The 72089-nt window shown below is 39.6% G+C and overlaps 1 protein-coding gene across 2 annotated transcripts; it reads right to left on the reverse strand.

Annotated features, from left to right (window-relative positions):
* Positions 1-627: 627 nt before the first annotated feature.
* Positions 628-18452, reverse strand: LOC103696680 (transcription factor bHLH128-like). Of its 2 annotated transcripts, XR_602445.6 has the most exons (7): positions 17989-18452; positions 5627-5967; positions 5239-5370; positions 4910-4975; positions 4463-4531; positions 1454-1606; positions 628-850 (listed from the first exon to the last, which is right to left on the reverse strand). XR_602445.6 is itself a non-coding variant. In XM_008778369.6 (6 exons), exons 1-6 carry the CDS (start codon positions 18365-18367, stop codon positions 1550-1552), a joined length of 1044 nt encoding a protein of 347 aa, XP_008776591.2. In that variant the 5' UTR covers positions 18368-18452; the 3' UTR covers positions 1272-1549. The 2 variants fall into 2 exon arrangements, 1 of the variants encoding a protein (XP_008776591.2); XM_008778369.6 differs by lacking the exon at positions 628-850 and having other exon boundaries at positions 1272-1606.
* Between the last annotated feature and the right edge of the window lie 53637 nt (positions 18453-72089).

A 72089-nucleotide genomic window follows, 5' to 3' on the forward strand; every position in this document is an offset into this window, starting at 1 on the left:
AACTTTTGACTCTATCATGAGGTGAAGGAGTGATGTTTGCTACTCTAATAAGCTACCAAAAGCTATGAATAATGCAGTTGTAATAGGAAAGTAGTTGGTTTAGAACCAAGTGACATGAGGGCAAATAGAAGACCTTTTTCATATCACATCATTCTTTTGCTGCTCATAGCAACCATGCCTCAATTAGGTCTACGTGATCGATTGTAATATAAGCACCAGGTAGTATTAAAGAGTTAAGAGATAGCTTTAAGTTAAGACTCGAGAGGGATTAGAGATGCTCGAATCAATGGGAACAAATGGATCTAGGGCAAATAAGACACTTGTAGTAGGTAATTTGGCTTATCATTACTCAAGGTTAAATGCCCCCAATGGGCTAAGAGAGTTTTGGGCGGTTGAGGAACTACCCAAAACCACCCAATGTTGATAAACTCTGTCTCGTCACTTATGTCAGTTTCACAAAAATAGAAGAAACCCTTTCTAACATTAAAAGGCTTGATCCTAAGACCACCCCTCTCCTCCTCAATCTACCCTAACCGTTGGTGATTGTGCTGTGAAAAGAGAGTTTTTGTCATGCAGATCAACCCCACTATGAGAAAAGGAACATGAAATACCCAAAGTCAGACTTGGTTTCACTGGGAAAAAACTTGCAAAACGTAACTCTAAACTTGGTCCATCTTTAATCTTTGTTTACATTGGTCATCATGCACATGATATTCAAACTTATCTGCTCCCCCCTATGAATTCTACACCATTCCTGATGTCAATTTTTGTTGTCAATAAACGTGTTGGTTCGGCAGGCTGCTTTGCCATAGAACATGATCCTGATAGGTTTACTGCGGCTACTTCAAACCTGTGCACATGGGAAGGAAAAGATAATAAGACAAGAAACCTAGGCTGCAAATAGATCAAGCTATTGATGAACAATTTAGGCTCAGCCTGCTAATCGGCTCTTTTGAGCTTACTTCTTTCAAAAACATGTGAGCTTAAGCTGTATTTCTAGAAACAGTTTACAAAAATGAGCCAAACCTCGACACTAATTTTAAGAATCTTTAAGCCTCAACAAATAATTATAGGCTCAGGCACAGTTTGGTGGTTGGTTAATTGGCTCACAAGCCCAGCTGAATTAGTCATTGGCTCATTGCTAAGCTTGTCTATGTTTTAACCTAACCAAGCCAAGCTTTACTGCAGCCTACTATTCTATTTCTACTACGCAACATCACCCTGAGGACAAAAGTTTCATCTTGTAAGATATCTCACAACTCAAACCCCAATTTCTTCAGTGTGATGGAAAGCAAATGCGTAAGTCTAGATAGCTATGCTAGTCTCATAAACATCTAAACAATAAAACATCAATATAGTCAAAGTGAGTTATTGCTATTGCCTACAGCCAACAGACAACATAAAAGCTCGAAGGAAAATGAAAAAAACAATACAAGGGAAACCTCCTCCTTACATTCTTTCCATGGCAGAAAAGTTCGTGAAGACCTTCTTCCCCTCTAATACTAACAACAACAGCATGCCCTTATATATATATAAAAATGGGGTTTTCTCAAACCTTCTCTTGCTTTCTTCCACATACGCAATTTGCTTGTTCTTGGTTAAGTTTCTGCAAGAGCAAACCGATGTTAGGTGATGATAACATGTAGCAACAGTTCTTCTGTGACACTTATCAACCATGAATGAAAATCAGTAGTTTATTCATGGCTATGTAGATATATTGTAAAAAATTGTAATTCAAAAGGTATTTATATATTTCCAGAAATTTCTAATTCCTTTTCATGCAAAAGAAAATTTCGACAATGGAGTTACATAATAATTTATTTTCATTTTTCTTTCTGCTAGAAATTATTATTATTACTTTTCTGCTCAGAAGTATTATTAATACTTTAGTAGTGTGCATCTAACATATGCTTGTTGATGTATAACATACCCAGGATCTGTGAGCCTGAATTCTGAACCTACCTAGAATTTGTTGTCACAAGCTTGTGCTTTTATATAAGATGCTAAGAAATTCCAGTGCTGGCCCACATCTTCACAGGGCCTTTTGGCAGATTGAAAAGGACAGAAAATTCACTTTGAAATCGATATATACTTGGACTACTTTATGGGGAACCTTATCTGAAGTAGTGAAAGGTACTGGCACATCAGGGCTCCACTGAAGATCAGAATTTTCTGCCAGGCTCTAGAAAGGAACATACTACCTATGAAGGACAATTTGATTTGGAAAATGTCCAAATTGACTCAAAATGCATGTTCTGTGAGGTTCAAAATGAATCGGATGATCACATGTTCTTCGAGACAGATTTGTTTGATTAAGAAGGGTATTACTAGGACATTTTCAAGTCTGAAACAAAGCAATCTCTGTCAAGTCCTGCTGGTCGGTTTGGAAGGATGAACGCAGTCCAAAAAGGGATGAAATTATCCATGGCCTTTCTTTTGCTGCTCTTCTTTGGGGCATTTGATATGAATGAAACTCTAATTTCTAGAATTTTCAGAGAAACGAAGGGTGATGTAGAGAGGGTATGGCACCATGTCTGGGCTTTAATGTCAGATTGGATATCAGTTCTAAAGGCAGAAGAAAATATCAATGCCATACATAGTTTCAGAGATACTTTCTCCTCTCATTCATATCCATATCTTCTCCTATCTCTTCACCTCTCCCCTAACTCTCCATTTTTGTTGTTGTTTTTTTTTTATTTCCCTTGTTCTCTCCCTATGGATGTATTCAACATTTTCATTGTCTTAATGAAGTTTTTGATGGGTGGCAATCTTTCCTTTCAAAAGATAACAGTAATTTGATGATGGAAGAAATGCATGCTATATTCCCTTATCATGCAACAAAAGATGTTGATGGCCTGTGGCATTTAATCCTTCCAAGTTTCAAAAATATGATCACATTTCATGGATAAAAAACTTAGCAGTCTGCAGTTATACAACAATGAAATCATGATCAGGGTTTATAAATATCAAATATTATAAGCACCATGACTGTTACCTGTAAGGCTGTAACTTATTGTTTCCTATGGCACCCCTAAATAATACATACTTGTAGTTGCAAATGAACACCCATTAACATAAAAGCATTTTCTACTTCTTGAACTCTAAATGTAGAGCTTTCTTAGTCAAGGTATAATCAACACAAAAAATAAATTTCACCGCTAGATTTGTAACACCCTGTTTTTGGGCATAGGCCAACTGGGTGCAGCTGGCCGCGATCCTTGCCACAAGGGAGGGCAGGGCCATGCGACATCGCCAAAGCCTCGCCCCTCTTCTTTCCTTTCTGGTGAATCTCCTCGCTAGCGCTCCGATTTTGAAAGAATAGCGCGAGGAGATTGCAAAATCCACAGTCTCCTCTCTCTATTTCTTCTCCTCCCCATCTATGTGGCACGATTATGCATTTTAAACTTTTGTGATGTCATTTAGCATTTCCAACCTATTTATCAAGGCATAATTTATGAAAAATATGAAATATTTTATGAGCTCTCATATAGCTATGACCGCCATTAGAAATGGAGGCCAATCGACACCCTGGAGCTAGCATCCAATGAAAACGGCCCTCTGCCAACGGGTTAAAGTTAGTGACGAATATGAACTATGATATCTTGTGGATTACGAAGATGGCCCTATCATGGATTATAGTGACCGTAGCGCGAAAAACTTGTGAGCATTGTTTTAAATAAAAATATGGATAAATGGCAAACATTTGACGATCACGAATATTTTAAATTGCACCTTCAACTTTACGAACTTGCATGGTTTGTACATACATGATTGATTTGCTACGACACAGTTTGTTATTATATTTATGAAATGTTTTACTTTACTGTATAATTTTACTTTCCAAATGATGCATTGAATTATATAAAAATTTTATGCTTGATCCGGCAAGGCGGTGCATGGTTACTTACTGAGCTGGAAATCTCATTTATCTCTTTATTTTTTTCAGATAATTAAGGTTGCTAGGAGTGGGGAAGAATAAATGAATAAAGGATGAAAGAATAAAGCTTGAAACATAGTTGCAAGCTAGCAATAAGCGTAGTTATGACTAAAAAGTTTGGGTTATGTAGTCAAGAAAATTTAAATGTTAGATTTAGATGCTCTATACCCGCTTCTTTTTGATTAGCAAATGAAATTGGACAATTTTTTTTATCATGCTATATGAATTTTTTTATTGTGGGCTTCGTGTTATTGCCGGCAATACCCTACGATAGCACGGCCATGTTATGCTCGGAATTTGGGGCGTGACAAGATTGCCTTTAGTACAGAAAACATTTAGTTATATGCTGACTAGCAATTAAAAATTGCCCATTCACTATATGAATTAAGAAGTCTGTAACCAGTAATTCTTTGGAACTGAAGTAGCTTCTTTTTTTTCCACAGATATAAGAAAGTAATCTACTCGCAGTTAAAATTCATTAATAAAATGAGTCAGAGGCATCCTAAGCCATTATACAATACATACCTCAATCTGGCTCTGCAGCTCTTTAATATACTGAACTGCCAAATCCAACATGTCTGATGTACTTGTTTGCTGTGAAGTATCAGATAAGAAAATCAAATATTATTTTGGAGGAAAATGAATGTCAAATATTATTGCACAACTAATCAATCACTTTGAATGAAAATTTTTTCTAGAAAGGAGGAATATTATATTTTCTATATATATATGCAGAAATTATTCAACCATGCAGTTTGATTGGTAGTCAACACCCTCGTTAGATAACTTAGGTCAGACTGATATGTTAAGTAATACCAAGTAACTGGATAATCCATACTGATCTAAGGAATGTCAGGGCTAGAATTCATACAAACATTTACATGGATGACACAAAAACAAACTTTTGCTTCTAACAGATATTGTGAGTTTGCTTTCCTCCCGCTCTTTTTTGTTTTAGGAAAAATTATTTACCTTATCGATGTTAGGCACAAAATCTTGCAGCTTCCTCAACCTCCTGCTAATTCTTGTTCTTCTATCCTAACAAAAGAAATAAGAATAAACTTGAGTCGAATTATGTGGAATGTTACGCATGAAATCTATTTTGTCTAATGCAAAAAATTATTGCAGAAGAAGTTGTGCACCATAGAGATATCATACATAAAATATGCTCCTGCAATTAAAGGTTACAATGACACAAATTAACCATCATGCTCTGGCTTTTATCATGTGTGATACAATTACAAGAACACAAATGGACAAAAATTTCACAGAATTTTTTTTTCTTGTCATGGTGAACTAACCCTCTCAGCAATGCTCCGGGGATGTGTTGCGCAACCCCGCTTAGCTCGAACTTTGCAAGGGACTGAATCTTCTTGCATTTGGAGATACTTCTCAATGGTAGACATATCTAATGATGTACTCGGCAGGCTAAACTGAAACCAATTAAGAATTGTCATCAATAGGGCTTTTGCATTAGAGTCATAAAGGGACAGCATGAAGCATTCCAAACAAATTAATGACATATAAGCATTAGTCATTTGGGCCAAAACCTAAGACTAAAATAGATATAAATTATTCACAGTTTTCTTCTTTCTGAGATCAAAATTGTGTTTATTCTGTGTTCATCAGACGTAATGTGCTATGACCTGATTTCTAGTAGGAGACTAGTAGCAATAAGTATGAAATTACCTGAGAGTCAATGTTACTGAGACTAGTAATAATGTCCCCATTGTTATCCTTGGCTCGTTTGCTTGGAGGAGCCGAAAATACAATCGAATTGGTATCATCCCATGTTCCAACTGGAAAATTGTTAGAAATATAGGACTGGCTAACATGCCCAGCTGCCTCATCAGAGCTATTGCCAGCAGTGATGCTTTCTCCAATGTCCGGGATACTCATCTCAGAGATTTGTGATAGTGAATCCTGCCTCGAGAAGCTCCACTGGGATGTCAACCTTCTATTTTCCAGAACATGGACACCATCAGTCGTTGTATGGGAATAGTTTATATGCCCCGTTGTCGCAGAAATACCTGTTAGACACCAAAATATCCATCAGCATCATAATAACCCTGGTATGGTTCTCTTCTTTCAAAATGACCCCCAAGCCACAGGCTGATGCATGTTCTTTGCCTTGAGAGCCTTGAACAGAAAAGGCCCAAAAAAATCATCTGATTAGAATATATAGTCTCCGATGAAGGAACCAAATTTTGTTTTTTGGCTTTGCTTGAATGTTCATGAGAAGTTAAGCCACTAATAAAGTGCTTTTCAAGTTTCCAGTAAGAAGATAACTAAAAGTAGTCATATACTTAATTAAACCATTCCAGTTTTGAACTAGAAAATAGATATTGCAGTATAAGGATTTTCTTGCTATTCTTTTTATTGTAAATAAATTGTTACTAAATCAGTTATCGGCCTTATATACACTTTTAGTAAAATTTTGCTTTTCTAAAATTATTTGGATTCCTAATATAATTTACGAGAAAAACTGGTTGTTCATCAACCTGGAGTTGGATACTGATCCTAGACACCTAGTTGATTCATTATTAAGCATAGCAATTTTTCTTTGCCATCTGTTTTTTTTTTTTTTTAAACTATGCAACATGCATGTCCTAACATGGTGAAGATGTAGGGAAAGCAAGATGATCACCACCTCCTTGATTGGAAAATGAAACCTTTGAATCCATAAGTAGGCTCTCAAAACCAATATTAGGGGATGCTGGAATACTATTAGGAGTGAAAACAGGATTTAGGAGAGGGAAGAAAATTTTGATGTTACACATTGTTCTGAGTGGCATTGGAATTGTAGAAGTAGATCACAGAAACACATACACACACACTAGGAATAGATTTGGTTTCAAAATCTAAAAAAAAAAAGCATCTCAGAAAGAGGGAAAATCTTCTAAATTCAACCAAATTATGAACATACATTCATTGGATGATTTATATCAAGGCATTGCTTACATCTTTGAAAATGGAAAATGACTGAAAAATTTGCTCTGCTTAGAAGTGTTAGGATTGAGCTTTAACATTGTTTTTGAAGTGAACATGTATAATTCCAATTGACCTATTACATCACTATGGACTACTAAATGTGGTTCAGGTAGCTTAGCATTGCATCCATAGATCAGAAAAAAAGACAATGGAGTATCCTACCAAATTCAGGATCGCCTAAGATAGATAATCCCTAAGCTTGGTGTCTTTGTGAACATAGATTTTGTCCTAGCTCTTGTTTTATCTTCCATTTCTTTGCCATGCAATGAACCAGATCCACTTGATATTATATATTACCGAGGATTTCTTTATTGCCTGGCTGCTCGTTCGCCCCTGTGGAGCAGCCTAACAGATTTGATATTCTGGACTACTGGGAGCAAAATATTGAACCTGCCTGTGGGGTTTCCTTTACAATCTCATAGATAAAGCTAAAGAAGCTTATTGCAAATCTAAATGATGACCAGATTTTTCAATATTTAGCATGATGATCTAAGTAGAAAATCAACTTTTCTATTTTTTATAATCTACATAAACTTTTGAAGTGCTTAAAAAAACAAGCTTCTCAAGGTGTCTCTTATTAAAGGAAAACCATGGAAGGATACAAATCTTATGAAGAGGCTTCTAGTACAAGTAATATGTTAAATTTGAAGAACCACACATATTTAAGAAAAACAAAGTTGCGATAGTTGAGTTGAAAGTACTTAAAGTATTCATAGTTTTCAAATGAGGTGTTAAACCTGATTTTTATTGTTGCCCCATTTACTAACAGTCTAAGCTTCTGGATTAAATGATTAAATTAACATGGTATCAAAGCAAAGGTTATTGGAAATTATGGATTCAAATTCTCTCCAAGTCAATTGGTTTTTGAGATAACAAGAGGCATTATGTGCCTAAAGAATATTATTAAAATGAAAGAAGTTACAAAAAGAGAAGGGAAAAGAACAGGTAGAAAGCAAGAATGGAAGTCCTCATCCTTCATCAAGCGATTACACTCTTTCAAACCTATTACTCTCAGTCTTCTAGAAAGTCTCTTAACCTCTCTAACGTCCTTTTCGTTGACTAAAGCAAGCCATGACAGTCTCTTTAACCTCCTGCAAAGCCACAGTTCCAGAGACAAAGTTTCAGAAGATTCTTTGATTCCTCTCCAGCATTATATGGAGTAGCTAAAATGTCCCAACTCTTCATATCATTGAGATACGCTCCCTCCTGTAGTTCCAAAGAGTTGACAAGCAGGTTGTCTGTGAATATTTAGCAAGTGCCAAAATTGCAACCCTATACCTGTCACAAGTCTACACTGAAGAAAGAACTTGTTGGAATTGGGTCATGGTTGGGCGCTTACGCTAGGCTTGCCAGAATCAACCCGATCTAATTTTAAATGTGGGGGGAATAGTTTTGGCTGTTGAGGAATCACCCAAAACCATTCAATGTAATTAAAGCTCTTCCTCCTCTTTTCTGAACTCTAGGAGAGAGAGAGAGCGAGAGCGTGAAGAAAAGAAATCAGAGAAATAGAAGAACTCAAAAGACTCCTCCATTGCTCTAGGAAGACATGGCACTTGTGCTATTATTAGGGAGAACTTTCCATTCTTGTGATTGTTCTCTGATGTGAGCAAGCCTTTAGAGCAAGAATAGGACTGGTGATTCAACCCGAAGTTTTTCCTGATGCTTCCATGAGGTAGCACTTTCCTTGTTCCCTTTTCTTTCTTTCACCATTGGTATCAGAGCATATTTTGGTTGTTTCCTAGTTCTGTTGGTCTCAAAAACGAGAATAAACTCGAAAATGATGGCAAATTCATCGTCGAATAGGGAGGATGCAGCGGTGGTGCTTGTCATCACCGCGCTTCTTTCTTTCTTTCTCTTCTTCTTTTAGGGATGATTACGGTTTAGACAAGAATAAAATATTGGATCTAGAAGCGGTAAAGGAGTGGATCCACCCATGTGGAGACAGGGGAAAAATTCATTAATACCACAACCTTGCCTCCCTTCTTTCTCTTCCAATCCATCCCAATATGTTTTTGGCCTAAGCCTCGTATTTCATCGGCAGGCTGAACATAGAAAGAAGAGGAGGCACGTGGCTTGATCACATACTATATTGTGTTGAACATAACATACCAAAGCCTTTCGCATAGTTGGCTAGTGCATGCAGTGAGGCCAAGAGTTTGAGCCTTAGGAAGGTGCACTAGAATATTACTTTTGCATCTTTTAAATAGATTTTACTACAAGAAAGTTAAAGCAAAAGAAAAAAGAAATGAAAAATAATGGGGGAGGGTTCAGGGTTTGAGCCTCGTTTCTCGCTCTATTCTTGAGAGGTTGAGGGTTGAGGGTTTGAGCCTCTCTCACCCACTCCTTTTTCAATTGTATTTTTTGTGCATTTTCTTTGAAATTTTATAGAAAATTGTATAAAAACGGGAGCAATAATTTCCTTTAAAAAAAAAAAAAACTGATTTTATGCCCGATACTACTGTCATGATAGATTAGTGTGAACTATTAATAATAAATAATAAAAAATATATGTATACTATTATCTAATTTGTTTTTGAAAATGTAGTGATAATGGTTTACAGCATCAGACTTCTTGACTTATAAGATAAATGCAATACAATGAGTCAACACATACGAATAAATGGGGGATATGATTTATGACCTTAGAGATGAGGGTAACATTCTCACCGAAGAGGAGCAAATTTTTGGCTTGATTAACTCCCTACCAGAGTCTTGGGATACAGTAAAGTTCGCCCTAAGACAAATGAGGAAAGCAAACCTTTATAGACGTCATATGTGAGCTTGAGCTAGAGGAAGAGCACTGAGCGCTAACAAGGTTAAGGCGAACCACGGTGTTTTGAATGTTCCCTTACCTTCATAGCTAGGCATTTGGGTTTCAGTGCAGGAGACAAAGGCTTCTGGCTAAGTAGGGTAGGACTAAGACTTCTTCATAAAGAAACAGTAACACAAACATGCAATGCAGGAGAATACAAAAATAGGTGAAAGACACAACAATGCTAAAGCATATCATAAGAAATCTAGCATCTTGCAAAACTCGCTAATTGTTGCGTTTAGTTTCATAGTTATGTATTGAATTATTGTATCCTTTTTTATGAATGTTAATGGTATGTTATCTTGTATATGTATATATATATATTATATAATGGAATATATTTGGATGTATTTAATGTACTATCCAAGGTGAAACTACACAATTTTAATAACGTCTTGGAGTCTTATTTTGAGTAGGAGTTCTAAGGTTGGAATGTTGATAATGCTTTCTATAGTTAGACTGAGATATAATTAGAATTCTATAGAAGAATAACCATAGTGATTGAAGAGATAAATCAAAATACTTTCCATATATATATATATATATATATATATATATATATATATATATATATATATATATATATATATTAGATAGTGAAAATCAGAATTCCACGAAGTGCCCAAAATTGGTGAGAATACTGTTGGCATATATGCGAAGTATTTGAGATTGCCTTATTAGAGTAGAATATAATCCTTCACGAGCCTTTGAGCCTTGAGAGAGAATACCTAACCAAAGACAAGCTAGTGGCCAACGAGCCCCCTTGATCCTTGGTGGGCCAAGCGAGCCTTTTTGGTGGGCCAAGTGGGCCTTTATCGATGGGACAAGTAGGTGGTTTTTGGCGAACACATCGGGTGATTAGGCTAAGTGTGCCTCCTAGACCGAGTTAGGATATTTGGGCAGAATGAGCTTGCCTTCAAGGTCAGTAACTTTCATAAAATGGTACGACCTACAATACTTCAATCCCTCTGGGGAGAAGTTGGAACATATTTCTAGGGATGGTTAGTGGCAAGAAATACAAAGGTTCAGAACTATGAATCTTATTGATTTCACAACTTGACATTGTCAAGGAATGAGCTTGCTGAGCACACCTACATTTCTTCAAGGAATTGGTCCTTCAGCTCAAACAACCCACTCGCAAGTCAAAGGGTTGGATCTTTTGGTGACAAGCCCTCTAGAGACAGATGCAATCACCCCGACAAGAGGTCGGTCCTCATCTTGCCATTCAAGTGTTCGCTTGCCCTGGCCGGTTCTCCTCTGATCCATGTATAAACCAAGGTGCCCTTGTTGGATGAGAGTTCTGATCTCCGCTTTCAGTTGTATGCACTCCTTTGTGCGATGTCTATGATCTTTGTAGAACTAGCAATACTTGCGCATATCCCTCTTTTGAATGGGAGTCCTCATCTTTCGAGGCCAATGCAAGTAGCCTCAGTCTTTGATCTCCATCAAGATTTGGGCTCTCGAAGTGTTAAGAAGAGTATATTCCTCTAACCTCCAAGACAGACTCCAAGATTGCAAGGGCTCTGCTCTTCTCCGCCATGCTTTCTCCTTGGTTCATCCTTCTTTTCACGGTCTTTGTGCTTTTTGTCTCCCATTCTCACTGCTTCTTTGTGGACAACAATGGTCTCTTAACTATTGATGTACTTGTTTGCTTTGGTCAAGTGCTCCGCTAGATCCTTTGGGGCCTCTTTTCAAGCAAGAAATTGAAGTATGAGCTCCTTAGCCAACTCATTACCACAGCTATTGCAAAGGAGTGATCTAGTTCGCGCAACTCCAATGCTTCGGTGTTGCACTGGCTGATGTAGTTTTAGAAGAGCTCATCTTCCCCCTGTTTGATAGCGAACAGACTAGTAGAGGCTTTTCTCATCTTCTACTACTGATGAATTGGCTGACAAAGTGGCGGCTTAGCTAGTCGAAAGAGCAAATTGAGCTCGGTCGAAGGCTCGAATTCCAGAGTCGAGCTATTCGAAGCTTCTTGTAGCAGCATGAGAGCTTTAAAGCTCTCAAGATGATCCATCAGGTCCATGGTACCAACGTAAAACTTGAACTAAGGTATTTTGAACTTCTTAGGCAGAGGCTCCTCCATAATCTCCGTAGCAGAGGGAGGCTTGTTCCTCATCTCAAAATCCTTCCCTGCTTCGGTCCTCTGCCCCTTTAGGACATTAATCTGGTTGCTAATATCTTCGATCTTGCGATCGAGATCAATCTCTCACCTAGAGACTTCCCATGTGATGCAGAGAGAGATTATCGAAGTCGAAATTGGCTCCAAAAGGGGAATGGGAGCAACGTCGCTTCTGGCCCCCCAAGATCTTCGACATGATGATGATTGTTGCCTTGAGTTAGACTATCCCGATGGTCCATTTGGCTAGCTGAGGGAAGGATGACCTGTTGTTGCAGGTCTTACATCATCGTCGTAAGGGTCTGCACCTGTTGAACAAGCTGGCCAAGCTATCTGGCATTGGTAGCCTTAGTGGTCGATTGAGAAGGTTGGATAAGTAGGGAGCCGTTAGATTGCAATTGAACAACTTAGTGGCAGTTGCTTCTTTTGAGCTTCATATATTTCCTTCCTTATTTCCTATACATGGCGTCAATCTTTTATCATCGATCTTGGGGTGTAGATGTGGATTGCCATGGTGGACTTACGAGACAACATACAAGGGTCAGAGAGCTCGTTGGATTGGCTCCAGCCAGGCGCTCTGATACTTAAGTTAGAGAAAATTTTTGGTGAAAAGTAAAGATAAGGAAGAATGCCAGTAGTAGGATGATTACATGATTGAGAGATAAGGTGAAAAGTAAAGATAAGGAAGAATGCCAGTAGTAGGATGATTACATGATTGAGAGATAAGGGAAAGGAGTGTTTTACCTTTTTTAGTTGGTTTTTGAACCTATTTGTAGCTAAGATCCCGAATCTTCAGCGAATAGTATCCAAACAAACTCGAGATCATGCTGTTAACAACCCACTAACATGGCATGTGATGGAATTGCCAGAACCTCGTGCGCGTTTGGGCAAAGTGGTTGAGCTGCTTCTGTTACAAGGAGGCTCTGCTCAACTCGGATTGGTTGTCGAGGTTGTTAGGCTCGGTTGAGAGACTTCGGCTCAGGAGGTCAACTGCTTCTGGTGTGCTCATTCCAGTTTTCGGGTTGGATCAGGAGATTTGATCAGAATGCCTCGGAGAATTTCTAAGTGCACCCGATTGCTATGTAGGTTATGAGCTGGACAAATCTGACTGAGACACATCATCTCGGTCATTGATTTCCACCCATGGGTTGAAGAAATTTTTCTTATTCCCTAATCAGATCAATGTGATGTGCCACATGCTCTGTGAATGGCCCACTCCCTACCACCCAAGCATGGCCATGCAAGTTTGTAATGTCATTCATAAACTCTCTCTCCCCCCTTCTCTCTGTCGCATGCGTGCATGCACTACAAACTTCCAATGTATGCAGCACTCGTTACATTGAGGAAACTCAACCAAGTTCTGAGTACGTGTCATCCTTTTGACATATGCTCCCCCGAATTTTGGTAAAGAATGCTCACTCTTATTAGGTAAAAGAAACAAAATTTTTCAACACAAAAGAGTGGCGGATAAAGTACAGTTGGTGGTCCTCAGCGAGCCTCGGACGTTAACCCTTTGGGCCAAGGTCCGCCAAATCGGTCGGACCCATATCGATCAGCAGACGGGTCAATATGGTATGGTACCATCCCGAAACATGGTACTTTGGGCGTGCTTGTACGGATTTTTTTTTTTGAGTTTTAAAGTTCAATTAATTGAAAATCGATCTTTTCAAGTTTTTCAATAATTTTAAGTCTAACATGATGTTTTTTTGATTTTTTTTGACTTTTTTTAATGTTTTTTTGATGTTTTTATGATTCTGGTTTAACCTAAATGATGCATCTTATTGTTTTAAAAAGATACAAAATATAAAATGATTAGTAAGATGTTGTATGCTACAAGAAGTAATATGAAATATCCTCAAATCAAGTAGTAAGGTAAAAAATATAAAATAATATAATTAATAACATATATTTAAAGTACAATATGTTAGATGTATGCCCTAGAAGCCAATCTGGCTGACACATTATTAATTCTGGAACATAATTTTATACTTGACTTTATTATTATTGAATAATAAATGTGCATCTTTTTCATTCATATTATGTATGTGTCTATGAATCGTCCAAGAAATTAATAAGATGATGATGCATATTCTCAAGAGTTGAGAATTTGAACCATGTGTCATTGATGATTAATTTCTAAATTCTTCTGATCAATGGATTATCATGAGGACGGTGAACGATCCGATAAGATCAGTGCACAAATCGCTTTTCTTATGAGATCCGATAATTACACCTAGAGGTTCATCATTCCATTCTGCTGGGTTGCCACTACATGCTGCTAGGTGTCATTGGTGGATGGCGAGACCCACAGGAACTATCTTGATGATCGATGATCCCTGGTGAGTTGAGTTGGAATTGTTCCAACCTATTGAAAGGAGTTTTCAATAATATTTGATAGAGATCGCAATATATCTCACTACCAGACAGAATAGAACCTATAGGGTCACACACATTATGATTTGGAATCACAAATAGTTCATAGTTATCAATTTGATTGATAATTGGTGTAACCCTCTAAGAGTTAGTAAGTTGAAGAAGAAGTAATTGCAATTAGATTGCAATTTAATTGAATTAATTGGACTTAATTAATTGGGCTTGATCTTATTTAATTAGAGTTCTACTTGGAGTAGGACTCCTAGAGTCCTAATTAGATTAGGACTTCAAATTTAATTAGAGTCCAACTTGGAGTAGGATTCCTAAAGTCCTAATTGGATTAGGACTAAAATTATATGATTCCTAATTGGATTAGGATTCCTTAAGTCCTAATTAATTTTGATCTAATAAATAAGATGACTCCTAATTGGATTAGGATCGAAAGTTCAATTGAGTCATGAGTCAATTGGGTCCTAATTGGATTAGGACTCTTATGGATAAGTCTTGTAGGCCAACTAATCCTCTTTAAAAGAGGATAAATCACCCAAAATTAAGTGGAGCCCACACACCTCATGAGATAAGGGCTTGGGCGTAGGGCATGAGAGGAAAAGAGGGAGGGGCGTACTCCCCTTGGCAATACGTGAGAGAAAAATAAGGAGGGGCATATGCCCCTCCTAGGGATAAGTATGGAGTTCCTAAAAGTTAGGAGCACCACACGTTAAACCTAAGAAAATAAGGGGCGGCCCCCTTATGGATTTCTCTCCTCCTTGTATGCCGTGAACATCCCCTCCTCCTCTCTCTTGGGTGACAGCCGCAAGCAAAGAAAAAAAAAATAGGGAGGGCGTGTGGCTTCTTCTCCCCCCTCTTCCTTCTTCCACCAAAAAGAAAAGGCAACAAGAATGGTGAATCTTGTTCTCCCTTTCTACTCTTTCTTCCTCCTCTCTAAGGCAATCAAGAGTTGATTCAAAGGAGAGGATTTCAGCCATCAAAAGTAATTTCTGCAAAGAAGCTAGCATCCCGGTAAGATTCAAAGGCTTTGATTGGTCCTCTGCCTTATATGGATACACGTAGAGGCCGGACGCATGTGCGGCTTCAAGTGAATCTTCAATAAATACCACGATCATCAGTTTGCGGTGATCATCTACCCGCACAAGGTGAAGATCTGATCTTCCTAATCTTATGAAAAAGTTTTAATCCTAATCTATCTACGAACATCGGTTTTAAAATACGTTCATGCGATGAACGAGATCTCACGCATACCTCTTCCGCTGCATTCTAATTTTTCTGCGGCGTGCGGAGGATCCCAACACAATACGCATACCGATATTTAAAATCTCATCGAGTGCCGATGCCTCTCGTAGATATCTGGATTATAGTATAGTCAGGAGGTACATCAGTCCACTCCTCTAACCAAGCAGGATTGTAGTCTTGTATGTTCATCCCATAAGGAACGCACTTCGGATTATAAGTACTCTCAGATCTCTCATTGAAGCTCTCATTCTGAGAAGTGCCCTCTAGCTGATAAACTAACAAAATGGTTGTGAAGGAGCCCATTTATAAAACCGGCAGCAAAATCCTATGCGTAAGATGCTTTGAGCTACGCATGATAGTAGCCACTGAAAGATGTCTTAGACGCACCATATCCATGTCTGTATCCGTATGGGTCATAGGCTACCTGTAGTGCGGGTAATAGGATCCAGTATACGACTCGAAACTTGATATGTCTATGGATTTTACTCCATGTACGAGATCATCTACAGCTGCATCGTGTCCTCCTGAATGACTTCAAGGAACCCATCTCCTATATACAATCGGATCCTCGTGGGCTCCACCAGATTGTGCACTGTGGTCCCTATCCTGTGTAGCATACGTAAACTAGGACTCACAGGTAAACCGAAGACCATGCTACGGCTGTCTCATAAACAATGGTCTCATATCCTCCACTCCCTCCCTGGCTAGTAGATTCATTACCACCAGAACTCCTACTCCTGGTCTTTGAATCTGAGTGAACTGGCTCCTCCTCTACACTCTTCATTGAAGCTGCAGATGCCTTTCATGTTTCTTTTTTAGTGTGTTCTTACCCTTCGTGTCACTTCGTTCATGCTCCTCTCTATCTGCTTACCCTTCGTACCCTTCTCTGCTTGGCCATGTTGGGAGGATATATATCGCCCTCCTGACCGAGTCGACTGGGTAGCATAATGACCTCGTCTAAACATCTCTCGATCATATCTCTAAAAGTATGCCTTGAACAAGGAGTCTTGTGGTGACCGGCTCCTCTATAGCTGAGGCTGATCAGCTGGAAGGATGCGTGGAATATTTCTCTCTACCCATTACCCTGCGTCGACCCTAGTCTAGCTGGCTACAAAACTGGCCGGTCGTGGAGGCGATCCTCCCTCATTAAGCTCTGGCTCCTATCGCTGGCCTACAAGTCATTCGATCATAGGATCATCTACATCGTCAACAAAAGCACTTATACTTTAGCTCCACTTTTTTCTGAATGCATTTTAGTCTTAACTTCAGATTATAATGACTGCGTTCGACCTTTCCAATACCTCTTTTTAACAGAAAAAAGCAAAGGGAGAGGGGGCTCAATTCCGTAACTAGGTTGACTCAGTACGGACTAGACGATTCGTACCAATCCTAAGATAGTTTCGGTCAGTTTCAAGCCGATTTGAGATCGGAATCATTTTTAATGAGCGAACCGGTTTTTCACCGAGTCAACTTGACACAGACCAAATCGAACGGTTCAGTACAATCTCTTGCACCCACATATTCGATGATAAGACCAACTTCAATGCACCATCCAAGTCCACACATGTAGGCCAAAGCACTTAAGATGGACGTGGACCCCTGATGTGACATCTCTACATCATGAACCTGGACAAGGCAAAGGCTGGACCCACGAGCCGGATGATGCACTAATGCATGAGCGGATACGACGGCCTAATAGAATTAAGTCGGCATAAAATATTTATAAACGCGTACTACGAGGATTAGCGGCATCAAAGATAAGGGCAACTTCGTCATCCTAAATTATAATAGAATAGAAAACCATGAATGGTCACCGTCACCCCCGCCCCCCACCCCCCCCCCCCCCCCCCCCCTCTCTCTTCCCGGGCACCCGCTTCCAAGGCGGGCGCCATCCAAACCGGCAGACGTAACGGAGCCCGCATCCAAACCGGCAGACGTAACGGAAAGCAGCCTCCGTCCTCTGTTTTCTTTCCGCTGCAAGCCCAAAGGCGGTTTTCCGTAGACTATCGTTAATTTCGATATGCCCTGTACACATGAATTGTTTCACCAGAGTTTTATTTTTTTAATTGAATACCAGAGCGGCATCACAAGGGCAACGCGTTTCCGCACGTATACTGCTGTGGGACCCAACCGTGGGACCAAAGGAATCGATGCCACGTGGCATGAGATATTTGGTAACAAAGTGGAGTTGCGGCAGGGCATCCAATCTCGGAGGGATACGTGGCAATAACACCCAAAAGCGTTTTCGTTAATAAACTCAATAATACCGTGGGTTCCAAAACCTGAACTGCTTTCCCGTCTGATATAGTGACTAGCGAGCACTGGACCACGTAATGGGCGGCGCACTAATCGTTTCCAGTTTTAGCTAAAATCAGCTACGTTATATCGAACAATAAAACAGTGTTTTGTCAAACCAACGTGAGGTGGGAGGGGAGTCCAGCGGTGGGCCCTACAAATAGTAAAAGAAGAGCAAGAAGTAAACGCGAGAGCAAAAGAAACGCTAACCGGGATCCACCGTGAGGTGGGCGAGGAACCCAGCAGGCGAGCTACTGTGCCGGACAAGTTGGGACCCACCGGCGGCCGTCTTCAGATCGGCCGCCACGTTGAGCTCGCCGAATCCGTACGATCTCTGCAAACCGCTCTCCTTCCTGGGAGATGCGGTGGTCCGGCAGCTGGACTCCGCCGTGAGGCACGAGGAGTCCCCCGAGAAGAACCGGCTCATCATGCTCTCCGATCCGACGGCCGAGAATTCGCCGCCTCCGCCGCCGCCAATCACCGACTCCGCGATCCCCGCCATCAGCGACCCCGGTGCGGACCCGTAACGAGCGAGCACCGGCGGCTCCATCAAACCCGGTCTGTTGCTCGACGACGGTGATTGGTTCATCGCCTTTAAGAGAAAGCCAAACAAAGAAGAGCCCAGGCGGAGATTAAAGCTTAGGTTTGTGCCCTAAGGGGGACCAGGTGGGGGGGAGGATGCCTTATATATATGGCAATAAACTAAAGTTCGTTTATTCAGCCACAAGGGTGAGGGGTCCACCAATAGTTGGGGGGTGGGTGGGTCGGGTAATGGGTGGTTCTATATACACCCCCCCTATTGCTCAGGACACCCCCCAAAAATTAAAAAAAAAATTAAATACTCTCTACACCCCCCATTTGCTAAGGACACCCCTAAAAAATTAAAAATTCCTAAATTACCCCCCACCCTCCCCACCCCCTCACCTAAATTGCTCTCTACACCCCCCAAACCCCCCCCCACCCCGCTCTTCCCCTCCAAAACACCTTGCCAACGCCCAAAAACCCCCCGTTCCCCCTTCTCCCTCTCGTCGCCGGCATTCTCCCGATCTCCGACCACCTCGCCGGCTTCTCCCGGAACCACCTCGCCGGCTTCTCCCGAAATTTTTTTTTTTCACGGTTCGTGCTCCGTTCGGCACTGGACCGCCGAACAAAAGGCTTCTGTTCGGCTGAACAGTGCCGGACAGAAGCCTTCTGTTCGGCACTGTGCAGCCGAACAGATCTGTTCGGTTGAGGGTTGCCGAACAGAAGGCTTCTGTTCGGCACTGTTCAGCCGAACAGAAGCCTTTTGTTCGGCGGTCCAGTGCCGAACGGAGCACGAACCGTGAAAAAAAAAAATTTCGGGAGAAGCCGGCGAGGTGGTTCCGGGAGAAGCCGGCGAGGTGGTCGGAGATCGGGAGAATGCCGGCGACGAGAGGGAGAAGGGGGAACGGGGGAGGAGGGGTTTAAGGGGGGTTTGAGGGGTGTTTTTTTTTTTCTTTTCAAAACGAAACGGAGGAGGAGGAAGGGGGGTGTATGAGAAAATTTCAAGGGCAATATGGTAATTACACTAAAGGTTAGTTTGGGTATTTTCTTTTTGGTTTTTGGGGGGTGTCCTGAGCAATAGGGGGGGTGTATATAGAACTACCCTCGGGTAATATGCGTTGGCTTTATAAAGAAGTGGGAATGGGCATGGAGTTTATGGGAATTACGAGAGTGACATCCCATGTGATCTGGTGAGAATACTTAGAATACATTGCTTTGGAGGTAGTCGGCAGGTTGATTTTATAATGCTGGTAGCTGATTTCAGTGGCGGCTGCTCTTGAAGTACTCTGAATTCTTTCATCCATTTATTTGTGCAGATCTCGATGAGGTCATTGTCTGGTCTTACAGTGGGTTTGCACACAAAAAAAGTGCATTTCAACGGTCAACAAGTTTAGAAGATCAATCACAATTTCGCGCCAAATATACAACCCGGACCTCTTGGTGGGATATTGACTTGGCTTTTCCATACATCCATAAGGTACTTATGTAGTTATTCTTAAGCTCTACTTTAAAATCGTGCAAGGAAGACAGAATAAAGGATTGGTAGATCAACCACCCATACTGATCTGGCAGCACGTGGATTTGTTATTAAATTCGAAAGTTTTCAAAATTGAGAATTGAGTTGGAGTCCCTGATTCTGCCGGAATGATAGACTAATATACTAGACTTCTGGATACATTCACCAAAATGCCCCTCCTTATCGGTAATTGGAACTTTATTTTCTGCAATTTGTTGCCTCGCTTCGTCGTTCATTGAAATAAATACTTAGCAAATCATTATTTTTGTTGCTTTAATTTTTAATTTATTCTTCCCAACCAGATATAAAGATGGATATAATAGCGGCTACCTCCGATCCCTGGATATCAACAGCGACTGCCTCCGCGAACTTGCACAACAACAATTAAAAAATAGAAGCTTGCCAGATTGGCTTCCACCAAATCCTTCAATATTTAAATTAAAAAAAAAATTAAAAGAGAACAAAAAACAAGACAAAATTTCTCCCAGTTTTGATAATTATTTTTTAGTTTAATTTTCTTTCTTTTTTTATTACTATTTTATGTGGAGGGCCTTTAGATTTATTATAGCTGGAATCCCGCATCTCTAGCTAATTGTATCCTAACAAACTCAAGGTCATGCCAAAACTATTGACATGATGTAATAGTTGTAGGGACGCAATATAACAGTTTGGCATATGATAGGATTACTAAGGCGATCTGTAAATTTGAGGCAAAGGGACCGAGCTGCCTCTTTCACAGAAAGGTCCTATTAGCTTAGATCGGTGTCCAAGGAGGTCGAGATGAGCTGGTGGTTGAGATGAGCTAAGTAATATTGGCCTCGGAGGCTGGTTGCCTCAGGTTTACTTGTCTCGATAGAGGAGGCTCGACCAGAATACGGTGGAGAGTTTCTGGATGTGCCTAAGCCATCGTATAAGTAATGAGCTGACAAATCTCATCGTGCCACGTCACCTTTGGGACAACCCGGCTGAACTGGGCCTGGTTTGGATCAAAGTTGACAAGCCAAGCTGACTTTGATACGACAAATTCAAAAAAAAAAGGGATAATGAAGGGCATGATTGTGATCCTCTGCTAGAGCAGTGGACGTTGTGGATGACCACGAACGGACCACCATGGATGATGCAGACTCTCCATAGTCGGCACGAATGACGGCCGACTGTTAGGGCCATTGCCAACCAACAAATGGCCAAGTCTATCCTCTCGTTGAGTCAATTCCATCCGATTTCGAAATTCTCTTTATATCCTCCAACCAATCGTCATGCTTGATCACAATTGAGCCCTTCTCCCTTTCTTCCTCACCTCCGACGATTGTCGTGTCGTTGTAGCTGAGCTCTGCCACATCCAAAATCCCTCCTTTTTCCCTCTAAAACCTGGTTGCCCTGTTTCTTTTCCTTCTTCGAGCATTGCTGCCACATCACTGATGACCCATGCCACCGACAACCAAATCCAAACCCCTGATTGAACCCGAATTGTGACTCTATCTCTTCTTTCTATTTTGTTGGTGGAACCAAATCGAGTCAGAATCCTTTCATAGTTTAATTTTCTAACCTAAAAATTATACTTTGATCAGGTAGAGACCTGTACCTGAATAGCGAGGAGGCATGATCGAGACTAGTTCCTTTGCATTCAAGTAACCCTGAACCCCACCAATTGATGAAATTCATATTTTGATCCATAGGATGATTGAGACCCTGGATGTTAGATTAGTTTTGATGGTCTAGACCAAACATATGATCTTTCAAGTTGTTATATGATGCCTTATAGAAATTTAGTAAGGTATTTAATTATTTTATGTTTCGAACAATCTTTCTGATTGATGAATTTTGAGAGATTTTAGAGCAAAAATTTTAAGTTACATCTACCCTTAGTGATTAACCATGCACATGATCTAATATGCATTATTTGGAAATTATTCTATTGTTGTTATATTCTACTTTAATTAAGTATGATACGCATATTGCATAAAAATGATTGAATTGAATATGTTTTATTTTACTTGGACATAACCTATATTTTATTGCAATAATAAATATGTTGATATAGTTGTGTTCTCATTTTGTGACTCTCTGTTTTGGTTATGATCACATGGGTTTAGAATCTAGTCTCCTTACAGATCTCTAGTGGGCCGATCACTGGCGTATGTCGGCTGACGATGTGTTGTAGTCAGAAGCTAGTTTTTTTCAGGCCTAGCCAGCCAGGATTGATCGCTGGCACATACTGATGGAAGCATATATTTTTGTGTGATTTCAAATCCAATTTTTTCAGGCCTCCAATGGGGCGATCGCTAACATATGACCAGTAGATGGTATATTGTAGTTAGGATCTAGTCTCTTCTAGAGCTTGTCACAAGTTGATCGTGGCCATAGTCATAGAGACTAGGAGAGGGAGAGAGGAGGGTCAATCCTTGGTTGATTTGAAAAGTTATTTTAGTCAAATACATTATATATCTTCTAGTTTTTGTTGATAGACTTGATATGTTCATTGGCATATTTTCATATATAGAAAAATTATGCAAACTGAAATTTTATTGTTTTTGCATAATAACTTGATCATACTAGAGGTTTTGATAACTTAATAAGCTGTGAAGCTCATTCTCTCTCTTCCATTTTTTCTATAGATGCAGCCGAGTAGATGGAGCTTGGGATTGACAGTGAGGAACTTAGGGTTTAGGTTACTTTGAGTAGTATTGTTGCCCAAGGTGACAAGCCAAGAGGGGGGGTGAATTGGTTTTTCTAAATTTTTCAATCCTTTAATTAAATTAATTGATGAGTGAGTGGTTTAGTTAATATTAATTGAGTGCATGTAGTGAAGTTAGAACAATACACAATACAAACACACAAGAAGTATAGTGGTTCGATGCTCTCCTAAGCACCTACGTTCACTCCCCAAGCATCTCCTTGGAAATTCACTATAATCTCATGGATTACAGTTGGATTGTTTTCTGGGCTCACAATCCAAAAACCTTTACACTTTGGTTTTCCAGGATCACCAAAAACCTATGTTGGTTTTGCGGGCTCACCAACAAACCTTCACCGTTGGTTTTATGGGCTCACCAACAAACCTTATATTAGATATATGCCCTAGAAGCCAATCTATCTGACACATTATTAATTCTAGGACATAATTTGTACTTGACTTTATTATTATTGAATAAATAAATGGCATCTTTTTCATTCATATTGTTTATGTGTTTATGAATCGTCCAAGGAATTAATAAGATGATGATGCATATTCTCAAGAGTTGAGAATTTAAGCCATGTATCATTGGTGATTAATTTTTAAATGCTTCTAATCGATGGATCATCACGAGGACGGTGATCGATCCGATGAGATCAGTGCACATATTGTTAGAAGTATGCCCTATAAGCCAACGTGGCTGACGCATATTTGTAATCTGGGGCATAAATTTATAATTTGACACTTATTAATAAATAAGATTGGGCAATTTATTTTTCATTCATGTTTGTATGTGTCCATGAATCGTCCAAAAAATTAATAGATGATGACACATAATTTGAAGGAGTTGAGAATTTGAGGCATGTGTCATTAGGGATTAATTTCTAAATCTTCCTGATCGATGGATCCATCACGAGGGACGGTGATCAATCCGCTGAGATTAGTGCACAGATCACTTAGTCAGATGGACGAGTCTCGAGTCTATGGTGTAAAGACACTGGAGTGATTATGCAAGTACTTGTTAGAGAACAAGGTACTGAGCGTGACCAAAGATAGTAGTCACATGGATGTCTATCCACTCGTCAGTGACTACTTATGCTGCAGTTGTATGACTGGTCCTTTGACGAGCATGTGAACTTGGGCCCTAGTCATTCGGGTCCTTATAGTGCGGATTGGCTGCGGTAGGTTCATTTTGGAATAGGGTTGCATCTAGATGGGATCTATCGATCTTGATAGATTAGGAGTGATCCTATGTGATTTATGAGACCGAGTTCGATAAATTCCTGGCCAGGTAAAAAGAGTTTTCCATATCTCGAACTGGAAGTCGTATAAATTTGACATATGACAGATGATGGGGTTTGACGAGATATCCATAACCTCCGTCACGTTGGGATCCATGATAGAGGGATTGTATCATACGCTAACTGCACCAAGAGGTTCAGATATTCCATTCTGCTGGGTTGCCACCACATACTGCTAGGTGTCACTAGTGGATTGTGAGACTTGAAGGCATTCACTTGGTGATCAGTGAACCCTAAGAGTAGAACTAAAATCGTTTCAGTCCACTGAAAGGAGTTTCAGTGATATTGAGATGGAGATCTCAATATTTCTCACTACCAGTTAGAATAGAACCTATGGGGTCACACACATAGAGGATTTAATTAGTCAGACTATCATAATTGTGATTTGGAATCATAATAGAAATCAATCATCAATATAATTGGTGATTGAATTAACCCACTAACTGTTAGTGAGTTAATGGAAGAAGAATTAAGTGTAATTGATTGCAATTAGATTGCAATTGAGCTGATTTAATGAGCCAAATCAAATTGGGTTCGACCCAAATTGATTTGGATTCATGATTGGGTCAATTTAATTAAACCAAGGTTTGTGCGGATTTTAAAGACCACATGTCGTTCTAGGATGAATATGACTTAAGTCATGTTCACACTATGCGGACTTTAAAGTCCACATGGCATCGTAGGATGCATGCTTCCAAATCAATTAATTCTCTTAATGAGATTAGGAATCCTAATATGATTAGAAAATTAATTAATTGATTAAATAGACACATGTCATGCATCTATGAGCACATGGATTGGACACTTGGCATTAATCCAAGGGTGGGTTATAGTCCCATACTCCTAATAAGATTAGGAGGAGCCCTAAATCCAATCTATAAAAGGGTAGCAAGGGAGAAGTTATGAATTAATTCTCTCCTCTTCCTCTCCACGCCTCCTCTTCTTTCTTCCTCCTTCTCCACAGCAGCAAGGGGTCTTCATCCTCCTCTTCTTCCATGGTAGCAAGGCAAGGAAGATCCACGTGCAAGGTTCCTCCTTACTCTTCCTCCATCGCGAGCAAGATTGAAGAAGAAAGGGTTCTTCTTTAAGGAGGTATGTTGCAGATTTTTATCTTCTAATCTATATGATAATCATGAGAGGTCTTTGCAAGGAGCTAGCACTCCGGTAAGACCCTGTCTCAGATGATTAGATCCTCGTGTGGATACCTGTAGAGGCCGGACAATTGTGTGGCTCAAATAGGAACCTAGATAGATCATCAGGCTGCGGTATTCTTCATCTGGAGAATTTTTGAAGATGAGATCTTAAAATGAATTTCTTCTGATTTTAGTTTCAGTTTTATGAATCTTAATCAACCTTCCTCAGATCCTAATCTCCCCTCCTTAATAAATTCAAAGATCTTCTGGATTTGGATCCAGAAATTTTTTTGAATTCTACGATTCGAGATGCGTTCATGCAATGAACGACGTCCCGATTGAATTCCGCTGCGAACGTCGCATCGAACGGGGCGTAACTCAGCACATATTGCTTTCCTCATGGATGGACGAGACTCGAATCCACAGTGTAGGGACACTGAAGTAATAGTGCAGGTGCTCGTTAGTGTTAGAAGTATGTCCTAGAGCCAACATGGCTGACGCATATTTGTAATCTGGGGCACAAATTTGTAGTTTGACTCTTATTAATCAATAAGATTGGGCAATTTATTTTTCATTCATGTTTTGTATGTATCCATGAATCATCCAAGAAATTAATAGATGATGACACATATTCTCAAAAGAGTTGAGAATTTGAGGCATGTGTCATTAGGAATTAATTTCTAAATACTCCTGATCGATGGATCCATCACGAGGGACGGTGATCGATCCGCTGAGATTAGTGCACAAATCACTTAGTCAGATGGACGAGTCTCGAGTCCATGGTGTAGAGACACTGGAGTGATTATGCAAGTACTTGTTAGAGAACAAAGTACTGAGCATGACCAAAGATAGTAGTCACATGGATGTCATCCACTCGTCAGTGACTACTTATGCTGCAGTTGTATGACTGGTCCTTTGACCTGCAATGCCTCAGCTATTCACTATGAGGTTATTGTAGTTTGACGAGCATGTGAACTTGGGCCCTAACCATTCGGGTCCTTGTAGTGCGGATTGGCTACAGTAGGTTCATTTTAGAATAGGGTTGCATCTAGATGGGATCTATCGACCTTGATAGATTAGGAGTGATCTTATGTGATTTATGAGACTGAGTTCGATAAATTTCTGGCCATGTATTTTGGAAAAAGAGTTTTCCATATCTCGAATTGGAAGTCGTATAAATTTGACATATGACGGACGATGGAGTTTGACGAGATATCCATAACCTCCATCACGTCGGGATCCATGATAGAGGGACTGTATCATACGCTAACTGTACTTAGAGGTTCAGACATTTCATTCTGCTGGGTTGCCACCATATACTGCTAAGTGTCACTAGTGGATTGTGAGACTCGAAGGCATTCACTTGGTGATCAGTGAACCCTGAGAGTAGAATTGATATCGTTTCAGTCCACTGAAAGGAGTTTCAGTCCACTGAAAGGAGTTTCAGTCCACTGAAAGGAGTTTCAGTGATATTGAGATGGAGATCTCAATATGTCTCACTACCAGTCAGAATAGAACCTACGGAGTCACACACATAAAGGATTTAATTAGTCAGACTATCATAATTGTGATTTGGAATCACAATAGAAATCAATCATCAATATGATTGGTGATTGAATTAACCCACTAAGTGTTAGTAAGTTAATGAAAAAAGAATTAAGTAAAATTGATTGCAATTGGATTGCAATTGGGCTGATTTAATGAGCCAAATCAAATTGGGATCGACCCAAATTGATTTGGGTTCATGATTGGGTCAATTTGATTAAACCAAGGTTTGTGCGGATTTTAAAGACCACATATCGTCGTAGGATGAATATAACTTAAGTCATGTTCATACTATGCGGACTTTAAAGTCCACATGGCGTCGTAGGATGCATGCTCCCAAATCAATTAATTCTCCTAATGAGATTAGGAATCCTAATGTGATTAGAAAATTAATCAATTGATTAAGTGGACACATGTCATGCATCTATGAGCACAAGAATTGGACACTTGGCATTAATCCAATGGTGGGTTATAGTCCCATACTCCTAATAAGATTAGGAGAGGCCCTAAACCCAATCTATAAAAGGGTAGCAAGGGAGACATCATGAAAAAATTCTCTCCTCTTTCTCTCCACGCCTCCTCTTCTTTCTTCTTCCTTCTCCACGGCAGCAAGGGGTCTTCATCCTTCTCTTCTTCCACGGTAGCAAGGCAAGGAAGATCCACATGCAAGGTTCCTCCTTCCTCTTCCTCCATCGCGAGCAAGGTTGAAGAAGAAAGGTTCTTCATCAAGGAGGTAAGTTGCAGATTCTTATTCCAACTTATGATAGTCATGAGAGGTCTTTGTAAGGAGCTAGCACTCCGGTAAGACCCATTCTCAGATGATTAGATCCTCGTGTGGATACCTATAGAGGCCGGACAATTGTTCAGCTTAAACAGAAATCTAGAATAGATCATCAGGCTGCGGTGTTCTACACCTGCAGAATTTTTGAAGATGAGATCTTCAAATCTAATAACTTCTGATTTTGTTTCAGTTTTATAAATCTTAATCAACCCTCCTCAGATCATAATCTTCCCTTCCTAATGAGTTCAAAGATCTTCTGGATTTGGATCCAGAATTTTTTTTAAATTCTACGATCCGAGGCACGTTCATACGATGAACGACGTCCCGTTCGAATTCCGCTGCGAACATCGCATCGAACGGGGCATAACTCAGTAGTTAGAGAACAAGGATACTGAGCGTGACCAAGACAAGAAGTCACTTGCATGTCTATCCACTCATCAGTGACTTGCTTGATGTTGCAGTAGTGTGACTGGTCCTTTGATCTGCGGTGCTTCGGCTACTCACAGTGAGGTTATTGTAGTTTGACTACACGTATACATGGTCTCTAGACATACAGGTCCATGCAGTGTAGATTGGCTGCAGTAGGTTCATTGTAGGAGTAGGGTATGCACCTATATGGAATCTATCGATCTTGATAGATAAGGAGAGATCCTATGTGATTTATAAGACTGAGTTCGTAAGACCTCGGCCGCGGCAGTATACACAGTGGAGAAAGAGTTTTCCACTCTCGAACTTAAATCGAATAAATCTTGCATATGACAGACGATGGAGTTTGACGAGTTGTCCATGACCTCCGTCCTGTAGGGATCCACGATAGAAGGACTGTATCATACGATAACTGCACCTAGAGGTTCATCATTCCATTCTGCTAGGTAGCCACTACATGTTGCTAGGTGTCACTGGTGGATGGTGAGACTCACAGGGAATATCTCGATGGTCGATAAACCCTAATGAGTTGAGTTGGAATCGTTCCAACCCATTGAAAGGAGTTTTTCGATGATATTGTGATAGAGATCGCAATATATCTCACTACCAGTCAGAATAGAATTTATGGGGTCACACACATTAGAAGTATTGACCGATCTGATGGTTGAATTGTGATTATGAATCATGAATAATCAATTCGATTGATAATTAGTTGAAGAAGGAATAATGGGGTTTAATTAAATTGGACTTAAACACGAATCCTACTTAGAGTAGGATTCCTAGAGTCCTAATCAGATTAGGACTGAGAGTCCTACTTAGAGTAGGATTCCTAAAATTCTAATTGAATTAGGATTTTGAATTCAACTTGGAGTCCTACTTAGAGTAGGATTCCTAGAAGTCCTAATTAGATTAGAACTTCGGATTCAAATTAGAGTCCTAATTGGATTAGAACTAAAATTGAACAAATCCTAATTAGATTAGAATTTCTTAAGTTCTAATTAATTATTAATCTAATGAATTATGATGACTTCTAATTTGATTAGGATTGAAGGGTTCCATTGAGTTATGGTTCAATCAAATCCTAATTGGATTAGAATTTGAAGGAAAAGCAAACAGGTGCACCTAATCCTTTTTAGAAGAGGACTAGACCACCTTGCATTAGACCCCACGCCCCACTTGATTGGATCAAGTGGGGCATGCGTGATGAGGAGAAGCCCCTCCTGTTGCCCAAGGTGACAAGCCAAGAGGGAGGGGGGGGGGGGGGGGGTGAATTGGTTTCTCTTAATTTTAACTATCTTACTTATGTCAATTGATGAGTTAGTGGAATTAAACAAAGCACAATACAAACAACAAGAAGTATAGTGGTTCGGTGCTCTCCTAGCACCTACGTCCACTCCCCAAATGACCCCTTGGGAATTCACTATAATCCCGCGGATTACAGTTGGATTGTTTTTCGGGCTCACAATCCAAAAACCTTTACACTTTGGTTTTCCGGGTTCACCAAAAACCTATGTTGGTTTTACGGGCTCACCAAGGAACCTATGTTGGTTTTCCGGGCTCACCAACGAACCTTTACAATTGGTTTTATGGGTTCACCAATCAACCTACACCGTTGGTTTTGCGGGCTTACCAACTAACCTTAACAAGGTGATTAATAAAAGAAGTAAGAAGATTTAAGCTCCTAGATGAGCAAATATAACAATATAATCTACAAAGAAGAGTTTAGAGAATAGTTATCGCTTGATGTGACTTCTCTCTTCTTTGTCAAGGATGCTTCACTCTTCAAGGGTGGATGGAGCTCTTAATGACTCTTGGAATCTGCTCAACCACTTTCTTTTGACTCTTGAATGAAGCACTTGGATGAAGAAGATTAGGGCACTTTGTCTTTCTTGTGTACTCTTTGATATTTTGTAAAAGGATGTTCTCTCTGATGAATAGTGCCACTTTAAATAGTTTCCTTCATCCATTGGACAAGCCTCAATGGTTAGAATTCAAAAACTAGCCGTTACTCACTGTTGGAAGGACAAAAAGTACTTCTGCAGAACTAGCCGTTATTCTTCTGCCCATGCTTGGGTCGACTCAACCTTTCCTTGGGTCGACCCAACTTTCACTTGGGTCGACTCAACCTTTCCTTGGGTCGACCCTCTCAGAACCATAGAAACTTACAATTCAGCCTTCCTTCACTTGGGTCGACTCAACATTTCTTTGGGTCGACTCAAGGTTCAGTTGGGTCGACTCAACTTCCACTTGGGTCGACCCTCTCAGGGTTTCCAGAGAATCTATTCTGTCAATGTATTCTGTCACTGCCTTTGGGTCGACCCTCTCAGTGTTTGGGTCGACTCAAGCTTGGGTCGACTCAACTTCCTCTTGGGTCGACCCTCTCAGTGTTTCCAGAGAACTGTTTTCTTGAGGCTTGAGAGGCTTGAGGTTTGGGTCGACTCATGCTTTCCTTGGGTCGACCCAACTACTGTTCATCCGTGCCATTTTTGCAGAAGTGTGCCAGATGCTTTCTTGATGTGCCGGGGTCGACCCAATCAACCTTAGGGTCGACTCAAACCACACTTTGCTGCAACTCAAGGTTAGATTCATCCATATAAACAATGAAATGCATCTTTATATAATTATACGAATATACTGAGAGTAACAGACTTATAAATGAAGTATCGAATTAACTTGTAACATACTCTTGATTATTGCTTGTTAATCATCAAAATACCACTATCATCCTCAATCTCCCCCTTTTTGATGATTACAAAATATAGAGTATGAGCCTATTGATACTTATCTTAAAATCAGTTTTAAAAGGGCTCAATTTGCTGAATTTCAGCTTTTCAAATATGAGAGTGAAGTCTCCCCCTATTTCATCCAAATATTTTCCATTTGACTTTTTGAATTGCTCCCCTTTTCTTTTATATTTCATTAAAGATGAAACTTCAAAAATTTGAGATAAAGCATGAGTTTCAGATTATGTATCGAGGTGTGAAAGGTATGTGCCAAATTCTGAAATTCTATATGCCAAATTCTGAAATTCAATATAAATTTTAGATTTGATCATTTTCATTATTACAAATTGCTCCCCCTTAAATGTATATGCTTTCCTATTATAATTTTCAACTTGTTTGACAACTTATTTCTCTTTCCTTACTCAACTTATTTCTCTTTCCTTACTTCTCCCCCTTTTTGTTATCATCAAATAGGTGCATAGACACAATAATTAACAAACATTTAAGCTTCATTGATCAAAAAGGAACATTTTAGTACAAGAATGCCAAAACAAAAATAAATACAATGTTCCTCAATCAAAGTTCAAAGTACATGATCAACACAAAATACATATGAGAACTAGATACATATCCTAGGCTCTAATCATAATGCTAATATCAGCCTAGGGGGTATCTAATGGCTGTGATCTAGTCCTCATCCTCCTAGCGTAAGTGGCGAGGGGAGGTCGAGCCTGATGGGACTGAGTCTGGCGTGGAGCTCGGTGAGCTGGATGACTCTGTGCCGAAATCTCTGACTCAGCTGCCTGTGGCACAGATGGTCCATGAACCTCTCTCTCTCTCCGTAGAGCTCCTATCTGCTCTCTAAGATCACTGATCTCAGCAGTCATGATATCTAGTCTGCTCGTCAGCCCATCAGTAATAGTCCTCGCCTGAGCTGACATAAGCTCAGTTATTCTACTCCAAAACTCATCTGTGTCTCCCGCAGGAACAGATGACGAAGGTCCAGCCTCTGAAGGTGCAGTAGGATGATCCGTATGCTCCTCATCCTCAGGGATGGGGTCTTCAATCTCTGGTGCATCACCCTGAATCCCAGCTCCAGTACGTACCCACTGCCCGTTCACCTTCTCGTAACCCATGCAAATAAGGGTTCGTGCAGTGTATGTGTCAGTGAAAAGCAGATGCCTGGAGATCTCCCCCTCGACAGATATGTCGTGCTGTCGGAAGATCAAGGTGAGTATCATACCATAGGGCAGGGAGACTCTGGAGTTGCAGATCACCTTCCTCATCTGCCTCAGTATCATGGCCGGGAGATTCAGGGGAATACCCTGAATAATATGCTCCATCACAACTAGATCTCGCTCTGAAATGAGATCAAATCTCCCGCTCTTCGGAAAAAGAATCCGACCAATGAAGTTGTGCAACAACCTCATCTCTGCAGAAAGAGAGCTCGCTATAACTTGCTCCGAGTAGTCGAAGTCTTCATTCTCAAGAATTAATTGCAGGGCTCTCAACTTGTTTTCTGGTTTTTCTGGAGTTGCTCCTTCGCAGGAGAGATGAAGCAACTCACTCAAACTCTCTTCGGAAACTCGAACCCTAACTCCTCAAACTTCCGATATGAGCCTTTCCATCCCAGTTTTGAGGAAGGCATAGAACTCCCGAACTAGTCCGGGATAGATCACCACATCTAGGGAGCAAAGATACTCCCAACCTTGCCTTCGGATCCATTCCCCTGAACGGAACCCTTCTTGATCCAAGAACTCGGAATGGATCCTTCTCTCCGTTGTAACCGGTCTCCCCGCAAACTTTGCAAGTTGTACTGAAGGGGAGGGAGGAGGAGGTGGCTCTACACGTGTCTCACCTTGTGGAGACACTGTAGACGGCTCTGTAGCTTCCCTTTCCGCACGTTGGATCCGTGAGACTCTCCTAGATCGCTTGGCTACGGCTCTCTTGGGTCCCATTTCTCCAAGATCTTGAAGTAATCTACTGTTTGGAGATGATTGGAGGAGATTTGAGAGTGGAGAATAGGGTTCCCCTTTTAACAGTGGGGTCCCGACATTGGGTCGACTCAAGGATTTTCTTGGGTCGACTCAACGTTGGGTCGACCCTATTCTGGGTTGAGTCGACCCAAGTTCAGAATTTTTTCTTTTCTCTTCCTTTTCCCTTCTAAAAATTTTTTTTGCTTCCAATCCTTAAAAATTCTTTCTGGGACAATGATACATGAGTAAGAAATCTATAGATGACAAGTTTGACTCATGTTTCATGGGTTTTTAGAAATGGGAGGAATGTATCATGAGACTGCTTGCTCCCTTTTATATCTCTTCAATAAAAAGGATCACATATGCCTAATTTCCTCCTAAGCGTGCAAAATCTATCTTCACTCAAAGGTTTTGTGAAAATGTCAGCTAATTGTTTCTCAGTACATATATGCTCAATACATATGTTTCCATTTTGCACATGATCTCTAATAAAATGATATCTTATTTCTATATGTTTGGCTTTAGAATGCTGAACCGGATTTTTAGTAAGGTTGATGGCACTAGTATTATCACATTTTATAGGAATGTTATCTAACTTAACTCCGTAGTCCTCTAGTTGTTGCTTAAGCCATAGTACTTGAGCACAACAACTGCCAGCAGCTATATATTCAGTTTCAGCTGTCGACAGTGCCACTGAATTCTGCTTTTTGCTAAACCATGATACTAAGTTATTTTCTAAAAATTGACATGTTCCACTAGTGCTCTTCTTATCTAATTTGCATCCAGCAAAATCAGCATCTGAGTATGCAAGCAAATCTAGGCAGGAGTCTCTTGAGTATCATAATCCTATGTTTGTAGTTCCTCTTAAATATCTAAAGATTCTTTTAACAGCACTTAAATGTGACTCCTTAGGATCTGATTGGTATCTAGCACATATTCCTACACTAAACACGATGTCTGGTCTACTAGCAGTAAGGTAGAGCAAGGATCCAATTAATCTTCTATAAAGCTTAATATCAATACTCTTTCCTTTCTCATCTTTGTCTAGCTTACTAGTAGGATTCATTGGAGTGTCTACTTCCTTATGATTTTCATTCCCAAACTTCTTTAGTATTTCCTTTGTATACTTAGTTTGATGAATGAAGATACCTTCTTTAGTTTGTTTGATTTGTAATCCTAGAAAGAAATTTAGTTCTCCCATCAAACTCATTTCGAATTCTCCATGCATTAAATCAGTAAATTCTTTGCAAAGAGTTTTATTTGTGGCACCAAAGATTATGTCATCTACATATATTTGTACCACTAGTAGATTTTCGTCCTTTCTTTTGAGAAACAGTGTTTTATCTACATTTCCTCTACTAAAGTCATTATTTAGTAGAAATTTGCTTAATCGATCATACCAAGCCCTAGGTGCTTGCTTCAATCTATATAATGCCTTATGTAGTCTAAACACATGATTTGGCAATTCATGATTCTCAAAACCAGGAGGTTGCTCTACATATACTTCTTTCTCTATAAAACCGTTTAAGAATGCACTTTTTATATTCATTTGATACAATTTGAAATCCATGAAACATGCAAAAGCTAGAAGTAATCTAATAGTCTCTAATCTAGCTACAGGAGCAAATGTTTCATCAAAATCTATCCCTTCTTCTTGATTGTATCCCTTTGCTACAAGTCTAGCTTTATTTCTTATAACTAACCCATTTTCATCTAATTTATTTCTAAAGATCCATTTTGTTCCAATTACAGAGTTATGCTTTGATCTTTCAGTTAATGTCCATACATTACTTCTTTTGAATTGATTTAATTCTTCTTGCATAGCATTTATCCAATTGGTATCTTTTTCAGCTTCTTCATAAGTCTTAGGTTCTAACTGTGAAACAAAAGCAAGATAATTATTTAAATTTCTAAGAGAGGATCGAGTTCTTATCCCTTGAGATGGATCACCAATGATTAAGTCTTTAGGGTGTCCATATGCATACCTCCATTCCTTTGGCAAGTTTTGAGATTGTGGTGGCACGCAATCATCTCCCTTATCTTGAATTGGCACGTCATCAATATTCAACTTTTCAAAGTTAATAATTCCTGTATCATCATCAAGAATATTTTCTTTCCTAGCAGACTCACTATCAGACTCATCAAATATGATATTAACTGACTCTTCGACTACAAGAGTTCTTTTATTGAATACTCTGTATGCCCTGCTAGATGTGGAGTATCCTAAGAAGATACCTTCATCTGACTTGGCATCAAATTTACTTAGATCCTCCTTGCCATTGTTTAAAATGAAACATCTACATCCAAATACTCTAAGATATTTAGCGGTTGGTTTCTTATTCTTCCAAAGTTCATAAGGAGTTTTCTTGGTTATTGGTCGTATTAAAACTCGATTTAGAATATGGCAAGCAGTGCTTATAGCTTCAGCCCAAAAGTACTTTGGAAGATTTGACTCGCACAACATCGTGCGTGCCATTTCTGCCAATGTCCTGTTTTTCCTTTCAACAATTCCATTTTGTTGAGGCGTTCTAGGTGCTGAAAATTGATGTGAGATACCGTTTTTATTACAAAATTCTTCAAAATATTGATTTTCAAATTCAGTTCCATGATCACTTCGAATTGCTACTAAGGTGAGCTTCTTTTCATTTATGATATAATTATAATGTTTCAAGAATTCTGAAAATGCTTCATTCTTATGTGCCAAAAATGAAACCCATGTATATCTTGAAAAATCATCTACAATAACTAGTCCATACTTCTTCCCTCCTAGACTCGCAGTTCTAGTGGGTCCAAATAGATCCATGTGTATGAGTTCAAAAGGCCTAATTGTTGATACTATATTCTTTGATTTGAAGGATGATTTAGTTTGTTTTCCTAATGAGCATGGTCCACAGATTTTGTCCTTTTCAAAAATCAATTTTGGCACATCTTTTATTAATTCCTTCTTGACTAGTTTTGATATTAATTCCATACTAGCATGTCCTAGTCTACGATGCCAAAGCCAACTTGTTTCATTTTTCTTTTCTTCATTAGTAATTAAACATAATCCATTTTTCTTGCCTAAATCATGAAGATCTACCATGTAAATATTTCTTTGCCTTTGTCCTACAAGTACAATGCTATTATCTTTAGGATTTGTGATTATGCATACTGATGCTTCAAATGTGACTTTAAATCCTTTATCACAAAATTGACTTATGCTAAGTAGGTTATGTTTTAAACCATTAACTAATAAGACATTTTCTATGAAAGTAGATGGAGTAATGAAAATTTTACCTTTTTCAATGATATACCCTTTTTCATTGTCTCCATAGGTTACTACTCCACCCTTCTTAGATTCCAAGTGACAAATTGGTCTACGTCACCGGTCATGTGTCTTGAACAGCCGCTATCTAGATACCATCGTTTTTTCACTTTATTAGCTGCAAGACACCCCTGCAATCAAGATCAAGAATGAGCTTTAGGTACCCAAACTATGTTGGATCCTTTAGGGTTAGTACTTAATGTTCCTTTAGGAATCCAAACTTTCTTGAATTTAAGCTTATGATAATTACTCAATTTGTTTTGACTGAATTTTCTATAGTTACATTCATATGCTTTATGTCCTAATTTATTGCAGCAATGACAAGTAATATTTTCATTTTTAGCTTTTACAAAAATGTTCTTTAAGTATTTTTGTTTGTTATTTGTTTTATATCCTAATCCAGCCTTATCATATACAGCTTTTTGACTATCAAGAATCATATTTAATTTGGTTGAACTAAGTGTAAATTTATCTACTAAGGATTTATATTTTTCAGCATCTTCTTTTAACTTGATATTTTCAGCAATTAGATTTTTGGTTTCATTTGTGAGTTTCCTACTTAATGTTTCATAGTTATGAGATAGTTTTAACTTATCTTTGATAAGAGATTGATTTTCTTCTTTTAGAATTTTATTTTTATTGATTAGTTTTTTATGTTCTTCCATGAGTTCTAAAAATGCATCATGTAATTCATCAACAGTAAAATCACATTCAAGTTCAGAATCTACCTCATCGTCATTGGCCATATGGCATATTTGGGCCGTCTCTTGGCGATCTTCTTCTTCCGAACTTGACTCCTCACTTTCACTCCATTCAGCCATGAAGTTCTTCTTTTTGAGTTTTCTTGCCATCCACTTTAATTCCGGACAATCTATCTTATAATGCCCGAGTTTGTTACACTCATAACAATTAGGTGTTTCTTTTTCCTTTTCTTTGTCCTTACTCTTTTCTTTGCTTGAGCTACCTTTGAAGAAGGGTTTCTTTTTATGAAATCTATTCTTACCTCTCATAAATTTCCTGAATTTTCTTCCAAGCATAGCCATTCCTTCTTCATCAAATTCATCATCATCATCTGAATCTTTCGACTCAGTTTGTTGTTTTGGAGTGGTAGATTTTAGGGCAATGGTCTTTCTTCTCTTGACCTCATCTTCTGAATTTTGCCTCATGGTCAACTCATAGGTCATGAGTGATCCTAGAAGTTCCTCTAATTGCAGTGTATTGAGGTCCTTAGCTTCCTGAATTGCAGTTACCTTGGCCTCCCAAACTCTTGGTAGAGACCTGAGAATTTTTCGCACCAATTCAGAGTTAGTATAAGACTTTCTTAAACTCTTTAGCCCATTTATAATTTCAGTAAAATGAGTAAACATATCAGTTATGGACTCAGTGGATTCCATTTTAAACAATTCATACTTATGTACTAATATGTTTATTTTTGACTCCTTAACTTGATTAGTCCCTTCATGTGTGACCTCAAGTTTGTCCCAAATTTAGTAAAGTACATTAATTGCTTTTGCATTTAATTGTGCTAATCTTCTATCACTTTCATTCCAATCCATTTTTGGTTTGGGTATGATAGTGCCCTCTATACTAATTGTGGGTGTGTGAGGTCCTTTAGTAATAATATACCACAATTCATAGTCTAGAGCTTGAATGAATATCCTCATCCTAGCTTTCCAGTATGTGTAATTTATGCCATTAAATAGAGGAGGTCTATTTGTGGATTGCCCCTCACTCATAGAACATCCCACTTAGGTTGTCATGATCTTTAACTCTCGATTGTGAGATCAATAAGTACTATTGGAGCACCTTGCTCTGATACCACTTGTTGCCCAAGGTGACAAGACAAGAGGGGAGAGGGGGTGAATTGGTTTCTCTTAATTTTAACTATCTTACTTATGTCAATTGATGAGTTAGTGGAATTAAACAAAGCACAATACAAACAACAAGAAGTATAGTGGTTCGGTGCTCTCCTAAGCACCTACGTCCACTCCCCAAGCGACCCCTTGGAAATTCACTATAATCCCGCGGATTACAGTTGGATTGTTTTTCGGGCTCACAATCCAAAAACTTTTACACTTTGGTTTTCCGGGTTCACCAAAAACCTATGTTGGTTTTACGGGCTCACCAACGAACCTATGTTGGTTTTCCGGGCTCACCAACGAACCTTTACAATTGGTTTTACGGGTTCACCAATCAACCTACACCGTTGGTTTTGCGGGCTTACCAACTAACCTTAACAAGGTGATTAATAAAAGAAGTAAGAAGATTTAAGCTTCTAGATGAGCAAATATAACAATATAATCTACAAAGAAGAGTTTAGAGAATAGTTATCGCTTGATGTGACTTCTCTCTTCTTTGTCAAGGATGCTTCACTCTTCAAGGGTGGATGGAGCTCTTAATAACTCTTGGAATCTGCTCAACCACTTTCTTTTGACTCTTGAATGAAGCACTTGGATGAAGAAGATTAGGGCACTTTGTCTTTCTTGTGTACTCTTTGATATTTTGCAAAAGGATGTTCTCTCTGATGAATAGTGCCACTTTAAATAGTTTCCTTCATCCATTGGACAAGCCCCAATGGTTAGAATTCAAAAACTAGCCGTTACTAATTGTTGGAAGGACAAAAAGTACTTCTGCAGAACTAGCCATTATGCTTCTGCCCGTGCTTGGGTCGACTCAACCTTTTCTTGGGTCGACCCAACTTTCACTTGGGTCGACTCAACCTTTTATTGGGTCGACCCTCTCAGAACCACAGAAACTTGCAATTCAGCCTTCCTTCACTTGGGTCGACTCAACATTTCTTTGGGTCGACTCAAGGTTCAGTTGGGTCGACTCAACTTCCACTTGGGTCGACCCTCTCAAGGTTTTCAGAGAACCTATTCTGTCAATGTATTCTGTCACTGCCTTTGGGTCGACCCTCTCAGTATTTGGGTCGACTCAAGCTTGGGTCGACTCAACTTCCTCTTGGGTCGACCCTCTCAGTATTTCCAGAGAACTGTTTTCTTGAGGCTTGAGAGGCTTGAGGTTTGGGTCGACTCATGCTTTTCTTGGGTCGACCCAACTACTGTTCATCCGTGCCATTTTTGCAGAAGTGTGCCAGATGCTTTCTTGATGTGCCGGGGTCGACCCAATCAACCTTGGGGTCGACTCAAACCATACTTTGCTGCAACTCAAGGTTAGATTCATCCATATAAACAATAAAATGCATCTTTATATAATTATACGAATATACTGAGAGTAACAGACTTATAAATGAAGTATCGAATTAACTTGTAACATACTCTTGATTATTGCTTGTTAATCATCAAAATACCACTATCATCCTCACCTCCCTTGGCCGAAATCAAAGAGAAGAGAAGAGGGGCGTGCGCCCCTCTTTTTGGCTCCAAAAGGAAAAACATGAAGCTCCTAAAATATAGGAGCTCCATGTGTCTTTATAAGGAGGTAAAGGACCAACCCCTAGGGAAATTTCTTTTCCTCCTCTTCCAGCCGTGAGCCACCTTTTTCTCTTGGGTTTTCAGCCGCCATCAGCAAAGGAAAAAGAAGAGGAGGCGTGCACCTCCTCTTGGCCTTCTTCCTTGGTTCCAACGCACGGAAAGTAAAAGGCAGTAACTAGCCTTTTGGTTCTTCTCCCTAGTGTTAGATGTATGCCCTAGAAGCCAATCTGGCGGACACATTATTAATTTTAAAATATAAATTTGTACTTGACTTTATTATTATTGAATAATAAATGGGCATCTTTTCATTCATATTGTTTATGTGTCTATAAATCGTCCAAAAAATTAATAAGATGATGATACATATTCTCAAGAGTTGAGAATTTGAGCCATGTATCATTGGTGATGAATTTCTAAATGCTCCTGATCAATGGATCATCACGAGGACGGTGATCGATCCGATCAGTGCATAGATTACTTTCATTATGGATGGACGAGACTCGAGTCCACAGTGTAGGAACATTGAAGTGATAGTGCAGGTGCTTGTTAGAGAACAAGGGTGTGGAGTGATTGATTAAAACCCCATTTGATTTTGATGAGCTCAAAGCATTTGAGTATATCTTGTGATTACTAATGAATTCAATTGAGTGTTTCAGTGAAAATCCTGTCCAAGTGTCTCTAGATTTGGTTCATAGTATTTTGAATAAGTTAAGAAGTCTGCTGAACCAAAGTCTGAGACTCGAGTCGACTCCCGAGTATCACGAGTCGACTCCAAGCATATCAAGTTCACTGGCACGAGCTCGAGTCGACTCCAGACTAGTACGAGTCGACTCCGACTGAGAACAGAAAGAAGAACAGAAAGCCTCATCTCAGAACCTGTCAACGATTCGACTCCTGAAGTGCGCGAGTCGACTCCAATGTTCAACGAGTCGACTCCAGGGTAGTAAGAGTCGACTCCAAGAGGTACACAAAGAAAAGGTCAGAGAGCATTTTATGGACTCTGAGATTCGAGTCGACTCCCGCAATACGCGAGTCGACTCCGAGACTGTGCGACCATCGACAGACAGAAAACCATGTTACTGCCTCTGAGATTCGAGTCGACTCCCAGACAGCTCGAGTCGACTCCAAGACAAGCTTCACGTCAAAAGGCAGAAGACCAACTTTCGGAAACTGAGAGCCGAGTCGACTCCAAGGAAGTTCGAGTCAACTCCAAGACTGGATGAGCCAAAAGACAGAGAATCAGGAGTTCGGGCTCTGAGATTCGAGTCGACTCCAAGGACAGTCGAGTCGACTCGAGTGGACAAAATTCAAAATTGGATCCACGGACTTCTGTGGATGAGCCGACTCCAAAATTGCCAGGTCAGCTCCAGAAGTTGGCGAGTCGACTCCGGGTCAAGACGAGTCGACTCCCAGTCGTGACGGCAACTTTAATTCAAATTTGGAACAGTTGCCGAGTCGACTCCGGAAAAGCTTGAGTCGACTCCCGCTACAGCCGAGTCGACTCCTGATCGCGCGAGTCGACTCCAACCCACCAACGGTCATATTGTCAGGCTGCGCAGAGTGTGCAGAACGGACAGAAAAAGCAGTGTAACGGCTAGTTTTCGTGGGGGTTGGCTTAAATAGCCACAGAAGACTGTAGCAAGGTAGAGAACAACCATTCCACTCCAAGCATTCAAGCTTTCAACTCTGCAACTTGTTCTTCAACGAAAAAGAGGGAAGATCTGCAATAACTGCATCCAACTACATCTTCTCAACATTAAAAGCTTCCTCCTCCTGCATTCAAGTCGACCACTCTTTCAAGAGGAGACCAGAAGTTCAAGAAGCCATTCCTCATCTCCGATCTAAAAGCGTTTGAGGCTTCTTAACTTCATTTATTATTCATATTGTTTTTATCTGCTTTTTGAGAAGCTGTTTTCTGTTTTCTTTTACACACTGTATTTACTTGGTTCAATCGGGGGATTGAATCAAGGGGATTAAGGTTGGTTGGTGAGCCAAGTTAAAACCAACGTGTGTAAGGGTTTGATTGTGAGCCCGGGAAAACAATCGGGGTTGGTTCTAGTCGGTGAGCCTGGAAAAACCGACCGAGTTCGTTGTGAGCTCGTAAAACAACAAGTTTGGTTGTGAGCTTGCAAAACAACCGACTGTAATCTAAGGGGGTTATAGTGAATTCCCAAGAGAGACTTGGGGAGTGGACGTAGGAGCAAGGGGTAGCTCCGAACCACTATAAAACTCTGTGTTTGCATTGGATTGTCTCTTCTCTTCTTCCTCTCACATCACTCACAGCACTTAGCATTAATTAAATAACTTGCAATAGTTTTTAATTAATCATCCATAACGTTTTAATTATCCAAATTAATTTAAAACCCAATTCACCCCCCCCTCTTGGGTTGTCTATCTGGGCAACAAGTGGTATCAGAGCCAAAAACTCTTCCACTCAAGAGTTAAAAGATCAAAATGACAACCCCATTTGGATCTTCTCACATTGAGGGTCAGTCCACCCAAAGACCCCCTTTTTTCAATGGATCCGACTACTCATACTGGAAGGCTAGGATGAGAATATTCATCCAAGCCCAAGACTATGAGATGTGGACCATTGTAGTGAATGGCCCATACATCCCATCCACATATGTAGAGGGTGTTAAGGTACCCAAATTAGAAAAGGATTGGGATGAACATGACATGAGGAGGGCACAATTAAACTCTAAAGCTATGAATGTGTTTTATTGTGCCTTAGACCGTAATGAATTCAATAGGGTTTCAACTTGTAATTCTGCAAAAGAAATTTGGGACAGACTTGAAGTGACCCATGAGGGCACGAATCAAGTCAAGGAATCCAAAATAAACATCTTGGTTCATAAATATGAACTATTTAAAATGGATTCAAATGAAACAATCAAATGCATGTTCACTAGGTTTACTGATATTGTCAATGGCCTAAAAAGCCTTGGCAAGAACTATACTAACAGTGAGCTTGTCAGGAAAATCCTTCGGTGTCTACCAAGGTCGTGGGAAGCTAAAGTGACGGCAATCCAAGAAGCCAAGGACTTGAACAAGCTACCACTTGAGGAGCTTCTTGGATCCCTTATGACGCACGAGCTCACCATGAAACAACACAACGAGGAAGAGTCCTCCCATAAGAAAAAGGTAATAGCTTTAAAATCTACTTCATCTAACAAAGACTTATCTTGCAGTAGCAGTAGTGAAGAAGAAGAAGATGAGGAAGATGGTGGTGAGGCACTTCTTGTGCGCAAGTTTAAGAAATTCATCAACCACAAGAAGTTCTATCATCAAAGGAGAGGCCCCTCAAATTTCTACCGCAAGGACAAAGGTAAGGAAAGAGAAAATGAGGGGATTGGGTGCTATGAGTGCAAAAAGCCGGGACACATCAGATGTCACGACCCCCGCCCCGTTTCCGGCGGGCCGCCGCGACGGTCCTAGGGTGCGGGTAGGCATAAGGCCACCAGCCACCGCGTAGAACCCTACTACCTATCAATCATCAATAAATCTTGAAAAATTTGGCATGATGCATGCACAAAATGATCACTTTTCCTATAGTGGCCTGTCAGGATTATCTCAATACATACAACACACTACCTGTCAGAGCAGCAATCACATAATCCGTCACATAATGAACCTGGACAATATATATCAATATATTATCTCAGGCATATAACTCATCTGTATAAAAATCTGGTTCCCATTCCATCCATGGTCAAACCCATATCCACAACAGGATCTATGACTGTAACTATACACTATATATAACAGAAGGTTTATAATACACCAAAAGGGTATAAACCTCTATCTACATTATACTATACTATGGAGCGGCACAGCTAGCAGGCAATCTCTAACCCTGCTCTTCTCTATACAATACCTGCCCTGCAATCAAAAACACCAAACTGGGGAGTGAGTATATGAATACTCAGTGAGTGGAGTAGAGAGTACTATGCACATGAGACAGAATATAATCATGGCTCGAGATGAAATCTCAAGATCAATAACAACATGAACATGAACTCAACATAGAGAATATGGAGTAAATCATCAATATCACCACAATCAATATCAACTCATCTGAAGCATATATGGAATAATCAAGTAAACATATATGCTACTCATGAATATGCTCAACAGATCATAATGCTGGAACATACAAATCAGGTGTCAATATGCTGAAATCATCACTAGACAGCTGTCGGGAGGTGGGTTTTACGCCCCAGACGAACCAGCAACAACTCCCTACTGTCACATGCATATGCAGGATAAGACACCATATCGATAATGTAAATGCTAGACAGCTGTCGGAAGGTGGGTTTTACGCCCCAGGCGAACCAGCAACAACTTCCTACTGTCACATGCATATGCAGGACAAGACACCACACTAATCATGTAAATACCGGCCAGTATCCAGAACAGAAATCCATCTCACATCTACATACTAAACGGCACCTCGCGGGAATTCTACATCCGCGGAAAGCCATACTGCACCTCGCGGGGTCTTACTATGCCCGGCGGCAAGCAGAATATAAGTCGTAGGACCGGCCGATCCTACGCCTAGGGCCGTGTCCCTCCTAGGAAGGGACTGGGCTCCGCCCACCCAGAAGGCTACTATGTGCACAAAGGCCGATGTTCAACCCCATCGACTATAGGTGTCCTGCAGATACTGCCAAGCCATGCATAAATGCCATAATGCACACTCCCAATACTCTACTAAAAAGGAACATAATCAAGACTACCACTCACTCGACTCCGACCCAATCATAAACTACATCAGGGTTGGGAGTGAGGGGCAAGGAAGTGCAATACAACTCAATATACCACTAAGAAGGCTCTACAAATCTTTGAAATGGAGGAAATGAAATCAATTTACAAAAGAAGTTATTTCACAATTTGGAACCAATTTAATTACTCATAAAAGAGTATAATCAAGCTACGACTCACAAGTCTTTAAAATAGAGGAAATGAAATCAATTTACAAAAGAAATCATTTCACAATTCGGAATCAATTCGATTACTCATCAACCCCTCGTAATTCCTCTCAATGTTCCCTCAAATGCATGTACAGAATAATCAAGCATGGAGAATCAAGATTATAGAGGAATCTACTACAATATCAATCAATATGCTCAAGTGGAATCAATTCACACTTGGCGACATTCATGAAAATGAATTAAGGATGCTCATAGTGCAAAGTACATGACTCCCACTCACCTGTCAATCCGGCACAGCCCTGATACGCCTCCAAAAATCTACAGCAGGCAGTGGGGAACTTCTTCCTCTTGTTCCCTAGCTTCTTGCCCAACTGTGACATGCATTTACAATACATTTAGTCTTGTATCAAGGGCTATAATCTACGTGCCAATTATAACATAGGAAACTTTAATTGATTCAACTCCCCTGTTCCTTAAATCTTTTCTTTTCTTTCTTCTTTTTCTTTTTAATTAATTAACTCACCATTTATGTGTATTAGGGACTCCTTTGCATGAGTACAAGGTCCCTTTTAGCTTGATCTAGGCTTAATACTCTATTATAGCATGAAATCTCCTATTTTCCACCCGGATGAACAGTAACCTGAACTGACAGTGGGTTACTTCATCCCGGTTTTGATCCACTTTCAGGACTCCAAATTTGATGAAATTTTTACCTAACATTCTACACTCATAGAGGATTCCAAAGAGATAACATGCATCATCATCAGAGGCCGTTTGTCCCCATAAATAATTCACCGAAGTTGGGACTTCGACACAGTTTTTCCGTAGTACCGGAAAAATTTGTCGAAATCCGATTCTTTCTCTTTTAAACACATCTACAACCCTTATCTGACCCCTCTAGACTACATCCACCCTTTGTATAGCCTAATATCATCAAAAGACTAGGTAGGGATGGATATTTACCTTTTTCTTTTTTGGAAATCGAGGTCCTTGCGTAGAGGAGAAGGAGATCTACGTTTTTTTCCTTTAGCTGGAAGTGCACCCGGGATTTCTTTCCCTTTCTTTTCTTCTTCTTCTTCCTCTTCCTTTCTTCCTTTCCTTTCCTCTTCTTCTTTTTCTTCCTCTCTGTCGCCTGAGAAACCCTCCCTTTCTTCTCTCTGCTTCATTCCCGTGAGCCACCAACCACCCCATTTAAATCACATCAAAGCACTATTCACCTTTATTTAATATTATTAAATTCCCATTTTGCCCCTAACACTTCAACATATCTACAACTATGCCATTATCTTTTGATTCCTTCCAATTTTACCCCTTATATCAATTTTAAAGGACTATTCTATCCCTTTTTATATAAAAAAATATTTTGGGGTTATTACATCCTCCCTCCCTTATATAAAATTCGTCCTCGAATTTAAAAGAGTAAATTACCTGATTACTCAAAGGGATGAGTATATCTACTCTTCATATTCTGCTCGGTGTGGTATTGGGAATCAAATAAATTGGAAGTGTTTTACCTTCTATTTCTACCACACAGGTAGGATACACATACTTCGCTTTTATACTATCCCCTACAGGTGTACTAATAGCTAAGGGAATATGCATTAATATCTTATCCTAAGCTAACTTTTTAGCAAAATAAGGGGATACAAATGAATGGGTAGCTCCAGAATCAAATAACACTCTAGCTTTAATCTTATCCATGAGGAGTGTACCTGTCATAACTGCATTCGATGCCTGTGCCTCCTGTGGATTTACCGTGAACACCTTTTCTTGCCCTCTGCCTACTGGAGCTGACAGTTGAGATGGTCCAGCACTCTGCTGTGATGTTTGTGCTTGACCTCTGCCTCTGCCTACAGGCTCCCTACTACTAGGCCTATCCATCTGCACAGAAGGGTAGGATGCCAAAGGCACAAACTGCTGGGTGGCACCCTGCGGGCATTCTCTGACAAAATGACCCGGCTGTCCACATCTGTAGCACACTCCCTGACCCATTCTGCATCTGCCAGGGTGCTGCTTCTCACATATGCCACATACTGGCCATGATTGGAACCTAGATTCAGTTCTGGCCATAGTGACTGGAGGACGAGGTACTGATGGTAGAAAAGTATCTTGTGATTGACCTCTTTCCCTCCATTTCCTCTTACGTGGGGCAGGTGGAGCTGAGCGTACAGACTGCTCCATCGGGCCCTCCGAGAGATCTACTCCCTCAGATCTATCTCTACTGCTTTGCCCTTTCTCCATACTCATTTTCCTCTGTTCTCTTTCAGCTCTTTCCTCTTTGTTTCTGGTCTCCCACTGTTTTGCTTTATCAATCAGCCTAGATAAGGTGGGGACCTCTACTGCCAGTACTGCATTATAAAGCGGGGAAATCAGACCCTGCCTGAATCTTTCTATCCTGGCAGCTTTAGTGGGGATGATGTAAGGAGCATACTTCCCCAATCTAGTGAACTCACGAGCGTACTCAGATACGCTCATTCCGGGCATCTGCTTCAGCCTCTCAAACTGAAGAGCCCGATTCTCCCTCTCAGCCGGAGACAAGAACTCATCCATCACTGCTTGCCTGAACTCTTCCCAGGTTGGAGGATTCCTACTGTACAATCTGTCCTCCACTTGTCTCTGGTACCAGTCCCAGGCATCTTCCTTCATTGTAAGCCCTACAAGTTCTATAGCTCCTGCATCAGAACAGGGCAGTCTCCGAATCATCTTTTCAGTCTCCTCCAGAAATCTCTGAGGATCTTCACCTTCTTCCCCCTTAAACTCCGGGGTTCTGAGCCTCATAAATTCTTGTACAGTAATCCCCTCATCATCTAGAGCTCGCCTGGCCAAACTTCTTGGCACAGGTACAGGAGGTGGGATGGATACTACTGACGGGGCAGGAGATTTCCCCCGAGCAATCTGCTCCCTCAGAGCCTGATTCTCCGCCAGTAACTGTTCCATTAATGCATCTCTACTTCCTACCTCTCCTTGATCATCAACCCTCCGTCTATCAGCAGGAGAAGATTTTTCTCTTTGGGGCTCGACATGTGCAGAACCCGCATCCAATGCTATATCTGGCTCCATTTTTCTTGGAAGTATTCTTTATATGTCTCTAAAAGAGTTAAAAAGAGAGGGCAGTCGTTACACACTGAGTCATAATATATTTTACTGAATTGTAAATGACTCATAAATTAACATACAGAAAAACCCTATGCTCCATAGTATAATCCTATACTTAATCCTGACTCACCCTATTGCTCTGACAGGACTCTTCTTAACCTTTGCTCTGATACCAAGCTTTGTCACGACCCCCGCCCCGTTTCCGGCGGGCCGCCGCGACGGTCCTAGGGTGCGGGTAGGCATAAGGCCACCAGCCACCGCGTAGAACCCTACTACCTATCAATCATCAATAAATCTTGAAAAATTTGGCATGATGCATGCACAAAATGATCACTTTTCCTATAGTGGCCTGTCAGGATTATCTCAATACATACAACACACTACCTGTCAGAGCAGCAATCACATAATCCGTCACATAATGAACCTGGACAATATATATCAATATATTATCTCAGGCATATAACTCATCTGTATAAAAATCTGGTTCCCATTCCATCCATGGTCAAACCCATATCCACAACAGGATCTATGACTGTAACTATACACTATATACAACAGAAGGTTTATAATACACCAAAAGGGTATAAACCTCTATCTACATTATACTATACTATGGAGCGGCACAGCTAGCAGGCAATCTCTAACCCTGCTCTTCTCTATACAATACCTGCCCTGCAATCAAAAACACCAAACTGGGGAGTGAGTATATGAATACTCAGTGAGTGGAGTAGAGAGTACTATGCACATGAGACAGAATATAATCATGGCTCGAGATGAAATCTCAAGATCAATAACAACATGAACATGAACTCAACATAGAGAATATGGAGTAAATCATCAATATCACCACAATCAATATCAACTCATCTGAAGCATATATGGAATAATCAAGTAAACATATATGCTACTCATGAATATGCTCAACAGATCATAATGCTGGAACATACAAATCAGGTGTCAATATGCTGAAATCATCACTAGACAGCTGTCGGGAGGTGGGTTTTACGCCCCAGACGAACCAGCAACAACTCCCTACTGTCACATGCATATGCAGGATAAGACACCATATCGATAATGTAAATGCTAGACAGCTGTCGGAAGGTGGGTTTTACGCCCCAGGCGAACCAGCAACAACTTCCTACTGTCACATGCATATGCAGGACAAGACACCACACTAATCATGTAAATACCGGCCAGTATCCAGAACAGAAATCCATCTCACATCTACATACTAAACGGCACCTCGCGGGAATTCTACATCCGCGGAAAGCCATACTGCACCTCGCGGGGTCTTACTATGCCCGGCGGCAAGCAGAATATAAGTCGTAGGACCGGCCGATCCTACGCCTAGGGCCGTGTCCCCCCTAGGAAGGGACTGGGCTCCGCCCACCCAGAAGGCTACTATGTGCACAAAGGCCGATGTTCAACCCCATCGACTATAGGTGTCCTGCAGATACTGCCAAGCCATGCATAAATGCCATAATGCACACTCCCAATACTCTACTAAAAAGGAACATAATCAAGACTACCACTCACTCGACTCCGACCCAATCATAAACTACATCAGGGTTGGGAGTGAGGGGCAAGGAAGTGCAATACAACTCAATATACCACTAAGAAGGCTCTACAAATCTTTGAAATGGAGGAAATGAAATCAATTTACAAAAGAAGTTATTTCACAATTTGGAACCAATTTAATTACTCATAAAAGAGTATAATCAAGCTACGACTCACAAGTCTTTAAAATAGAGGAAATGAAATCAATTTACAAAAGAAATCATTTCACAATTCGGAATCAATTCGATTACTCATCAACCCCTCGTAATTCCTCTCAATGTTCCCTCAAATGCATGTACAGAATAATCAAGCATGGAGAATCAAGATTATAGAGGAATCTACTAAAATATCAATCAATATGCTCAAGTGGAATCAATTCACACTTGGCGACATTCATGAAAATGAATTAAGGATGCTCATAGTGCAAAGTACATGACTCCCACTCACCTGTCAATCCGGCACAGCCCTGATACGCCTCCAAAAATCTACAGCAGGCAGTGGGAAACTTCTTCCTCTTGTTCCCTAGCTTCTTGCCCAACTGTGACATGCATTTACAATACATTTAGTCTTGTATCAAGGGCTATAATCTACGTGCCAATTATAACATAGGGAACTTTAATTGATTCAACTCCCCTGTTCCTTAAATCTTTTCTTTTCTTTCTTCTTTTTCTTTTTAATTAATTAACTCACCATTTATGTATATTAGGGACTCCTTTGCATGAGTACAAGGTCCCTTTTAGCTTGATCTAGGCTTAATACTCTATTATAGCATGAAATCTCCTATTTTCCACCCGGATGAACAGTAACCTGAACTGACAGTGGGTTACTTCATCCCGGTTTTGATCCACTTTCAGGACTCCAAATTTGATGAAATTTTTACCTAACATTCTACACTCATAGAGGATTCCAAAGAGATAACATGCATCATCATCGGAGGCCGTTGGCCCCATAAATAATTCACCGAAGTTGGGACTTCGACACAGTTTTTCCGTAGTACCGGAAAAATTTGTCGAAATCCGATTCTTTCTCTTTTAACCACCTCTACAACCCTTATCTGACCCCTCTAGACTACATCCACCCTTTGTATAGCCTAATATCATCAAAAGACTAGGTAGGGACGGATATTTACCTTTTTCTTTTTTGGAAATCGAGGTCCTTGCGTAGAGGAGAAGGAGATCTACGTTTTTTTCCTTTAGCTGGAAGTGCACCCGGGATTTCTTTCCCTTTCTTTTCTTCTTCTTCTTCCTCTTCCTTTCTTCCTTTCCTTTCCTCTTCTTCTTTTTCTTCCTCTCTGTCGCCTGAGAAACCCTCCCTTTCTTCTCTCTGCTTCATTCCCGTGAGCCACCAACCACCCCATTTAAATCACATCAAAGCACTATTCACCTTTATTTAATATTATTAAATTCCCATTTTGCCCCTAACACTTCAACATATCTACAACTATGCCATTATCTTTTGATTCCTTCCAATTTTACCCCTTATATCAATTTTAAAGGACTATTCTATCCCTTTTTATATAAAAAAATATTTTGGGGTTATTACATCAGAGCTGAGTGTCCCTTACTAAAGAAGGGCAGCAAGTACAAGAAGAAGAAGAAAGCCCTTGTCACCACCCTATCGGACTCCGACGCATCATCTTCATCATCGGATGAAGAACAAGAAGAGAAGGCCAATTTCTGCTTCATGGCCAACGAAAACGAGGTAACTTCCGATACGCATTTTGATTTTACATTTGATGAACTTTATAATGCGTTTAATGAATTAATGATTGAATATAAGAATATAAATGTTAAAAACAGAGAATTAAAAGTAACTAACCAAACTTACATTCATAAGCATGATTCATTAATTAAGGATAAAGATAATCTTACCAAAGAAAATCTAGAACTTAAGACAAGCAACCAACTCTTAATTAAGAAGACTAACAACTTAACGAAAGATAATGAAAAACTAACTAAGGAACTTTCAGAACTTAAAAACCATAAACAAATCTTAAACAAGGATCTCACAAAAGAACTAAATGATTTAAAAGCAGAAAATCAAACATTAACTAAAGAACTTGGAAAATACAAACCTTTAGTTGAAAGGTTTACGTATAGTTCTGAAAAGTTAAATATGATACTTAATAATCAATGAGCCGTATTTAATAAAGCGGGTTTAGGATATAAACCAAGAAATAAACAAAAATTTCTCAGTAACTTCTTTGTTAAAGCTGGGGAAACTAAAATTAAGAAAATAACTTGCTTTTGTTGTGGTACAGTAGGTCATAAAGCAAATGTGTGTAATTTTAGGAAAAGTAAAACTAAAAGAAAAATTAAAAAGGTATGGGTTCCAAAAGGAACCAACTTGACTAACCATGAAGGACCCAAGAAAACTTGGGTACCTAAGATGACATGATTTGCTTGTGTAGGAGTGTCTTGCAGCCAAAGTCAACAAAAACTGCTGGTATTTGGATAGTGGCTGCTCAAGGCACATGACGGGTGATAAAGATCAATTTTTCACCCTTGAAGCTAAGAAGGGAGGTGCTGTGACGTTTGGAGACAACAACCAAGGTCACATCATTGGTATTGGTAAAGTTCAAATCACCCCTTCTACTTTTATAGATAATGTTAGATATGTTGATGGTCTTAAGCATAACTTGTTAAGCATTAGTCAATTATGTGATAAAGGATATGATGTTATGTTTAAACCATCACTATGCATTATAACAAATCCTAATGATAATAGTTTAGTTTTTAAAGGAATTAGACGTGGAAATGTATATGTTGTAGACCTAGAAGATCTTGCAAAACATAACCAATGTCTAGTTGTAAATGAAACTAAAGATAATGATGCTAGTTGGTTATGGCACCGTAAGTTAGGTCATGCAAGCATGGACACAATAACTAAACTAGTTAAAAGAGACTCCGTGATAGGTTTGCCAAAATTAAAATTTGAAAAGAACAAAATATGTGAAGCATGTCAATTTGGCAAACAATCTAGGAACTCTTTTAAATCCATAAAATGTGTCTCTACTTCTAGGCCTCTAGAATTACTACACATGGACCTATTTGGTCCAACTAGAACAACAAGCCTAGGTGGAAATAAATATGGTCTAGTTATAGTAGATGATTACTCTAGGTACACATGGGTCATGTTTCTAGCGCATAAGGATCAAGCATTTTCTATGTTTAAGAAGTTCCATAAGGAAGTAACAAATGCTAGAGAGTCTTCAGTCATAGCCATTAGAAGTGACCATGGTACCGAATTCGAAAATCAATTATTTGACGAATTTTGTAGTAAAAAGGGGATAACCCATAATTTTTCTGCACCTAGGACACCACAACAAAATGGAGTTGTGGAAAGGAAGAATAGAACACTAGAGGAAATGGCTAGGACTATGTTATGTGAAAGTAACCTCCCTAAGTACTTTTGGGGAGAAGCCATTAATACCTCTTGTCACATATTAAATAGAGTTTTATTAAGACCCATTATAAAGAAAACACCTTATGAACTTTGGAAAAACAGAAAACCAAAAGTTAATTACTTTCATGCCTTTGGATGTAGGTGTTTTGTACATAATAATGGGAAAGATAATCTAGGGAAATTTGATCCTAAATCTGATGAAGAAATATTCTTAGGTTATTCTACAACTAGTAAAGCCTATAGAGTCTTTAATAAAAGAACCCTAGTTATAGAAGAATCTATACATGTTGTTTTTGATGACTCTAGTGACATCTCATCTAGTAAGAAGGTTAATTTTGATGATGATGTTGAAATACTTGAAGAAAAGATAGATGAGATGGGATTACAAGATGATAATCAAAAATTGATTGAAGAAGCATCATCAAGCCAAGAGCCTATTGTGGATCATGGGCTAACAAAAGCTTGGAGGTATGCTCACGGGCATCCTAAGGAACTCATTCTAGATGATCCATCTCAACCGGTTAGGACTAGAGCTTCACTTAGAAATTTGAATAACCATCTAGCTTTTGTTTCACACTTTGAGCCCAAACATATAGAAGAAGCCGAAAATGATGTAAATTGGATAAATGCAATGCAAGAAGAACTAAACCAATTTACTAGAAACAAAGTGTGGGATCTAGTAGAGAGGCCTTCTGAATATCCAATTATAGGTACAAAATGGATATATAAAAATAAGCTAGATGAAAATGGAATTGTTATAAGGAATAAGGCTAGACTAGTGGCAAAGGGTTATAATCAAGAAGAAGGCATAGATTTTGATGAAATCTTTGCTCCCGTAGCTAGACTTGAGGCTATTAGACTATTATTAGCATATGCATGCTCTAAGGATTTCAAACTATTTCAAATGGATGTAAAAAGTGCATTTTTAAATGGGTATATTAATGAGGAAGTGTATGTAGAACAACCTCCTGGTTTTGAAAATCATCAATACCCTAATCATGTGTATAAACTGAACAAAGCACTTTATGGATTAAAACAAGCACCTAGAGCATGGTATGAGAGACTTAGTAAATTCCTATTAGAACATGAATTCTCTAGGGGAAATGTAGACACAACATTATTTCTGAAAAAGCAAAACAAAGATATGTTATTAGTACAGATTTATGTTGATGATATCATTTTCGGTGCTACTAACAATCGCCTCTGCGAAGAGTTTGCTGATTTGATGCAGAGTGAGTTTGAGATGAGCATGATGGGAGAGCTGAACTACTTCCTAGGGCTTCAAATCAAACAATCTGAAGGAGGAATCTTCATCAATCAAGCAAAATATATCAAGGAGATGCTCAAGAAGTTTGATATGGAGGGAAACAAGTCAATCAGCACCCCCATGAGCTCATCATGCAAATTAGATTAAGATGAATCAGGTAAATCTGTAGATCAAAAACTTTATAGAGGTATGATAGGATCTTTACTGTATCTTACTGCAAGTAGACCTGATATTATGTTTAGTGTGTGCATGTGTGCTAGATATCAGGCTAATCCTAAAGAATCACACCTAGCTGCAGTTAAGAGAATTTTTAAATACTTAATAGAAACTAAGAACATAGGGCTATGGTACTCTAAAGAATCTAGCCTAAACTTAATAGGATACACAAATTCAGACTTCGCTGGATGTAAGCTTGATAGAAAAAGTACCAGCGGGTCTTGTCAATTTCTAGGAGAAAACCTTATCTCATGGTTTAGCAAGAAACAAAACTCGGTTGCATTATCCACTGCTGAAGCTGAATATGTGGCAGCCGGGAGTTGTTGTGCTCAAATCTTGTGGATTAAACAACAATTAGAAGATTATGGCATTAAACAAGATAAAATTCTCATTAATTGTGATAATACAAGTGCCATAAATCTAACTAAAAATCCAATTCAACATTCAAGAACTAAACACATTGAGATAAGACATCACTTCATAAGAGATCATGTATTGAATGGTGATGTGACATTCCAATTTGTTTGTACTGATAATCAATTAGCAGATATTTTTACAAAACCCCTAAGTGAAGAGAGGTTTAGTGTGCTTAGGAGGGGATTAGGAGTGATTGATCCATCCTAGTGGTGGTTTTCACTAGAATAATTGATTTTGATGATTACAATGTGGTTAAAATAGAGTTTCTTTTCAATGATCATCAAATCAGATCATAATTAGGTGATTTTCCCTCATTTGGCACGATTATAGCATGAGTTTTAGGTGCGTGCCAAAGTTAGAGACGACTCGAGTAAGTTTCTGAGCCGGCTCCTAAGGGGGAGTCGACTCGCGCATTTGCGGGAGTCGACTCGCAAAGATGGCAGCTGAGGGGGAGTCGACTCGCACATTGTCGGGAGTCGACTCGAAGTCTACAGGCGCATAAGGAGAGTCGACTCGCGCATATTCTGGAGTCGACTCGAGGTCGAGTCGACTCGCGACTCAGGGGAGTCGACTCGCAGTCGGGATCCGACTTTTTAACCCTAGGTTTGTCGTTTCGCTAACACTTTTCTTTCAAGCCGCCACTGTTCAAAAAGCCCTAGAGCCGACTCCTAGGTCGTCCCCGATCGTCTCCAACCTCTGTTCGGTCGATTTTTCACCGGTTCTTAGGGTTTTCGTCCGTTCCTAGGTCGTCTCCTGTCCGTCCCGAGTCTCCTCCGTCGACCTTTCTCCGTCCTTTAGGTGTTTCTTCCCGTTTAGGTCAAGATGCCTCGTAAGACCGTGGTTAGGAAGAGGTCCCGTCCCGAGGCCGGTCCCGAGCGGCGCTCCAAGGCGCGGCACGATCCCGCGAGGGAACCACCTCCGGCTCGTTCTCCGCCTAGGGCGGTTCCCGCAAGGCCGTTGGCCGGGAAGGCCGTCACCACCGGGAGGTATGTCGACTTTGACTATCTCTCCCGGGAAGGGTTCACCATAGGTGATAGGCTTAGAGCCCAGGGCCTAGAGTACTTTCTCACTTTGGACCTTCCCACTTACCCTGGCCTTGTTCAAGAGTTTTATAGTACCGTCCATCGGGGAGATGGAGGTATCGAGGGCACAGTAGTAGGTGTCCCTGTGCGTGTCACGGAGGATCTCATTGCCCACATCCTCCACCTTCCATTAGTAGGGGTGGCTCCCGCACACCCTGAGGATAGAGTTGAGGCCCTTACGGTCGTCTTAGGGCATCCACCTCAGTCCCCCCTAGACGAGGTATCTGCTAGCTCACTTCCTATTGAAGTGAGAATCCTTTTGAGTATTCTGTCCAGGTCCATCTTCCCTAAGACAGGAAGATTTGATTTTGTAAATGAGAGGGACCTAGCTATTATGTCTTACATTCTTCAGGACACCCCGGTCAACTTCCCCAAACTCATCTATAGGTATATGTGTGAGCCCCTAGATAGACCTAGGCTCATCCTCCCATACGGCATGATTTTTACTCTTCTCTTTAGGGAGTACGAGATTCCCATTCCTGAGAGGGAACCCTCTCGTGCATTGCGATGGACAGATCGCTTGTGTACGGGGACCATGCACAGGATGGGGTTTCGGAAGAGAGAGGGGGTATGGGTTAGGAAGTCTACCCTCACCGCTCAGACCACCAGACCTTCACCCAGTCCTGAGCCCGATTCAGACTACCCAGACCTTCCAGACCATCCAGACCTTCCATCCACTCCTCCTGCTCCTACCACCTCCGCCGGACCTTCCTCCTCGGCACCACCCTCTATGGCGGTCCGGATTGATCCTGAGCAGCTCCGGGAGCTGCGACAGGAGATAGTCAGAGAGGTGAGGGATGAGCTGCTTCGGGAGCTCCGAGGTGCGGTGCCTGCTCCCACTCCTGCACCCGTATCTTCTCAGTTGGTCCCTTCCTTGACAGCCATGACTGACATGACGGCTCATGTACGGGAAGAGATCTACAATGTCCGGAGTTTGGTCCAGGCCCAGTTCCACAGCATGAGTGAGGTCACGAGCTCCACTCGACAGATGCGAGAGGAGATAGGTCGTGACATGCACACCACCACCGAGGGGGCCGAGCGCTTGTCGAATGTACTCATCGACAAGCTGGACGCACTTCAGACATCGGTGACTGGGCTTCAGGCGTCGGTGACAGAGCTCTCCACTACACATAGCAGAGCCACCACGTCTATCATCACACAGCTTGGCCATGTCACAGATGCAGTCACCCTCCTCATGGAGCAGAGCCGATTGAGAGGAGGAGCACCATCCTCGAGAGGAGGAGCCACATCCTCGAGAGGAGGAGCCACATCCTCCAGAGGAGGAGATGCATCCTCGAGAGGGGGAGCTTCATCCTCGAGGAGGACATAGATGTGTTTGAGTTCTGTTTTGTATTGTTTTACTTTACTTATTGTATGCTCAAATCTACTTCAATTCATATCAATACAATGAGTAGACATCTTATCTTCAATTATGTGCCATTTGATGATTGGTTGTGCCATTGATTGTGGTTGATTACCTCCTTTTTGGTATGATGACAAAAAGGGGGAGAAATATGTATAAAATGTGTAAAAGGGGAGAAATATGAAAAAATATGTAAAAGAAATCAATGGAAATAAATAAAAAGATAAACTCTTAAAAACACACACAAATTTGTTCTAAGTGGATTCGGTACCTCGAGGCTCATTATCTCTCTTTTGGGGCTCCTAATGGAGTAATCTCCAGAATCTATTCAAGGGATATTCGGAGATTAGCTGAATCCTACTCAAGAACAAATTGACAGATTTTGCCTCTAAAAACAAAAAATTCAGTTCAAAAACTTCAAAGCATTAAAAGGAAATTCAGAGAATCAAAACATAGTTGAATGCATATGTTGAGGGAGAGAATCTGAATTTTAATCAAGCTAAATCATTAATGACATATAAGCCAAACAATTGATTGCATAATATGAAGGCTTATATAATTCCAAATGAAAGGGGGAGCTTTAACTCCGAAATTTGTTGTTTCACTCCTTTCAAACTTGGATAAATTAAATTATCAGACATTTGAATTCATTTATGGATTTTATTTCATTATTTATTGAGCAAGTCATTTTACATATACTCAAAGTTTTGTCATCATCAAAAAGGGGGAGATTGTGGAGTGATTGATTAAAACCCCATTTGATTTTGATGAGCTCAAAGCATTTGAGTATATCTTGTGATTACTAATGAATTCAATTGAGTGTTTCAGTGAAAATCCTGTCCAAGTGTCTCTAGATTTGGTTCATAGTATTTTGGATAAGTTAAGAAGTCTGCTGAACCAAAGTCTGAGACTCGAGTCGACTCCCGAGTATCACGAGTCGACTCCAAGCGTATCAAGTTCACTGGCACGAGCTCGAGTCGACTCCAGACTAGTACGAGTCGACTCCGACTGAGAACAGAAAGCCTCATCTCAGAACCTGTCAACGAGTCGACTCCTGAAGTGCGCGAGTCGACTCCAATGTTCAACGAGTCGACTCCAGGGTAGTAAGAGTCGACTCCAAGAGGTACACAAAGAAAAGGTCAGAGAGCATTTTATGGACTCTGAGATTCGAGTCGACTTCCGCAATACGCGAGTCGACTCCGAGACTGTGCGACCATCGACAGACAGAAAACCATGTTACTGCCTCTTAGATTCGAGTCGACTCCCAGACAGCTCGAGTCGACTCCAAGACAAGCTTCACGTCAAAAGGCAGAAGACCAACTTTCGGAAACTGAGAGCCGAGTCGACTCCAAGGAAGTTCGAGTCGACTCCAAGACTGGATGAGCCAAAAGACAGAGAATCGGGAGTTCGGGCTCTGAGATTCGAGTCGACTCCAAGGACAGTCGAGTCGACTCGAGTGGACAAAATTCAAAATTGGATTCACGGACTTCTGTGGATGAGCCGACTCCAAAATTGCCAGGTCAGCTCCAGAAGTTGGCGAGTCGACTCCGGGTCAAGACGAGTCGACTCCCAGTCGTGACGGCAACTTTAATTCAAATTTGGAACAGTTGCCGAGTCGACTCCGGAAAAGCTTGAGTCGACTCCCGCTACAGCCGAGTCGACTCCTGATCGCGCGAGTCGACTCCAACCCACCAACGGTCATATTGTCAGGCTGTGCAGAGTGTGCAGAACGGACAGAAAAAGCAGTGTAACGGCTAGTTTCCGTGGGGGTTGGCTTAAATAGCCACAGAAGACTGTAGCAAGGTAGAGAACAACCATTCCACTCCAAGCATTCAAGCTTTCAACTCTGCAACTTGTTCTTCAACGAAAAAGAGGGAAGATCTGCAATAACTGCATCCAACTACATCTTCTCAACATTAAAAGCTTCCTCCTCCTGTATTCAAGTCGACCACTCTTTCAAGAGGAGACCAGAAGTTCAAGAAGCTATTCCTCATCTCCGATCTAAAAGCGTTTGAGGCTTCTTAACTTCATTTATTGTTCATATTGTTTTTATCTGCTTTTTGAGAAGCTGTTTTCTGTTTTCTTTTACACACTGTATTTACTTGGTTCAATCGGGGGATTGAATCAAGGGGATTAAGGTTGGTTGGTGAGCCAAGTTAAAACCAACGTGTGTAAGGGTTTGATTGTGAGCCCGGGAAAACAATCGGGGTTGGTTCTAGTCGGTGAGCCTGGGAAAACCGACCGAGTTCGTTGTGAGCTCGTAAAACAACAAGTTTGGTTGTGAGCTTGCAAAACAACCGGCTGTAATCCAAGGGGGTTATAGTGAATTCCCAAGAGAGACTTGGGGAGTGGACGTAGGAGCAAGGGGTAGCTCCGAACCACTATAAAACTCTGTGTTTGCATTGGATTGTCTCTTCTCTTCTTTCTCTCACATCACTCACAGCACTTAGCATTAATTAAATAACTTGCAATAGTTTTTAATTAATCATCCATAACGTTTTAATTATCCAAATTAATTTAAAACCCAATTCACCCCCCCCCCTCTTGGGTTGTCTATCTGGGCAACAAAGGGTACTGAGCGTGAACAAGACAAGAAGTCACTTGGATGTCTATCCACTCGTCAGTGACTTGCTTGATGTTGTAGTAGTGTGACTGGTACTTTGACCTGTGGTGCTTCGGCTATTCACAGTGAGGTTATTGTAGTTGACTGCACATATTCATGGTCTCTAGTCATATGAGTCCTTGTTGTGTAGATTGGTTGCAGTAGGTTCACTGTAGGAGTAGGTTATGCACTTCATGGAATCTATCGACCTTGATAGAAGAGGAGTGATCCTATGTGATTTATTAGACTGAGTTCTAAGACCTTGGCCAGGGCGATAATATAAAGTGGAGAAAGAGTTTTTCACTATCGAACTCAAGTCGAATAAATCTAGACATATGACAGACAACGGGGTTTGACGAGTTATCCAAGACCTCCGGTCTGTAGGGATCCACGATAGAAGGATTGTATCATACGATAACTGCACCTAGAGGTTCATCATTCTATTCTGCTGGGTAGCCACTACATACTGCTAGGTGTCACTGGTGGTTGTTGAGACTCATAGGGATCATCTCGATGGTCGATAATCCCTGGTGAGTTGAGTTGGAATTGTTTCAACCCATTGAAAGGAGTTTTCAATGATATTGTGATAGAGATTGCAATATATCTCACTACCAGTCAGAATAGAACCTATGGGGTCACACACATTAGAAGTATTGACCGATCCGATGGTTGAATTGTGATTAAGAATCACATATGATTAATGAGATTGATAATTTGAAAACCCGCTAAGAATTAGTAGTTAGGAGAAGGAATAATTGCAATCGGATTGCAATTTAATTTAATTAATTGGATTTAATTAATTGTACTTGATCATGAGTCCTACTTGGAGTGGGATTCATAAGTCCTAATTGGATTATGATTTCAAATTAAATTAGAGTCCTACTTGGAATAGGATTTCTAAAGTCCTAATTGTCTTAGGGCTGAAATTTGAATAAATCCTGATTAGATTAGGATTTTCTCAAGTCCTAATTAATTTTAATTTTAATCTAATTAATTAAATGACTTCTAATTGGATTAGGATTGAAGAGTTCAATAGAGTCATGGTTCAATTGAATCCTAATTAGATTAGGATTTGGAATGAAATGAAATGGGTGCACCTATTCTATTTGGAATAGAATTGAACCCGTGCATTGGACCCAAACCAAATAGCCACTTAATATGATTAAGTGGCTAATTAAAAGGGATAAGAGGGAGGGGCGTATGCCCCTCCCTTTCTGCCGTATGTGGAGATAAAAGGAGGGGCGTACGCCCCTCCTAACTAGCCAAAAGAAGAGATAAAGATGAGTTCCTAGAAAATAGGAACTCATCCTTATCTCTTAAGGAATTAAAAAGGAGGAGGGATTTCGACCCCTTCTCTTATGTTTTTTCTTGGTTTTCATGGCAGCAAACCTCCCCTCCCATTCCTCCTTTCAGCCGCAAGAACAAGGGAAGAAAACAAAGGGTGGCGTGGCCTCCTTCCTCCTCTTCTATTGGTTCTAGCGCAAGGAAAAGAAAAGGCTGCGAAGAGCCTTGTTTTCTTCTTCCTAGATCCCTCCTTCTTCTTCCTCCTCTCAAGCCAATCAAAGGTTGATTCAAAGGAGAGTACTTCAGCCATCAATAGCCTTCTCTGCAAGGGAGCTAGCACTCCGGGGAGATCCAAAGTCTTCGATCGACTCATTACTTCATGTGGATACCTGTAGAGGCCGGACGCGTGTGCGGCTTCCATTGAACCCTCATCAAATACCATGTAAATCAGATTTGTGGAGACCATCTACCCACACAAGGTGAAGATCTGATCTTCTTAATCATGATTTTAAAATAATTTAATAAGAATTTAATCCTGATCTATCTACAAAAGGTTTTAAAATATGTTCATGTGATGAATGGGATATGCACATGTCTTTCCGCTGTATATCTAAAAATTTTTGAATTTTCAGCGGCATGTGACAGATCCTAACAGTGGTATCAGAGCCATGGTTATGTAGATTAAGATTAGGATTAAATTTTTAAAGGTATTTTAGATCTAAAATTTAAGGGATTATGCTTGCTGAAATTTATGCATGCAGAATTTTTAGTTTGCTGATTTTTCTGCATACTAATTTTTAGATGCTTAGATTAATGATTCTAATGCTTTGATGATGTGATTACAAATATTTAGAGTCAAATCTAGCATGATCAGCAAGTCATGAGATGGAATAATCAATTAAATTACAGATCTGAAAATAATTTTTGTGCATGTGTGTGTATGGTGATGATCATGGATGGACCCTTTGAATGTGCTGAAATATTCTGCGATGTTCTGTGATGCATGTAATTTTAATTTTTCAGATGCCTGCGTGCATATTAAATTCATGTATTAGAGACCTGCGTGTCTCATGAAAAAGGGTTGTAATTTTATTTTTATTTTTATTTAATTTTTAAAGCAATCTGGGATGTAATCTGTGATGTGTGTTGCACGTCGATGGTTGATCGATATGTACATCAATAAGCTCAACATGCACGGATCGAGATCAAGGGTTGATTGAAGATGGATCAAGGAGTTGATCCTAATTGGACCTAAGGGATCAAGATCAAGTCAAGAGTTGAAGACGATCTAACCAATTGACGTGCATGTGCTTGTAAAATGACCCCATCCTGGATCCATGTTCATCATCATTTAATTTTATTTTTGATAAATGTCTGGATGTTTAATGTTTATTTCTATGAAGGTAGATTTATATTTGCATGAGATGTGAATACGCGATCGAGTGAGACCGAATTATAAACCTCCCTAATCAATCGATGGTGAACCAACATGAGTTAGTCATATTTGATTAATTGATCTAATTGGTGTCTAGGCAAGCCTAAAAGGTGGTTACTTAATTAGGACCTTACTCTCCGAGTAAGGGGAGCCTCCCATCTGCTTATCTGGCCAATTGTTCGATTACCTCTTATGAAGAACTCAAGTTGGAAACACTAAGACATGATTATGCAATATTAAGTCCATAGGTCTTCCACCGTAGTAGAGCTGCTAAGGTCTTTCCAGTGTTGATTTGTCTCGGTTGGACACAGTGGGCAAGTTGCATCGGGGGATTGGACCTCTCTATTAGACATGAGATGTTGTGGGGTAAAGGTGGGGTTGGGCACCAATAACTGTTAGGTGAGGACCCAATGACGACTTTATTTCTGCGGTTATACAGTGGGTCTGACTTAACTAAGTAATGGGGCCAATAACTGTTAGGTGAGGTCCTCATGACTTAGAGACAAGTACCACTGCAATTTGCTTAAGAAGCATTGTACAAGAGTTGTACACTCAATGTCAGCTTCGAACCCTTTGACCCGTATCCTTGAGACCAACCGACTGACCGAAACCAATTACAAAGACTGGCTTAGAAACCTAAAAATTGTTTTGAATTGTGAGAAACTAGGGTATGTACTCGAGAATGATATCCCCAGGTTACCAACACGTCCTACTGATGATCAGCGTGAAACGCATCAAAAGTGGACAGATGACGACATTAGGGTCAAGTGCTACATCATGGCATCTATGACGAATGAACTTCAATGCCAGCATGAGAATATGAAGACTGCTAGGAAAATACTGGCACACCTGCAAGAGTTGTATGGTGAGCAGAGTCGCACAGCTCGCATTGAAGTATCCAAGAGGATTTTCAAGGCAAAGATGCGCGAGGGGTAGTCTGTCCACGATCACTGTTTGACTATGATCAATGACCTAGAGGAGCTTGAGAAGCTCGGTATGACCATGCATAAGGAACTGCAGATAGATCTGATCCTACAATCCCTTCCTAATTCATTTGGGCAGTTTATAGTAAACTACCGCATGAATAAGATAGATTGCACTAAGACCGAATTGTTGAATATGTTGGTAACTGCTGAGGGAGCCTTGAAAAGTTCAAGGGGCTCTGTTCTGGCTGCTGAGCTGACTTCTGGTTCCAAGAGAAAGTCTACTTGGAAGAAAAAGAAGCCTGTAAAGAAGTAGAAGAAAGACAAGAAGCCGAAGAAGGAAGTTTATAAGAAAAAGGCTAATGACAAGGAAAAATGTTTCCACTGCAACGTCGATGGCCATTGGAAAAGGAACTGCCTTTCATACCTCGAGAGCCTGAAGAATAAAAAGGCAGACACACCTTCTGAAGGTATGTTAGACTTGCTCGTAATTGAAACTAAACTTACGGTTTCTTCTACTTCTAGTTGGGTTATAGATTCTGGTTCTAGTGCTCATTTGTGCACTACTATGCAGGGTCTAAAGGAAAGTAGGAGGTTGGCAGAAGGTGCAGTGACCCTTCGGGTTGGCAACGGGGCAAGAGTTGCTGCTGTAGCTGTGGGCACCTATCCTCTGCAATTATCGTCTGGATTTAGTTTATTGCTTAGAGACTGTTATTATGTCCCTGCTGCTAGCAGGAATTTGATTTCTGTTTCATGTTTAGCACAGGATAGTCATGTTATGACATTTGACAAAGACTGCTGTTCTATTTATTTCAGAAATAAATTAGTTGCACGTAGTTTCATGATTGACAGTCTCTATCACTTGCATGTTGATCTGTCTGTGAATGTGTCTGAGCAAGTAGTGAGTGCCATAGGATCTAAAAGATCCAGAGATGAGATAAACCAGAAGTATTTGTGGCACCTTAGGCTTGGCCATATTGGAGAGGACAGAATGAACAAAATAGAGAAAAATGGGCTTCTCGGCCCATTGACTTCCGAGTCATATCCAGTTTGTGAGTCCTGTCTTCAAGAAAAAATGGCTAGATTATCTTTTGTAGGACATGGGAAGAGGACTACTGAAATACTTACCCTGGTACACACTGATGTGTGTAGCCCATTTGATGTGTCTGCTAGGGGCCGTTATTTGTACTTCATTACCTTTACCGATGACTATTCACGATATGGGTATGTGTATCTTATGAGATACAAATTTGAGTCTTTTGAAAAGTTCAAAGAGTTTAGAAATGAAGTAGAAAAATAGACTGAAAAAATTCTTAAGGTTCTTCGATCAGATCGAGGAGGAGAATACCTTAGTGGAGAATTCCGGAACTATCTCAAGGAGAATGGCATAGTCTCACAATGGACGCCTCCGGGTACACCTCAACTCAACGGGGTGTCAGAAAGGAGGAATCAGACTTTATTGGATATGGTCCGATCCATGATGAGCTTCACAGATCTGCCTATATTTCTTTGGGGAGATGCCTTACTATCCGTGATTTATTTACTGAATAGAGTTTCTTCTAAATTCGTTCCTACCACACCGTATGAGATATAGCATGGTAAGAAGCCGAGTCTTGGTCATCTCAAGATTTGGGGATGTCCGGCCCATGTCAAATGACAACAGGCGGACAAGTTAGAGTCTAGGACCATAAGTGCTCGTTTCATAGGATATCTTAATGAGTCATTAGGATACAATTTTTACGTCTCAAAGGATCACAATGTGTTTGTGAGCCGACATGCCATCTTCTTGAAAAAATAGTTTATCCTTGATAGAGGAAGTAGAAGAAAAATTGAGCTTGAAGAAAAAGTCTCTGAAAAGCAACGAGTAATGGATCCTATAGAACCTATGCACATAGAGCCAGTACACGTAGTACCTCCTCCACCTCGTAGATCAAGTAAGGTCTCCCATCCTTTTGATAGATACTTAGGTATACTAGTAGAGGATACCGAGGAAATGTTCCTCATGGGAGATAGGGAACATGTACAGGATCCCAATACCTACAACGAGGCGATATCAGATATCGATTCCGAGAAATGGCTGAAAGCCATGAAGTCAGAGATAGACTCCATGTATTCCAACCAAGTCTGGACCTTAGTAGATCCACCAGAAGGTATAGTACCTATTGGATGCAAATGGATCTATAAAAGGAAGATAGGTTCGGATGGAAAGGTAGAGACCTATAATCATATAAAGCATCTTGAAGCTCTTCAAGTGTAAAATAAATTAGAGTTTCTAAAGTTACCTCATCCACATAAGCCATGAGACACAGATTCACCATTTTTTGAGCTTCTTCCTATGAATTTGACTCGTTGTTGTCGCTCGAAGCCATCAACATCACCTTTTTCTTCACTCTTTTAGGGCCTTTATTGAGGAGAGGACAATCTGCCTTGAAATATCCCAATTTCATGCTTTCGTAGCAGATCAACTACTCCTTTTTCTTCTCCTTGCTTTTCTCTCCCTTCGACATTGGCTTCTTCTTAAACCCTTGCCTTTTCTTATTCATAAATCTTCTGAATGTCTGGGTGATCATGGCCATCTTTTCATCCTCATCTTCATCCTTGGATTCATTGCTTTCTTCTTCATCCTTGGCCACTGATTTGAGGGTGATTCTTTGACTTCTCTTCACTATTGTGGTTTGGTGAGATTGTGGGTTATCGGGGATCCATGCATCTCCTCCATCTGTAGATTGTTGTGGCCCTTTACTTGTTGTATTATGTTACCTTCACTTACCATGCCCTTAGTAAAGAATCGATAATTTTCTTCACAAGATCACTTTTAGTGTATTCCTTCCCAAGGCTTTTTAATCCATTGATAATGTTAGTGAATATAGTGAACATTTTCATTATAGATTCACCTGGCTCTATCTTAAATAATACATATTTATGAACAAGCATATTTATTTTAGAATCTTTCATTTTATTGGTTTTTTTCATAAGTTACTTCTAATGTATCCCATATTTTTTTGAAGAAATATAGGTAGAGATCCTATTGGATACATTAGTATCTAATGAGCAATATAAAATATTCATGGCTTTAGCATTGAGCTGAGCCATTTTCAATCATCATATTCTCTTTCAAGCTTGAAAAAGGAGATTCCATCCACTTTGGTGAGTGTGTATAGTCCATTGATTATGACACTGCACATATCATAATCTAGCGCTTAAATTAAAAATGTGCACGCATGTTTTTCAATATGTGTAGTTTGTGTCATTGAAGAATAGAGAGCAGTTAGTTGACTGTCCCTTAGCAAAGGAAGATCCAATTTGGGCTGTCATTGATCTTTTTCTCTTGACGATTAAGTCTATAGGGGCTAGAGTACTAGACTATGATATCACTTGTTGCCCAGCTATGCAAGCCAAGAGAGGGGAGAGTTGGGTTATAAAAATTTTAATAAGTATATGCAATTAAATATTTAACTTTCAACATGGGTGTGAAGTGAGTGATAAAGTGTAAATGCACCTATATCCACTCCCTAAGAGACCCTTCTTGAAAATTTCACTATAATCTATCCAAAGATAAAAATTTGATTGTTTTACTCAGGTTCACAATCAACTTGGTTGATTTGCATTGGAAATCAACCAAAACCACCCCTATTAAAGCATTCCCTAGGCTTGATAATGATACCATCCATTTTTCCAAGTTTCAACTTTTGAAACTTGTTACAACAAACAACTTAAAGAATACAAGAACTAAAACTCCTTGAAGAGCAGATTGAGTTTCATTGAGGTGCATAAGGAAGCATTAGATGAGATTGATGTTGGCTTGAAAGCTTTGTTGTTAATGCTCTTATAATATGGAGGATGTAATCTTTAAGATTCTCTCACTTAATGCTTCTTTTCTTTTACTTGTTCACCCTTTCCTTTTCAATTCTTGGAGGGTACCAATGCATTTATATTTTGAAAATTTATTGGAAGACCGTTCATAGCCGTGAGAGGGGCTGAAATAGCTATTGGGAGAGGATATATATAGTTGTTTTGATTTTGTAGAAAAATTAGTCGTTACTTTTGTTAAACACAGAGGGGTCGACTCAACTTCTTTAGAATTCAACTTGTGGTCTTCATGGGTCGACTCATGTTCTTCAAGAGTCGACTCCAAAAAATACTCATTTTTCTAAGTTTTGTCTTTCGGTTGCAGCCATTCTATGGTCGATTCACTAATTCTGAGGTCGACTCGTGCTTTCCAAAGGTCTACTTGTGATCTACTTGGGTCGACTCGCAAATGGGCTGGTTTTCACTACTCTTTATCTTTTGTCTACGGCCATTCTGGAGTAATCATAAGTTATAAAATCAGACTTAGGATGAGTGTAGATGGATAAACATTAGGGACATTGAGACGTTAATTTATGATGATGTGACATAAGTTATTTTTAATAAATTGATAGGTTTTTAAGGATTTGTTTCTATATGAAGGATATAGGTTAGGATGCCTCAACATCGAATAAAAAGAGATGCTCGTGATGCTACTAGAGTGGCATTAAACCAGCAGGACGACGACACTTCCCAACAGGTCCGTGGCACTCCTCAATAGAAGGGAGTCATTGATCCAACTAGAAACACTTAGGCAGAGTAGAAAAAACCAGGCTTAATCCAAATAATGCAGATCTTCATTGAAGTGATGCATATGCAGCAACAAATACAGCAACAGTTGCTCTAGTAGCAATAGGTACAACAATAGATTGAACTGCAGCATCATGCACAGCAACAACAAGGATGTGGGGAGTAGCAAGAGCAGTGAAATAATACTATGGAGTTCAAGAAGCTGGCTTCACCAACTTTCAAGGGGACTATAGAATCTTTAGAAGCCAAAAATTGGCTTATGGATATAGAAAAAACATTTGCCACTTAGAGATGTCGTGATGCTGAAAAGATCCTTTATAAATCCTACATGTTGTAGGATGAGGCATTCAACTGGTAGTAGATACTGAAATATAAATATGAACAAGATAAGGACAAGTTACTTGGGAAAGATTTCGAAGAGCAAATTATGATAATTACTTGCCCTAGAGTATGAGGATGCAGAAAGAGCAAGAATTTATTTACCTAAATCAAGAAAATATGACAGTTGCGGAATATGAAGTCAAATTTATTTGCTAAAATGAGAGTTTGAGAGGCAGGAAGAAAGTTCTCACTTGGACAGAAGATGCAGATGAGTTTTGGACGAGCTCCAAGAAGCTTGGGAGAGAAGGAGGCAGGGCCAAGGTTGGTTAAGGATGAGCAAGATCAAGTGCATAAATTTGAGATGGAATTGAAGACCCAAATTATAAAACAAGTGATACCTTATGAATTGACTACCTACACAATTGTGGTGAACAAAGCATTAATAATTGAAAGAAAGTCAATAAAACTTATATTGAGATGGAAAGAAATAGAAAAAAGGAACAAGTCTAGAGAATTTGAAGGATGGAATAAGAATAATAACAGCCCAGCCAAGAGGCTAGCAAATGATAGAAACCGTGGGAATGATAGTGCTAAATGTTTGAGATGTGGCTGGGATCATGAGGTTACAAATTACCCATGGAATATTTGTTCTTATTATAGCTACATCAGAAAGGACGCAGAATAGCAGACTACACTCAAAAAAATGAAAATACGCAGAATAGCAGACTACACTCAAAAAAATGAAAATAAATCTACTCAAGCTAAGGAAGGAAGCCAAAAGCCAAAAGCTCAAGAAAGAGATTACACTCCTGCACAATAAGATGTAGAGGCTTCTTATGCAGTGGTGATAGGTATTATTCCTATATCTGATGCTTATGCTTATATCTTGTTTGATCCTAGTGTTATACATTCATTCATATTCACCACTTTTATTAAAAATCATGATATATTATATGAACCTCACACAACTAAATTATATATTGAGACACTAGTAGGAGGCATATTGAGTATTGATTATATATACAAGTTATGTAGAGTTAGAATAGCATATAGATAGTTGCTTTCTGATCTAATAGTGCTTGACATGTGGGATTTCGATGTCACTCTAGGGATGGAATGGCTTACTGCTTATCATAACTCAGTGAACTGTCATAGAAAAATTGTGAACTTCCAGATATCAGGTGAACTAGAGTTCAATTTCATTGGAAATATGGGAGTTACCATGCCATGTATTATCTCGGCTTTGCAAGCTAGGCAAAATGATAAGGAAAGGATGTAGAGGCTGCTTGGATTCGATATGTGAATGCAACAAGATGAATTGATGTTAGAGAACATTCCTATAGTGAATGATTTTTTGGACTTTTTTTTTTGAGGATTTACCTAAATTGCCATCGGATAGAGAAATTAAATATACCAATACTCTAGTACTTGATTTCGATCCAACATCCAAAGCTCCTTATCAAATGGTCCCCGTTGAGTTTAAAAAATTGAAAGATGAGTTGCAAGACTTGCTGGACAAGGATTTTATATGACCAAGTGTATCACCTTGGGGACCTCCAACATTATTCATAAAAATAAAAAATGGAAGTAGGAGACTATGCGTTGATTATAGGGAGTTGAAAAAATTACCATAACAAACAAATATCCTTTATCTCGAATAGATGATTTATTTGATTAGTTGCAACATGCATAGGTTTTCTCTAAGATTGACCTTCGCTTAGAATATCATTAGTTGAAAATCAATGCAGAGGATATACTAAAGACTACATATAGAACTCATTATGGACACTATAAATTTTGTGGTGCTTTTTTGATTTATGAATGCTCCAATAGCCTTTATGGATTTAATGAACAAAACATTCAAATCTTTTCTAGATCAATTTGTTGGGGTATTTATTGATGATATTTTTGTTCATTCGAAAAGAAAAGAGAAACATGAGGAACATTTGCGATGTCTGCTCCAAATTTTGATAGATGAGAGACTCTATGCTAAATTTAGGAAGTGTGAGGTTTGGTTAGATAAGTAAGTATTTTTGGGACATATTGTATCTAGAGACGGAATTTCTATGGATCCAATGAAAGTGGAAGCTGTGGTACAATGGAATCAAGCCAACAAATATCTCAAAAGTTTGTAGTTTCCTAAGGATGGTAGGTTATTATAGATGATTTGTGGAAAAAAAATTTCGTATAGCTATACCTTTGACTCGTCTAACTCAAAAAAGAGTTAAGCATGATAAGAACAATATTAATAAGAAAGCAGTTTAAATGTGAGTAAGATTATCTGACTTGATGTGGACTATTTTGGTTACTATGAGTAGGAATAGAAATGGTCTAGAAGTGAGATTGATTATATTGGAAAGCTGAATCATGCATCAAAATTTTAAAGGTTGTAACTTAGTCATATGAAATCAATTGAGAAGATTTTTTTTTTTTTAAAAAAATCAGGTATCATTTGGATCCTAAAATAGACCGATCAAATTAAAATTTTTTTTAATAAAAAATATTGATCAAGTATGTTGTTAAATTCGAGAAGAATTTGGTGGAGCAATAGAAGGTAAAATTAATGTAGAAGTCAAGATCTATCTCTTGTAAAATTTTAGCTTTTTCATATTTATTTCTACTAATCAAATCTATTTTAGGAAAACTAAGTCATATTTGAATTAGAAAATCAATACAACCTAAATTGTGCAAGTCTAAGACATATAAATAATTGGTAATAAATAAAATATACTTGGTAACAAAAATATTTTGAAACTACTATTTTGTCACCATATATTAAAAATATATAATTATACACGGTGATCTAAAATTTTGCATACCGTTTTTGTGGTTATGTATAAAGGTTCCATATTAAATGCCACATTTTGGCACCATATTTATGGTGACAATTTTTTTATGAATATAATTTTTATTACTAGAAATTACTCATGATATTTTGTTGATAAAACTTAATTTTGTTGGTAAAATTGAAATAACCGGTGATGTGATGTGGGAATTTATTTCACACATTTTTTTAGTCTTAATTGTTTTGTTTAAGAGTATTTTGTATGTTCTTAGCTCATTTGTCTAGAATTTAGGTGTCTTTTATATTTATTTAATTCTTGATAATTCTTGGTATTTTTGCAGGTGTTTAACTATTGAATTACGTTGAAATTGGGCTCATGTGAAGAGGCAAAATTCGGGCTAGGCCTAGGCCTAGAGAGCAAGTCCTAGTTGGGCTGGTCTAGTCAAACCAGAATACTATTTAGATTTTGGATTATAATTAAAGCTACAGGCCTCGGTTTTAGGTGTTGTTTAGCTTGCTGGAAAGCTAAGACGTAGGCCTAAAACTTTTATGGAGAGCCTAAAACCCAGTTCCACCATTTTAAAGTTCAAAATTTAGCAGAAACGGAGAAGTCTGAATCTATCCAGAAGTTTATTGTGACCCAGACCATGTTTCGGTTTTCAGTTTGTATCTTGAGTTCTAGAAGTCAGAATAAAGCAATCCTAGGTGCGTTGGAAATCTGAGAATGAGATCTAAAATTTTTGTGAACGGTCCAACACCAAAGTGTGTCGTTTTGGTGCTCTAAATCCAGCTGGGAGTCGAGTAATAAAATCAGCCTAGAATTCTGAATTTCAGCAGCAGATAAGGAAGAAGAAAACTCTGAGAATCTGGAATTCCGGGAAGAGGAAAAGCCAGAAATTCTAGGAGAAAAAAGAATAACTGAAATTCTGGGACAAAGAATGGAGCGGAAGATTTTTGCAAATACAAAGTTCTTTTTCTCTCTCTAATTTTTTTTTATTTGCTGAATTGTTATTAAGGATGTTGAATGCAAATTTATGCTTAAGAAATAATTGGATTAATTTATTAGTTATGATTTGCTAGTTTTCTTATCTTAGGGCTAGGGCGTAGTCATTGAATTTTTAATATGAATTGAGTATGGTTATATTGAATATCCTTTGTTAATTGCAATTTGATGATTTCGGTTTTCATTCTTGCAATTTACTAGCCATAAATTATATGCCTAAGATGTTGAATGGAGTAATGAAAGTTGAAGTTCAATATTAGTTGGTGAATTTATCAAACATTGGCAGTGTAGTTTAGAAACAAATGCACACCTTTGTGACCTACATTCAAGAATTTCATGGATCATAATAAATTTATATTAATTTCTATGATCACGAAAATAGACATAGGATTAATGTAAGTATATGTGTTATGCCTTGAAAGAGGATATCACTTATAAAAAAGGGATTTGGTCATTGTAATAGCAGAATATTAACAACCAGATTTAAATTCATTGAAGAAATTCAATTGATGAAATCCAAGCCCTAGGAACCTTTCATATTTGATTTTTTTTCAGGTTAAGAATTTGCAGTCAGTCACATCAATTTGGAATCGTCTAAATAATATAGAAAATTTTATAAATTGTTACTTGAATCTTCTCCTTGTGAAAACAATACTCTTTTTGCCTTATGATCTACTTGTCATGACCCAT

The sequence above is a fragment of the Phoenix dactylifera genome, chromosome 12 (genome assembly GCF_051530095.1).
Source record: "Phoenix dactylifera cultivar Ajwa chromosome 12, Ajwa_hap1_PhDact_Kaust_v1.1, whole genome shotgun sequence".
In the NCBI taxonomy this organism is placed as follows: Eukaryota; Viridiplantae; Streptophyta; class Magnoliopsida; order Arecales; family Arecaceae; genus Phoenix; species Phoenix dactylifera.

What these genes read in the sequence shown, in the direction of transcription:
- LOC103696680 (XM_008778369.6), bottom strand. Translation starts at nt 18,367, where the DNA reads ATGAACCAATCACCGTCGTCGAGCAACAGACCGGGTTTGATGGAGCCG. An exon ending in CCACCTCACGGTGGATCCCG is followed by an intron (nt 5,968 to 17,988) that starts GTTAGCGTTTCT and finishes GGTGTCTAACAG; the next exon opens with GTATTTCTGCGACAACGGGG. An exon ending in TTGTGCCTAACATCGATAAG is followed by an intron (nt 4,532 to 4,909) that starts GTAAATAATTTT and finishes GATACTTCACAG; the next exon opens with CAAACAAGTACATCAGACAT.